The following is a 72,089-nucleotide window of genomic DNA, read 5'->3' as shown; positions in this document are numbered from 1 at the left end:
CTAGTGCAGCAAATATTACTGGTGGCTATGATTCAGCAGAGGTTTTGATGGTGTCCAGTAGGGACATTTAGAATGCTTGGATCATGGATTCAAGGTGTACGTTTCACATGACTCCTAATCGGGATTTCTTGATTGACTTTCAAGAAAATGACGGGGGATCAGTTTTTCTTGGTGATAATGGTGCTTGTGTTGTAAAAGGAATTAGGTCAGTTCGAATTACAACACATGATGGTATGATCAGAATTCTTACAAATGTAAGGTATGTTCCAGAACTCAAAAGAAATCTAATTTCTCTGGGCGAATTAGATAGAACAAGTTATTCTTATAAATATGAGAATAGAGTTCTGAAGGTTATCAAAGGGTTCTTTGGTTAAGCTAAAGGGGACCTTGAGGAAAAGCCTTTATGTGTTGGAGGATACTGCAGTTTCGGTAGTGCTGCTATTGCATCTGGGAAAGAAACAGATAAATCTATGTTATGACATAACAGATTGGCTCATGTGAGTGAAAGAGGTCTGCATGCTCTTTCACAACAAGGTTTGCTTGGAGGAGTTAAAGACCATAACTCCCATTTTGTGAACATTGCATAATGGGAAAGTCTACCAGAGTGAAGTTTGGGAAAGGGAAGCATTCTACTAAAGGAATTTTAGATGATATTCATTCAGATTTGTGGGGTCCTACAAAGGTACCTTCTATGGGAGGTTCGAGATACTTTATATCAATCATTGATGATTTTTCAACAAAGGTGTGGATGTATCCACTAAAACAAAAGGAAGAAGCTTTTGGGAAATTTCTTGAATGGAAAAAGCAGGTTAAGAACTAGACAGGCAAAAAGGTAAAATATCTGAGAACAGACAATGGTTTAGAATTTGTGAATCACAAATTTGATAAATTTTGCAAATTTGAGGGAATTACGAGGCATGTCACTGTTACGTACACTCCACAACAGAATGGTTTAGCTGAGAGGTTCAACAGAATACTTATGGAGCGTACAAAATGTCTCTTGACAAATGCTTCTTTACCCTTGAAATTTTGGGGGAAGCTGCCCAAACAGCCTGCTATCTTATTAATAGGAGTCCGTTTTCCACTTTAGGCCTAAAGACTCCTCAAGAGATATGGATAGGAAAAGCTCCAAGCTTGGATCATCTCAGAGTGTTTGGATGTTCAGCTTATGCTCATGTTAAGGAAGGGAAGCTAAATAAGAGGGCACTGAAATGTATGTTTATTGGCTATCCTCAGGGTGTTAAAGGATATAAACTCTGGTGCTTGGAAGAGGGAAGAAATAAATGCATTATCAGCAAAGATGTGACCTTTAATGAAACAGAGATGCCATTTCGTGTCAAAGAGCAGCAGAAATAGCAGACAGTTGATCAGGTTGAGGCAGAGGTTAGAATTGATTCTAAAGCACAACCATCAGTTAGTTCAGGTGATTCCAGTGATCAGTCATCCAGTTCTGATGGTAGACAGCCTCAACTGCAGAGGACTTTGATTGATGAGGGAGCTTTTGGTGAAGAAAGCTCAAGTGGCATTGACCTACAGAACTATCAACTTACACGTGACAGGCCTCAGCAGGTGAGGCAAACTCCTACGAGGTATGGTTATGCTGATTTAGTTGCTTATGCTCTTACTTCTGCAGCTGACAGTATTGAAGCAGAGCCTCTTACTTTTGAGGAAGCTATTGTATCTGATTTGAAGGAACAGTGGAAGGATGCTATAGAAGAAGAGTTGTTCTCGTTGCAGAAGAATCAGACATGGTCATTGGTTCTAAAGTCTCCTAATTAGAAACTTATTCAGTCAAAGTGGATTTATAAAATCAAGCCAGGTACAAGAGGTGATAGCAAGCCTAGGTATAAGGCTAGACTGGTAGCCAAGGGCTACACTCAAAAAGAGGGAGTTTACTTTCATGAGATTTTCTCTTCGGTGGTGAGGCATTCGTCCATTCGATTAATTTTATCTATTGTTGTTCACTTTGATATGTTTGTTGAACAGATGGACGTCACCATAGCTTTCTTTCATGGTGAATTGGAGGAAGTGATCTACATCGCTCAACCTAAGGGCTATGAGGTGAAAGGAAAGGAAGACATGGTTTGTCGTCTTCATAGGTTCATCTATGGACTGAAGCAATCGCCGAGACAATGGTATATCAGGTTTGACACCTTTATTCTGAAGCAGGGTTTTCATAGGAGCTCATATGATGCCTACGTGTACTGGAAACTATCTCAGAAAGGTACATATAGTTATCTACTTCTGTATGTAGATGATATGATTCTGGTGTCTAAGGATTATTCTGAAATCTGTGATCTCAAGAAACGATTGAGTAGTGAATTTGAGATGAAAGATTTAGGTGAACTGAAAAGGATCCTAGGCATGGATGTGAAAAGAGATAGGGAGAAAGGTTTGTTAACCATTTCGCAGAAGAGTTATGTGCATAAACTGCTTGAGAAGTATAATATGTCTGGTTGGAAGGCAGTTTCGACACCCTTAACATCTCATTTTAGGCTTTCTTCGTCTTAGTGTCCTGTTACTGAATAAGAAAGGTTAGAGATGGCTAATATTCCCTATTGCAATGCTGTTTGAAGTATTATGTATTTGATAATTTGTACTAGGCTTGACTTGGGATATGCTATGAGTATGATAAGTAGGTTTATGTCAAATCCTGGGAAGGAGCATTGGAATGCAGTTAAATGGGTGTTTCGATATTTGAAAGGTAGTGCCAGTGTATCATTGTATTTTAACAGGGATTGTGATAAATCAGCACTGTTGGAAGGCTTCACAGATGCAGATTATGCTGCAGACTTTGACAAAATAAGGTCTCTATCAGGTCACATTTTTCGTTTGTTTGGTAATGTGGTCAGTTGGAAAGTTGCTCTTCAGTCAGTTGTTGCCTTGTCTACTACTGAGTCAGAGTATATTTCAGTGGGTGAAGCTGTGAAAGAGGTAGTGTGGTTGAAAAAAATAGTTGACGAGTTGTTGTCGTAGGAGTTCATTTCTATTGTCTGTTTTGATAGCCAGAGTGCTATTCATCTTGCAAAGAATCCATCTCATCATAAACGGTCTAAGCATATCGATGTCAAATTTAATTTTATCAGAGAAGTTGTGGCCCAGAAAGATGTTGAATTGGTCAAGGTTCATACAGTTAGAATTTGTCAAACCAAGGTTCTTCCAGCCCATAAGTACAAATACCTATTAGATGGGCTGAATATTAAATCTGGATGATAGGAAGATTGGAGCATTAGCTTGGCACTTAAATATTCTTGTTATGAAGGAGATTTGTAGAAAATAACAAGGTTTTTAACTAGGTTTTATTGGGTTTTTGGAAAAATTAAAGGCCCAATGGTATTCTTGTAAATAATGAGCAGTGGCACTTTTGTAATATCTCTTTTCTTGTCCACTTAGGGCACATGTTTGCGTGACTTTTTGCTAAGGGAAAAAAATAAGCCGCCTGTGCTGAAGAAGTAGGCAGCCATAATTGAAAAGAAGAAGGGAATTCGCCTGGGTGTTGAAGCCGCTGAAGAAGAAAAACAGGACAGTCCGCGGCATGAGCATGGGCGCTGGTTTCCATCAGCGTCAGTTGGAGTTTGGTCAGACTTCGCCAATCTGAGCAGCGGCGTGGGCTTGCATCCGTAGAGGCGGCGGTTCGCCATGGTGGTTGCGTCCGACAACAGTTGGTTCAAGACCCTTGTCAATGAGAGATACGTGCGGGTCTGCGCGTGGTTTGCCAGTCAGAGGCGGGTAACACACTGTTTTGGGCTGTTTTGTAGTGGGTTGCTCTCAGTTTTCAGAGGCGACGTTGTGTGCGGATCCCTCTCGGTATCAATTGATACTAAAATTATAGATTGGTGTTTTCGTTGATTATCTGTAATTTGTAAAATTCCTTTATTGTTCATTAATAAATTAATTCAAGTTGGTTCTCAAAGTGGATGTAGACCAAACTGGTCGAACCACTATATATCTTGGTGTTCTTTACTGTTTTCGATTTATTTCTGCTGATTGTTTACATTCTGTTTGGTCATCTAAGTTAGGTTTAGAAACTCTCACATATGGCATATTGAGGATTGAAACTATTTACATTTGTATTTTGTAGATATCTCGGGATTTATGTTGAAGATGCATCTCTAGACAAGCTAAGTTGGTTGTAGATTTCTATTTTATAGGTAGTTTGTGGTTTGTGGATATTATGTAATGTTGTTTATGAGGGTTAAGAATTGTGGATATTATGTAATGTTTAAGATGATTATTACTAGTGGTTGTTTATTTGACATAATTTGTAAGACTGAAACATGTTTTGTGGATATTATTTAATGTTCTATAGAACTAATTAATTTGATCATTTTTTAGATTATTTTAGATTTGTAAGATTCTAACATGTTTATATTTTCAAAAAAAAAAAAAAATTAATAAATAAGGTAAAATATATATTCCAGCGCCAAAAAAATGTAGCAGTTGGCAAAACTATGAATTTCTTAATTTTTTTCCCGGTGCGAGAATAGGTAGCCGTCGACAGAAAAAACACTTTTCGCGACCCTAAAATAGGGCATTGTCAGGAAAAGTAATCTTTTCTGACGGTAAAACGTCTATTTGGTGTTCGAAGAAGTAAACTTCTGCCAACACTAAAAGGAACTATCGGCAGAAAGACTTCTCCTGACAGTTAAGAATCATTCTAAGCATGGGAGAAAATACTTTATGCCGATGGTTTCATTTGGCATCGACAGAAATCCTCCATCATTGTTTTATCTCGAATCTTTGTTTCTTGATGAAAATATTTTTTTTTTTGGTCGGAGAAAGCTTTCCCTTCGAGGCTATCTCGGCAATATGTCAATGGTTAAAAAACTGTTGAAAGAACATTTCCTGAAAATTTTTGGACTTCTCACGACAGTTTTTCGTCGAAAAAACCCAAAATTCTTGTAGCTGTAATGTTAGACAAAAACTACATGATCAGGAAAAAAGATGTAATAAAAGAAATGAAGAAACAAAGAACTAACATTAGCTAAAATCTGGAATACCTCTACTTTTTCTTTTTCTTTTTCTTTTTTTTTTAGGTTACTAGAGAGTGAAAAGAACCAAGAACACTAAATCTCTTGTTGAATGATTAGTACGGATCCTAGGGATAAAACCCTACCAAAGGACAAGCCTCAACTAAGTGTGGATTCTCATTGTGTTCTGCTTTGATCTTTGGAAGAAGACTTTTTTTTTTTTTTTTTAATGGAAGAACGCTCTTGCATAGCTCTGTCTCTTTATATATTTTTCTATGGGAATGTATTGTCTATTAGGCCACAAATTCAAGAGTTTTTAAAACGACGTAACCTATTAAACGTAAGATTGAATTTTGCGTCCAATAAGATAACAAACTTTCAAACTTTTGCATACAACATAGTTTGTGAATTTTCAAAAATCCCAAATGAGTATAGGATCTAGTATATAAAAAGTTGAAAGTTGAAGAATATATAGAAATTTATAAATGTATTAGGCATGAATTGAATGTTTGATGACCTATTGATTATCAAACGAACGAAGTTTTAGAGGCTAAACTTTCAATTTAACCTATCTCTTTTAAAACTTTCTCGAGACGTCGTTTTTATTTAGGTTGTTAGCTGATCCCATGGGATGCACAAGGGATGAAAAATCAGTCGTTGATTAAGTACAGGTTCAAGGCCCACAACCACAATCTTGGGAGATCGAAGACCATTGGATTTGAATATTGAATATGGTTTCAAACATCATATGATGATCCGAAATTCAACTTTAAAACGAAAAGGTAACTGTGGGGACATTCCAACCAGCTTATTAATTATCAGATAAATGTCGAGATCCTGTGATATTATTGTTTTTTTCTTTCAAAAAAAAAAAGTTGCAAAATATAAAATATAACATTTTATTTTTAATTGAAAAATGACATATATCCTTCAAAAAGCAAAGAACATATTACTCGAACCACCAAAGTATTACCATTTGTATTGTTTTCTTAAAAAGTGAATATATTAAGAAAAATGAAAGAAATGAGTTTAATATTAAAATTTCTGAGTTGTTCTGTTCTCTGTACATGACATTCGGATCTCATCCACAAGCTTTAGTTTCTGTTCTGTTGCCTTTACAAATCCCAATAATTCATCTCTATTGTGTATATGGATTTTAAACTGTGTTGCTTTTTTCTTTTTCTTTTCTTTATCATAATCTTTTCAAATTTTCAATTTTTCAATTTTTTTTTTTTAAATTAAAGTTTCTGCCTTTCCAAGTATCCAGTCCCACTCAGTCGTTTAAATACCAGCTTTTGTCTGCTCTCTATGTTTAAAATAATTGGCCTTTTGATTGGACAAAATAATGGTGCACCATTAAAAGGGGTGTTTTATAAGTTATGACTGGAACTATTTTTAAATATAAAAAAATAAATTAATTTATTAAATATAATAAAATGTTATTATAATAGACTGTGATAATACTGATAAACATCCATCCCGTCACAAATCTTGAATAGAGTCTACCATTAATAGACAACGACCTTTTACTATATTTAAAAATTTTCAACAATTTTAACATTTAAAATAATTTTTCTAATGATTTTATATATTATTAGTAATAGTGAATCTAAAAATTGTGCTATTAACTTCGAAGTCAAATATTGGATCCTCTATTTTTTTTTATATATATTTTCTAAAAAAAATGTTATATATGACTTATGAGATTGAGATTTTATATTTAAGAAAAATATCAAAATTTACTTTCAATTTCACTTGCGGTACAAGGTTTTCGGATCTAAACTTGGAGCTCATCAAATTACGCATCTTGAATTTTGATGAGATTTGAAATATTCACGTCTTTGAATTTTGAAATTTTTATATGTTGATAATATGTTTGAAATAATATTTACTAACTTTGGAAATTGTTTACAAATTTTACTTCTTAATAAAATTTTGTTCTAGTAATAATTAGAAAAACTAATTTATACACTTAAAAAGAATTGGAAGTTATAGGTTGTGTCAATTAAACTCTTAGCTTGTATCAATTTAAATCAAACCTTTCATGAATAAATTGATTTAGATCAATTATGAAAATATTTTTGTTTGATTCTGTTCATGCCAAAATCCGGACAAGAAGACTCACCTGACCATCACATGCCTTCGACATTAATTTCAAAGAAGGAAGATGACCCAAGACAAAAAAAAGAAAACACCAGTGTGGTGCCTGCCATAATGGGTCAAAGCAGGCTAGAAATGGAAGATAAGAACATACATTTGGATGTGCCTATGACCCCCTATTTATAGTGTGGTAAATTTGGATCCTAAACATGAAAAGGATTAGAAAAAGCAAAGGAGACTAGAAAAAGTAGAGGGATTTAGGAAAAGTCGATTCGGGTGGGCCAAGAGGCCTTGGACCATGACCTTTAAATAGAAAATCCTTTGGAATGGAAGAAGGTCCACCCCAACCTCAGCCTCTAAGGCCAAGGTTGATAAATTGGGCCAAATAGCCCAACTCGTCTCATCCTTGGTTGGGAGGCAGGTTGGGCCATCGACCTTGGCCTTCGAGGTCGAGGTGAGCAAGTTTGGTCAAATGGTCCAACGCTTCTCCTTTTCTTCCTCCCTTGACTTATTGGCCTATTTTTTACATCCCTCACGTCTTTCTGAACTCGAGATTCTTGGTTCGAAAATGACTCAAAATAGATTCCATTTAAAGTAAATTCAAAATCATAGAAGAGAAACTATTTCTCTCAAAATTCTACTAAAAATTGGGAAGTAAAATAATCATGTAACTCTTTTTAAATAAGTTAGATTTTTTATTGGTACAATGTTTAGTTTAGGATTTATTTTAACTGAAACAATTATCAAAGTTTAGAGTATAAATTGAGTTTTTTTCTTTTAAAAAAATATTTCTCACATTTATTTGATCAATTATTAAAACATGTGTGATAAAAAATGGATGACACTTAACAAGTTTTGGTTGAAATTAATGTCTTTGTGCATTGATCTAGAAAGAGAATACGTGATAAAAATTTACAACACTCATGTAAATAATTTTGGATTTAAATTGATGATGCTGAAAGTTAGGTGAAAGTCGATACACCCAACCAAGTTTAAGGGTAAGTTAGAAAATTTTCCTAATATGTTAATTATTTAATTTGAATAAAAGAAATTAAGTTGTGGCTTTAAATCAAAAGATTGTAATTTTTTACGATGAAACTAAATGTGTGTTTGAAATAAATTTTCAATTGTTTAATTTTAAAAATAAATCATTTTGAAAAAAAATTAGAGTATGTGATAGCCACTCAAAATAGTTTTTAAAATATATTTTCAACCATTTTTATCAAAAGTGTTTAAATAAAAATAAGTTATTTTTATAAACGACCCCAAACATTATTTAAAAATTGATTTCAAAGACCTATATGGAAAACACTCAAAATTAAGGTACACCGTGAAGCTTAAAATAATAGAAAGAAGTTCGTGTAGTCCAAAGACTGGAAAGCAAATAAATTTATCTAATTTGTATTTTAATTGTGTAGGCAAATGGGTTAACAAATTTTTGTTTATATATCTCATGTATTTAGTTCACCATCCTGTGATTTGCAAAAGTATTTAAGTACCGTATATATATATGGATAAGTTTTAGAATATTGTATCTTCAAGTAGTCTATATGAGTAATATATAAGATATTTGTTTGGAGTGCGAATAAAATCTAGGAATGATCATGGCTATATAAATAATGAAAATTATCTCCATTAATATGACGTTGTTTGGAGTGATTTCAAAAGCAAAACCATGTGAATTTATACCTAAAGTGGACAATATCATACCAGGGGTTGTGTGTGTCCTCAGATAATGAATAAAAGAAAGTGTGCTCTCCCGAGATGTTTTGGGATTTGAACAAGCTCTCATGGCTGGGAGTGGATGGATTTGTTCGAGGGAAACGAAATCCCACATTGGTTATCTATTGGAATGAGACATTTTGAGGTAATTCTAAAAGCAAAGTCACGAGGGTTTATATCTAAAGTGGACAATATCTTAAGATAAGCATACTTATATTAACAAAGTGTTATTGGTTTCGACTTAATTTACAAATTCAGAATACACATAATAAACCCTAACCATGAACCAAACCATGGGCTAAGGTCTAAAAAGGGACATGATTGATCATAGTTAAAGAAAAAGGCCAGTGATCTAGAATTTGATGGAATTGTATATCCACTACAAAAGTCTCACATGCCCATTTTAATACATCTCTTACCCATTTATATATGGGTTACACAAGTTGAGCAAAATGGCAAAAAATGCTTCTTTTTTTCATTATATGGGAAATACTTCCAAATATATCATAGCCACTCAAAATGGGTTCTTAACCCCAAAAATATTCCATATGTATCTTGATGAATTAGTGCTAGTTGGTTTCTCGTTTGTTCTTGCAATTTGTATCTTCCCCCCAAGTGGCTGAAAATGGGAGGCATAAAAGAGAAGCCCTTAAAAAAAAACCCCAATATATATCTCTCCCTGCCTCCCCACTTGCTAATTCTCTCTATGGCCATATTTTTTTGGTGTTGATTTCAACAAAATTTGCCAAATAATTCATAGACAAAGTAATCCTTGCCCATGTGCCTAGATTACAAGTTCCCTATTTTTGATCGAGTATATGCCCATTCCAATACGAGACACCTAAGTGGGATCAAAGTATATAATATTGGAATGGTTCAAGTTCTTATATATTATTCTCCCTCTTCTTTGATTAAAGTTTGGGAAGTATCCTACACTATTAATATTTCAAGAGTAGTAATAAGAATTCCAAGATGTAAGCGGGTTCGTTTTTAAAGAGACTTGACCCGATTCAGTTGTGTACAGACAAAAATTTACCTGAATCGGTTTAATTTGTTCATCGGTTTAGTTTGGGTTCTTAAACTCCTAATGATTATTGGTAATTATTTATCGCATTATATTATTGGATGAATTTCATGATGTGAGTTGAACACAATGTGAGCAAGATGTAAGTGACTCATGTTGGTTTAAGAAAAACATGTAGAAGGTATTATTTTGATTGAAAAGTAATTAAAGAGCTCGAGAGTTGTTGTTGTGTCGGATCTACAAATTTTTCTTCAAGGGGATTAGTTTAAGGCTTTATAAAAATATTAAAATGAGATAAAAATGATTTACATTATAAATTTAGATCATGAATTTTTAATTGTCTTATACATCATTGAACTTTAAAAATATTTAATAGACTTTTTTTAATAAATATATAAAGCAAGAGGGATCCATAGGTGTACCAAAACATCTCAATTAGGTCCTCGTCATTTCCCGAGAGACCAAAAGATATGTTTAATAGATCTTTAAACTTTTCAATTTTATGTATAATATGTGTTCTTGAGATATATATGATTTTTAAATAAATTAATTGATATAAAATTGAATTCATGTCTAATGAAATTTATATGTTTAATTTTTTTTCGTAGTTCCATGAATTTTAAAAAATATATATATCAAACAACTAATGACTTATTACTCTACTAAGGAATTGTATGCAGAAGGAATCAAACCTAAGCCTATTGAGGGGAAGCTAAAACATCCTATTACTGTGCCAAATAGCTATTTTGATAACTAAAATGACTTTCTTTGATTAATATAAAACCACATTGAAATTGAAGGGTCTTGAATTGTCCCTCGACCTATGGTAAATCCGTGTTGATTGGGAGTTGGTGTGTTACTCATATTTGTTAGATTCAGTCAAAAAATTGAAACAATCATAAGAGATTTAAAAAGCAGACTAAATTGAAACAAAATAAAATCGAGATGAAAAATATAATCTAGTAATTTTTTTTTTTTTTTTATATTATGGTTCTAACATATACTTAGTCTAGAAACGAGAGTCTTTTATAGTAAAAATATTAATTAATTGTTTAGCCAAATGTATCCTTGTGTGATTGCATTCAACCTCAAAGTCCCACCCTGTTTAGGAATAACTTTCCATTCAGTTTGCATTTTCCCTTTATAAATTGAGATATGTGGGAGTGTTGCAGTTTTATTGATTAACTTTATATTTTTTTCTAAGATACCAATTAGTTTCTGCAGTTGTCTTATATGTAGTATTAACATCAAGTTTTGACAACAGAATATTTTTCATGCGAAATACTTTTCTAATCTAGAGATATCTGGCATATTGATGTAGTTCGATATTTTCCTTTATTGCCGTGTGGCTTATTTTCTCCTATTTGGGAGATGTTTCCTTTTCTAGATTCGTCTATAAAATGAGTGTCTTGGCATGCTTTTCGTTGAGCAGTTTCATTACGCTAATTTGGTTTTTGAGAGCAAGACGTTTTTAGTACTACGACTGAATTGTTCTACATTGTGTTCTTGCTCATTGCTCACTTTATTCCGTTGTGCAAGTTCTTCATTCGTCAATTGCAACACTCTGAAGATTATCCTAGTTTAGAGGGAGCCTAAGCATGAACTGGCAGGGAAGGGATTCTCAGTCTTAGGGGGAGCCTAAGACTTAGCTTCAGAGAAGGGAGTTCTTTATCTTAGGTGGATCCTAATATTCATTAATGAAGGGAATTCACTATCTTGAAGGGGAGATATCACCGTGATAGGAGTCTCATCACTAATAGCAAGCTTAGAGGAGCGTAAGTACATTTGATAGGGAGTCTCACATTTAGGGGGAGTGTAGGTGACCTGGGAGTTGAGCTTTATGTGAGCCACTGTAGTAATTGGTGTATTACAGATAAGTACTATGTTGTAAATTTCTTAACTCATCATTATTAATAGATTATCTTTCTTGGGTACACAACCCCCTAGACGTAGGTGGTTTATCACCGAATTGGGTTACCAACTCCCATGTTCATTTATCTTTATTGTTGTTAGAATTCTATTATTACAGTACTTGTTAGTGCTATCTGTTTAACATTCGAATTCCAAGTGTTGAGTCATCTTAACGCTTTTACAATTGGTATCAGAGTAGGTCACCTTTATCTCAGGTGCTTTTATCATGGATGGGATCAAAGAATATGGTTCCACCACTCATCCCCGGTCTTAGACAGAACTAACTACTTTTATTGGAAAGCACGAATGACTGCCTTTCTCAAGTCAATCAGTAGCAAAACATGGAAGGCTGTGGTAGCTGGGTGGACTTATCCTACCATTAAGACTGATGATGGGAAAGAAATCCTGAAGCCAAAGTCACAATGGTTTGGAGAAGAAGATGAAGCTTCGTTGGAAACTCGCATGCCCTGAATACCATATTTAATTGTGTGGATCATAATATATTCAGACTTATCAACTCATGTGTTTCTGCCAAGGAGGTAAGGGGCATCTTATCCGTTGCTCATGAGGGAACCTCAAAAGTAAAGATGTCAAAACTGCAACTATTGGTGTTAAAATTTGAGAACCTGAGAATGCATGATGATTAGTCCATTGCTGATTTTAATGTCAGTTTTTTGGATATTGCTAATGAATCATTTGCTCTTGAAGAAAAAACGTCAAATGAAATACTTTTATGAAAAGTTCTTAGGCCTCTACCTAAGAGATTTGATATGAAAGCTACTGCTGTCGATGAAGCTCAAGACATAACTAAGTTGAGAGCCGATGAACTGTTTGGTTCCTTGCTTACTTTTGAGATGTCCCTGGATGGGAAGATCGAGAAGAAAAATAGAAGCATCGCACTTCAATCCTTTGTTAAATAAAAGCTTGTTGATCATGATAGCGAGGCAGAAGTTTCTATTGCTGAATCTATATCGCTACTTTCAAAACAGTTCCACCCTATACTCAAACGGTTTGGCAAGAGATCTACTGCATACAATACCTACATGTCTGGTGGTTCTTTCACCTTCAATGAGACCAGGCATCAGAATAGTGAGAAGAAAGTTGAAAATTCTAGTATAGTTTGGTCTCAAAGAGAAAAACACATTAAGTGTAGTGGCTACAGTCACATTCAGGTTGAATGCCCTGATTTTCTCAAGAAACAAAGTAAAGGGTATGTCCTAACTCTGTTTGATACTAAAATAGAAGTAGTAATGACTCAGAGGAAGATGTTAAAGCTCTTGTTAGTAACATTTCTTCAGATACTTCATCGTCCAAGGTCTCTGAATTTGATGTTTATGCAGAAAAGTCTTCTGATGCTACGAGTTCAGAAGCATCAGATCCTTTGTATCCTGCTCTATTTCTTAAATGGCAAGAAGATCATAAAGTTCTTGATATATAAAAGGAAAGAACTGAGACTCTGATTGTTGACAATCACAGGCTAGTGTCTATTATTGCAGAATTGAAGCAAGAACTCTCACAAGTTAAATCTGAAAAAGAAACTATAAGAAAGAATGTGAGAATGTTGAATATCTATACTGAGACTTATGAGAAAATTATAACAAGAGGGAAGACAACAAATGATAACTCTGGACTTAGTTTTCCAGTAGGTAGTAGCCAACCTAATAAACAGTCTAAAGGAAAGCAAAAGATTGAGTTTGTTAGAGCGCTAGATCCAGAGTTTTATGGTGTTGCATGACATCCTTTTCTCAATCCAATTGAGAAAGGTGACCGCATTTCTAGACGAAGATGGATTTTTCACTATTGTGGCAAACTAGGTCATAAACGTCCGTTCTACTACCAATTATTGAAAGACCTCCATAGGTCCTCTTTGCACAAAAAGATTGCTCACTTTCACTAGAATTATAGACCTAGACAAAGTACGATGAAACATATGTAGAGAGAAAAGAACACTTATAACAGATGCAATGTTGTTTTGACCTCTCTCAGATCGTCAATCAAAGGCGATTGATACTTTGATAGTGGTAGCTCGTGTCATATGGCTAGTGAAAAGAGCTATTTATCTAATCCCAACTCCATTAGCTCAGGAAAAGTCACTTTTGGTGATGGTGCGTGAGGTAAGATCGTTGGAAAGGAAACTCTAAATTATTCAGGTCTTCCAAAATTGAATGGCATAATGTTGGTTGAGGGACTTACTGCCAATCTCATTAGCATCAATCAGCTTTGTGACGAACGTCTGAATGTGAGTCTTACCAAAGATAAATGTCTTGTTACAGACAATATTAAGGCTCTTGTCATGACAGGTACATGCTCGTTTGGTAATTGTTATCTATGGAGTCCTGACAATTCTCTGCAGGTCTATCATCTCTCGAGGAAAGATGAAGCTAGCTTATGGCACAAACGCCTTAGGCATATAAGCATGAAGACCCTTCAAAAGGCTCTCAGCAAGAAGGTTGTAACTGGTCTCCCCCCCTGTCAGTATCAGTTGGAATTATATATAGCGATTGTCAAACTGGAAAACAAACTCATGCTGCTCATAAGAAGACAGGCTATTCTAGGTCATATCGAGCTCTGGAACTTTTGCATATAGATCTTATAGGTCCTATGCAATCAGAAATTATAGGAGGCAAACGATATATCTTAGTTGTTGTGAATGACTTCTCAAGATACACTTGGGTTCGTTTTCTTTGAAATAAAATTGGCACCTTCTCTGTGTTTCAAATTCTTTGTCTTCAATTACAGCATGAAAAAGAGTTGAATGTTGTCCAAATTGGGAGTGATCATGGTATGAAGTTTGAGAACTCTCAGTTTCCTGAGTTCTACCAGAGTGTTGGAATTCACCATGAATTTTCGGCTCCCATTACACCTCAGTAGAACGAAGTTATAGAAAGGAAACAAGGACCCTTTAAGAAATGGCTCCCAATGATGCATGCCAACCGAATACCAATTCAATTTTAGGCAGAGGCTCTAAATAGAACTTGCCACATCCATAATAGGACTGTTTTTTTTATCAAGAACTCAAGCACTATCTATAAGTTGTGGAGAGAAAGAAAACCAAATATAAAGTATTTTCACATCTTTGGCAATATGTGATATATTCTGGTCTACAGAAAAGCCAAGAGGAAATGGGATACAAAGTCAAACGAAGGAATTTTCTTGAGTACTTCTCAAGTAGCTGGGTCTACCGGGTTTTCAATAGACATACGCACTGTCATGGAATCCATTAATGTTTTGATCGATGATAATGTCACTTCCTTCAATTTCTCCTCTATAGTTGAAGAAGACATTTCCTCAATTCCACTTTTCAATACTGATGTTCCTAACACTCCTTTTGACAAGCCCTCTAATTTGACTGTGTGTACTCCAGTGGTAGATAGTTTTGAACAATTAGAAGGAAGCAACAAGAAACCTTCCCACAAGTTCTTAAAAATCATCCTTCCAGTAACATTATTGGTGATTTTAATGAAGGGGTAACAACAAGAAAGAAAGACAAAGTTAATTATCTTGAAATGATTAACATATTTATTTGTCATCCCAAGAGAAGCCAAAGAGTGTCAAAGAAGCCCTTGAAGATGAATGTTAGATCAATGCAATGCAAGAGAAGCTTGGGCAATTTGTTAGAAATGATGTCTAGATACTTGTTTCTAGACCTGATTCTGTGAATGTAATTAAGACAAAGTGGATATTCAAGAATAAGACTGATGAGAATGGAAATGTGACAAGAAAAAAGTCAGGTTAGTAGCTCAAGGCTACACTCAATTAAAAGGAATAGACTTCAATGAAACCTTTGCACCTGTTGTAAAGCTGGAAGCAATTAGACTGTTGCTTGGTATTTCATGTCTCTTGACATTTAAACTATACCAAATGGATGTGAAGAGTGCCTTCCTAAACAGGTATCTGAAGGAAGAAGATTATATTGCTCAGCCTCAGATTTTTATTGATTCTTCTTATCCTGATTATGTTTATAAACTCAAAAAAATGCTTTATGGTCTTAAACAGGCCCCCAAAGCTTGATATGAATGGTTAACCAGATTTCTGATGAACAATGGGTATAAGTGGGGTGATGTTGATAAAACACTCTTTGTAAAGAAAACCTCTGAGACCTTTGTTGTAGTCCAAGTCTATGTCGAGGACATTGTTTTGGAGGAATGTCACAGAAGATGGTTAAGCACTCTATGAAATAAATGCAACAAGAATTTGAAATGAGCATGGTAGAGGAACTGTTCTACTTTCTTGGCTTTCAAATAAAGCAGCTTGATGAGGGAATATTTATTTCTCAGAGTAAATATGCCAAGAGCTTAGTGAAGAAATTTAGCCTTGAGAATGCTAGTATGAAGAGAAATTTGGCTCCAACATATGTAAAGTTAACAAAAGACTCTAAAGGGAACACAGTTGATGGGAGTCTATACGGAAGCATTATTGGAAGCTTGCTCTACTTAACAACTAATATACCAGATATAGCCTTTGCTGTTGGGATGTGTGCAAGGTATCAATCTTGTCCAAAGAACAGTCATTTTCTTAGAGCAAAAAGAATAATCAAATATATAAAAGGGATAAGTGAGTATGGTTTATTATACTCTTTTGACACTCACAACCTTTTGGTTAGGTACTATGACACTGATTGGCCTGGAAGTTCAGAGGACAGAAAGAGTACCTTCTGAGGGTGTTTCTTTCTTGGAAATAAACTAATCTCCTTGTTCAACAAGAAACAAAATTGTGTTTCCTTGTCAACTGCTGAAGCTAAATATATTGTTGTAGGGAGTAACTGCATACAATTGATTTGGATGAAACACATGTTACAGAAATATGATGTCTCATAAGATGTCATGAATCTTTATTGTGACAATTTAAGTCCAATTAATATATAAAAAAATCCCGTTCAACACAGTCGGACTAAACACTTAGACATCAGACATCACTTCATTTGTGATCTTGTAGAGAGTAAACAGGTTTTGTTGAAGCATGTCAACATTAAATATCAATTAGCTGATATCTTTACTAAGACTCTTGATATTGATCGTTTTGAAGGCTTAAGACTTGCCTTAGATCTCTGTGTCTTAAAAGATTAGCAACTACTACTTTAGGTCATTTTCGAACTTTATGGGCCTAATAACCGTAGAAGGCTAAGAGGACAGATAAGAATAAAACCATATTAATTACGGTTGGTACTCGATTAAGAGAGACTGAATGGTGCCTAATTTCAAACCATCTTCTAGATTTGAATTTTTCATAGACTGAGTGTGTTTGTTGTCTTCTCAAAATCGTGAGAGATTTTTATCTTCAACTATTATGGTGTAGAGGCCTACTCGTGCTCGGAGTATTTCATTCCCTGATGGTGAGTATAAGAGCTGGTTCTCATACGTTTGGAAGCAAAATGGTGAGGTAGAAGGAAAAAGTCAATCGAAAATGAGTAATTGAAAAAGATGTGTCTCTGGTTGCTACAAACAAGTATGGTGTCCATGTACACGGCATGTCTTCTACAAAGAAAGAAGTTGGTGTCCTCCACCGTCGGTGAAACGGAGGTGGTCTGGTGCAGGTCAACTGGTGGAAATGAAAGAAAAAGAAAAACTAAGTCATCCATCTCTTACTTTGATTGATCTAGTAGGAAAATATGTTGAAATATACCCAGGAAAGAATAACTTGTCTTTTGAGGGTTCGCCTGGCAGCATGCATGAATTTGTGGGTTTACCTAAAAACCCTAAGATAGTTCCCAACGAATCTGGTCAAGAACAAACTGAAATCGGAGTTTCAGAAGAACGGATTGTGAATGACACTAACCTTGACCCTACTTTGGAGACTACTCTATATGATCCTATTTTTACATCTACTGCTAATGTTAGTTTTACTTCGGTGGAGATGGAAAATGTTTTATTGTCCGACTCTGATGTTCATGCATAAATGATGTAAATAAAATTGTGTCTGAAACATTGGTTTTTGTTGCTTCCTTGCTTGTTCATACTAATTCTAGAGTGTTTACTGATAAGTTTAGGAAGTTGAAAACCCTAGTGCTATTGAAGAAGGTTTTAGTGTTCCCCCTGAGAAAGATGTTGTGAATGATTAAGATATTCAGGATGAAGGTCATCTTGTAGGTCATTGCTATAGGGATGAAAGTCCCAACACGGTGGAAATCATAGAACCAAACTTGTTATTTACTTGGGATTTCTGAAATACCTATACACTGGAAAATTCAGAAAAAAAAAATTATAGTAACTAACAAAATTACAGCCTACTATAAAATAATTCTAATCTATGTTAAGCATGCATAAATTAATTCTACAGAGAAAAGGAAATGAAACCTTACCTTTGTAGAATCAAACAAAATCCATTTCTTCAATTGCTTTCATAAGCAACACCACAAGAGTTGCCTCCTTATCCTCTAAGATTTCTTAAGATAAAATTTGTTTTGTGGGAATAAAAATTGATTGAGAAGAGTAAGGGAATAATTTTGTTTCTTAAGATAAAAAGTTTCACAGAACCTTTCTGTGTTTTATAAAATCTATAGTAAAGTTTTGCAGGTCTCTTAACCAACAAGAGAGAGAGCATAAACGTGGAAGAACTCACGATTCAAATAACTCTCCTACATGGGAGTCATCCTTTTAATTAATTAATAATCAATTGAATCCTATTTAATTAATGATTTCATTTAATCATATTTAAATGAAACATCTATCACATAACCTATAGTTTTCATTTAATTAATTTAACTAAATTAAATTGAATTAAATTAAATCAAACAGTTATTTAATTCTCCAATTAAATAATTACCTAATTAAATATCAAATATTTAATTTAGCTTACATTCAAATCATATTCAATTGTATTTTTCTCATACCTTATGATTTTAATGTGCATCTAATACACATTAGTTTTAACCTATAGTTTTAATATGAATCAAATTTATATTAAAATTGATATTTGAACTCCTTCAAATATTTAATTCTCCCCTAAATTGATTTTGAATAATATTCAAAATTAAATTTATATTATAAAGTTTAATTAAAATATAAACTTTATATTTAATGTATCATTATACATTATATTATTTCCCTAAATGAATTTGAACATTTTAAATTTAAGACATAGTTACATCAATTTCCTTTAAGAGCTAGGAATAGGATCTCATGGACCTATAAATCAGAAGCTCCAACGATATGAGATTAATTGGCTAAACTCATTAACCAAATTAATCAATGTTCATTAACTGTAGGTACACTCCACTAAAGACCAACAACTGCACTCTTCTCACTGCAGATATATTTTTGTGTCTATGGATGTAAACTACGGATAGCAAGTTAGTCCTTCACGAGTGTTCGTAGCACCATTTGGGTCAAATTATGATTTTACCCCTAGGTTACCTATGTATCCTTAAGTAACAATGCTCCTCTAATGAACAACTTATTTATAGTCTAACCATTAAACAGAAACCCTTCTCGGCCCAGTGAGAGGGTAGGCCACTTTGTTAAAGTCCTAGAGACACCACTTGAAGGAACACTCATCTACTTACCATATAGTCGGGAAGGAGTGAAATCCATTTTTTATTATTATGTTCCCAATTCTTCACTCGATCTTGTCCCCAAAATGTAGGCTTATTGAGTCGACGAACTGGCCACTCTCACCCATATAAATCAAAGGACGATCCCTTGTGAATAATAGTTCATAATACATTCAAGATTAACACTAAGTTGCATAGGTCATCATATTGAAATAGAAACCTAACTAGTCAACGGTGTTACATCTAGTGGCTACTATTTCACTGTCCAATTTTATACAAACTCATTGCACAGGATACCCCGACTCGCATATCACCTACACAAACGCATTAGATTATTGCGTTTGTATATAATACATAGTTGGTCGTATCTATAGTGTCACCAATATAAGGTACCCAACCATATCCCTATATTATAGACCCTTTAGGTTATATCTTGTATATTGATTCCTGGATGTCTCCACATACAGTTCAAGACCCATAAGATAGCCTAGGATGTTAGTTTATTGGTATTAGGTTTGTAAGACAAAAGGAATACAACATAATCAATAACACTTATTAAAATAATGTTGATAACTCTTTATTTATGACAGTCAATTATTTACATTTCCTATCTACGAGTTTTAGGGCATAAAACACAAGAAACTCCCGTTTGAACTAAAACCTTAGTCTTTCTTGGTAAGAACGAAGGGACTCCATGATATGACGTGTAATGATCGTGGCCTCGTGTTTCTTGGAAAGAACGTCAGACAGACTTGCCAAGATATAGACTCAGTTGGCCTCCGTCCAACGATCATAAGCATCCTTTATTGCTTTGGATGCATTACGAGCGGGAATTGAAGAACATTCCTCTGTTAAGATGAACCGTAGATCATCTATAAGTAAAATTGTATTTAAGTTAGATTTCCACTTCGCAAAATTTTCACCAGTTAGTTTTTCGTTCTTAAGCAAGAAAATTATTGTGGAAGACATGCTGGAATGAATAATAAACAATTGACCATATTAATTATATTTATCTTAGCCCATTACACAAAAAAAACAAAAAAACAAGTATCCAATAAATTCAACAAAAACAAGAAATCATAGAACCCTAATTAAACTATTGATTTAGTTTTTGCAATGATACTTTAGAGGTTTAGAGCAACAGCCATGGAAGAGTGATCAGCTACCATTCCCCTTAATTCAGATAATCTCAGCTAATTACTAACACTAAAATAACTCTTATTCCTATAGTTATTATCTACCATTTTTCAATCAAGGATTCATTAACTAATTTAATTCGTCCTATAAGTGTGACTCTCCCATTTTCGGATCCTAGAGGTACGCTTCAACAGGCTGCCATAAGGAAAGACAACTGTTGAAGATTAGCCTAAGAAACCCTATCAATTACTGAAGTTTGCATTGTTCCGAATCCTATGATCAGGCCCTCCAAAGGGATGGTCACTCAAGAATGACACGCAGGTAGATCATAGAAATCTTACGGTGCAACCTAATGGAGGAGACCATAGGATATATTGACACGCATCTTGAAGAAACCGATAAAGGTCGTATAACGGAAAGGAGGATCAAACCCAAATCCCAATTTTACAGAATCAAGAATTTTACAGAAACGACCATGCAACAAAAATAATTGCAACATGCTAAATGTAAAATTAAAAATAGAGAAAATGAATTATGAAATCCCTTACCTTTGAAGAACCCTTCTTCAAAAAGAAACTTCTCCAAAACCACTCATACAAAACAATACCAAATGGCCACCACCATGAATTAGTCCTCTATATTTTCTGGGATGAAAATCCCAAGAGTTTTATGGGATCTGTGATTTTTGGGGAGGGAAAGAAGAATTGGGAATTGAGAGAGGAAAAAGGGAGACTGAAAAACTCTGGGAATTTTGCAGAACTGTTTTGTGTACTTCTTCTCTATCAAAACGAATGAAGAATAATAAAATCAATCCCAAATGTAACCACTCACACAGTACGTGAGTTGAGAGAGAATAGGGGAGAGAAGTTATTTCCCTCTCATTAATTTAATTTAAATTAAATTAAATTATAATAATTTTAATTTTAATTAATTAATATTATATATATATNAGAGAAGTTATTTCCCTCTCATTAATTTAATTTAAATTAAATTAAATTATAATAATTTTAATTTTAATTAATTAATATTATATATATATATATATATGTATGTATATGTATATATATAGTAACTACTTTATTGTACATATATACTTAACTATATGTTATATCATATATAACATATAATTTATAGTTTCTATATTATATTAAATACAATATAACATTTAGTTTCAATTCTCTCACCAATGACATTTAATATAAATCTCTTTTATATTAAATTTAATTATATGAATCCAATTCATATAATTGATATTCAAATCATATTCAAATATTTATTTCTTCTCAAATAAACTTTATATTGTAATGTATCAAATACATTATAGCAATTATATCATATATAATTAAATTAAATCAATTATATCACATATAATTAAATTAAATCAATTATATCACATATAATTAATTCCCTTAATTAATTTGAACAATTCAAATTAATCCCAAATTGATTCTCATTTAATCCATGTTGAGTTACAGAGGGGAACCACATGGACCTATAGCTTGAGCTTCAATATTATTCAATTAATTATTCAACATTCATTAACCGTCGGACACTCCACTAAAGATCGACAACTGAACTCTTTGCACTACAGATGTATTTATGTGTCCACTGGATATAACCTGTCAACAGTGCGATGAACCTTCACAAATTACTCGTAAGTACAGCTAGGTCAAAATTACTGTTTTACCCTTGTAGTTACATCTAATCCTTAAGTACCACTGATCCCTCTAATGAATAATAAATTATAGTCCAACTATGACTAAATCCTTCTCGTGTAGTTGTGTTTCCAGCTTCCAGAATCAGCCCCCGAATAATAGAAGAGGGTGTGACACCACATTGTTTAAGCCTCGGAATAAGCCTTTAAGGAAGCAATTTATTTAGTTTCCCCGATGTTGGGGAAGGAGTGAATTCCGTCTTATGTGGCTGTGTTCCCAGCACCCCAATCAAACGAATCTCCAAAATTGTAGGCTTGTTGAGTCGGTGATCGGGCTACACTCACCCATACAAATCAAAGGACCACTTTCATAGGCAGCCTCACTCAAGATTCAGGTCATGTCACCTATGGTTATCCTGGTGAAAGTAAGTCTCTATTATGAACGACGTTATATAATGAGACTAGTCATTTCATGGTTCGGCCTTATACAAACTCTTTTGTATAGAAAATTTCCGCCCACATGTCTCCATATGAATGATCAGGATTAGATCATTTGTAGCACTTTACAACAATTGTAACATCTACAAAGCAGGTCGTACTCCTAGTATCACTAGGATAAGGTATCCAGCCTTATCCCTGTACTACAAACCATTTAGGTTATCACTTAAACATGATTCACTTGTATGTCTCTACATATATGTTTAAGCTACAAAAGATAACCTTAGATGTTACTTTATTGGTTTGTGGGTTTAATACTACTAAATGTCAAATAAAACATCCCATATTTTATTAAATAAATAAAATATTTGTACAATACAATTACAAACTACAGGACCCTACAAGATTTAGGGCATCAACCCCCAACACGTCTTTCTCCAACTTACTATGAATACTTTCCTTATTCACCTTGGTATTGACCCATGCAAACACTTTCCAAATGGAGGCCACGTCTAGGGTGACAAGAAGTCGAGCATGGATATCACGGTGTGAACTCTTTGGGACGTAAGAGCTAAAAATTGGTATATCCCATTTACCATTTTTTCCGTACTAAAGTATTCTACTATTTTAGGGTTTTATTATACTTAGTTAAATTTCGGCTAATGAATTTATCTAAGTCTATGTCTATTTTAACTCTTATAATAAGGTCTTTACTCTAATATTCTAGATCAAATAAACTAGTTAATTAATCTAGTGACATTGCATGCTAAAAGGATTAAGGTTAATTCAACTCAAGTTCTGGGTCAGTTCCCTGGTAGGAAGTGTTCCGTAAACCGCCATCTTAAAAACCCCCAACCTAGACAGAACTTCATTGGTAGACTTCCCTTATAACCTAAAGTTTTGTCACTCCTATTAGTCATATTTTAAATCTATTAAAACAAATAGGACAAAATTCTAATCTTATTAGAATTAATGTATCTATGGTCTAGATTAATTTAAAACATTTTAAAATTAAATCCATTTCCCTTAGATCCAAAGTTTGCATGCAACTCTTTATTATAGGTTGGAGGTTATTGAATATTAATTTTATAACTATTACAAAATTAATTATTAACCCTATAATCATGTTGTCTATGGTTTACTTGAGAAATAATCAAATTCTAATTAACAAGAAAACCATATTACATGCATTTCTTGACTTTAATATAACAATTATATTAAACTATGGATGTGTCATGCTCAATACAAATTGATTTTCAACTTTATTAATATAGCACTTATATTAAACAACTCATGAAAATCTACTAAGCATACACAAGACATTACATCATGTTTTTCCAATTTTATATATTTAACATATCATAATACATGAAATAACTCATGAAATCATATCCACATCAGGCATTAAAACCATACATTATAACGCTTACAACATATTAAAAATGCATGATCATGCTTAACCTATGGTGGGATTTTTCTGAATTTCATTCCTAAAGTATTTAAATAGCAAATAAATTAGTAATTTTGGCCCTTAAGATAAAATAAAGCAATAAACTACATCAATTATGCTAATTTTATCCTAAAAATATGCTTCTGCCACTCCAAAATCGGACCAGACCAACTCGAACCGACCGGAACCGCTTCGAACCGGACCCCAAAACAACAAACTGAGACAACCCAGTGCTCAACCGAACCAAACCACTTTGAACCAGCAGAACCAGCCGAACCATCCTAGATCGCGTTGAACCATGTGCAACACAGGCCTAGCATTGCAATGCCGCGACACCAAATTGCGTTTTCGGGCAAATTCTTTAACTGCTCTCCGTTTTGGCCAATGATTGTCTCAATCTTCATGAAATTTTCCCTAATTCTAGACATGGACTTACAGAAGACATCAAATTTCATGATAAATGCCTAAAATGCAAGGGCCTTTACAAATTTGATCGAATCAAAATATGAAAATCTGTGGCCATAAACTACCATAAATATTCATTCGCAAAATTGACATTCACAATGTAATTCATCCCACAAAAAATCCAATGCAAATTTCAAAAACCTAAAGTAATACAATGAGATGGTTCTGATACCAATTATAAGGATGAAAGCTCTAACGCAACGGAAATCACAGAACCAAACTCGTTATTGATTTGGGATTTTTTAAATACCCATACACTGAAAAATTTAGAAAAAATTACAGAGACTAACAAAATTAAAATCTATTGAAAATAATTCTAATGTAGGTTAAGCATGCATAAATTAGTTCTACAGAGAAAAGGAAAGGAAACCTTACCTTTGTAGAATCAAACAAAATCCAATTCTCCAATTGATTTCACGAACAACACCACAAGAGTAGCCTCCCTATCTTCTGAGATTTCTTGAGATAAAATTTGGTTTATGGGAACCAAAATTGATTGGGAAGACTAGGGGAATAATTTTGTTTCTTGAAAGAAAAAGCTTCACATAACCTTTCTGTGTTTTCTAAAATCTATAACAATTCACCTGCAAAACGTAACTTAACCAACAGGAGAAAGAGAGCATGAATGTGGAAGAACCCATGATTCAGTTACTCCCCAATGTGGGAGTTATCTTTTTAGTTAATTCAATTAATTAAATTAATTAAAATTAATAATTGATTAAATCTTATTTAATTAATGATTTCATTTAAATCATATTTAAATGAAACATCAGTCACATAACCTATATTTTTAATTCAATTAATTTAACTAAATCAAATTTAATTAAATTAAATTAAACAATTATTCAATACTCCAATTAAATAATTATCAAATTAAATGTAAAATATTTAATTTAGCCTACATTCAAATCATATTCAATTGTATTTCTCTCATAACCTATAGTTTTAATGTGCATATGGTAAACATTAATTTTAATATATAGTTTTGATACGAATCAAATTCATATTAAAATTGATATTTGAACTCCTTCAAATATCTAATTCTCCCGTAAATTAATTTTGAATCATATCCAAAATTAAATTTATATTATAAAGTTTAATTAAAATATAAACTTTGCATTATAATGTATCATTATACATTATATTATTTCTCTAAGTGAATTTGAAATGGACATGGTTACATCAATTCCCTTTACGAGCTAAAAAAGGGACCTCATAACCCTACAGATCAGAAGCTCTAACGATATGAGGTTAATTGGCTAAACTCATTAACCAAATTAATCAATTTTCGTTAATTGTGGGTACATTTCACTAAATACCCACAGTTGAATTCTTCTCACTACAGATATATTTCTGTGCCCATGGATGTAGACCACTGACAGCAAGTTAGTCCTTCACAAGTGTTCGTAACACCAGTTGGGTCATAATACGGTTTTAACCCTAAGTTACCTATGTATTCTTAAGTACCAGTGCTCTTCTAATGAACAACCTGTTGATAGTCTAACCATTATAAAGAAACCCCTTTCGAGCCAATGAGAGGGTAGGACCCTTTGTTCAAGTCCTAGAGACACCACTTAAGGGAACACTCATATACTTACTCTATGATCGGGAATGAGTGAAATCCATCTTGTGTTCCCCAAAATGGTAGACTTATTGAGTCGACTGGAAACTCTCACCCATACAAATCAAAGGACAATCTCTCGTGAACTGTAGTTCATAATACACTTAGGATTGTTATATAGGCCATGCTTTTAAAATAGAAACGTAACTAGTCATCGGTGTTACATTTAGTAGTTACTATTTCGTGGTCTGTCTTATGCAAACTCATTGCATATGATACTCACACTCTCATGTCACCTAAACGAATGTTGTGGATCATTGTGTTTATATCAAATACATAATCAGTTGTATCCATAATGTCACCAAGATAAGCTACCCAACTTATCCCTATACTATAGACCCTTTAAGTTGTATCTTGAACATTGATCATTGTATGTCTCCACATATAGTTCAAGACTTATAAGGTAGTCTAGGATTTTAGTTTATTGAATTTAGGGTTATTAAGACAAAATGAATACAACATAAGCAATAACACTTATTGAAATAATATCGATAACTATTTATTAATGACAGTCAATTATTTACATTTAATATCTACGAGTTTAAAGCATAAAATCCGACACTCACGATAGTAAGGATGTTGATGTTATTGAAGAGACTCGAATGATCATGTACCTTTGTCAAAACTGTCTATAAAGAAAACTATAGATGTCAAAAGTGTTGGTAGTGAGTCTTTAGAGACATCTGATTCTGTGTTCGATAAAGATGAGTCTGAGGATGTGTCCGTTTCTTCTGAAGACAGTATGTTGAAAATTTCTTTTGATAAACCTTCTCCTAGTTGGGTTACTAGAGAATTTGTAGAACCCGTGGGAAGAAAGTAACTTCTTCTAGATCAGCTCCTTTGAACGTATCTTCTATTTCTCCAGATGAAGCGTCGTTTCATATTGAACAAGAAGCCAACATGTGGAAATATGTGGTGCAAAGAAAGATCGTTGATGAAAAAGAACTCTCTGATTGAACTCGAGAATGCTTTGATTTAGTAAATTTGATTATACAAGCCCAACTAGCCAAACAGTGCTGAATTTAAATCGTTTTTATCCTCAATTAGTCTGAAAGTTTATTGTTAATTTCTTTTTCGAGTTTGAAAATCTGAACAGCCCTGACTTTCAGAAAGTGCATGTGTGTAATCATCCTTTTGTCTTTAATGTTGATTTGATGAATAAGTATTTGAATCAAATGGTGACTGTGGAGGTTCTTGAGAAACGCCCCCTTAGAGGGAGTTGGCTTTTGAGTTGACTGGTGGGGCTTGATCGTCCTGACCTAAGAAAGTTTTGTGGGGTGTTGTATAAATTAGGTTATTGGATCTCAGGCCTTAAAGATTTTCATTTATTATCCTTGGTTGATTTGTGGGGTGTTAATGGCACAAAAATCGAATATTATTTTATTTTGATGAAGCTATTGGTCCAGCTCTAGCGCTTATTTCTATTCATCTAAAACTGTTACAGAAACTTTCATGTGTCTGGTCTTGCTGCTCCCACTATAGACGCCTATGTTGATGGTCTATGTAAAGGATTCATTGAATCTTCTTTCAGTAGTCGTGTCTTGCACCATTTTTCATCTGACCTCAAATAAATTTATGCTTAGATCCAAAAGCTTTAAGAGTGTAAAGACCGACAATGTGTGCAGCTTTACCCAAATCTACTAGAGTGTTTTCTTCTCATGCTTAACTTTTTTTTTACGACAAAAAAAAGGAGAAATGTGTGGCAATGGCAGTTGTTTTCTAGTTGTTGCTTGGCTGATTGAGGGTTGGTGTTTGGCGATGGTGGTTGCTGCTCGTGGTGGTTGGTTGCTCTTGATGTTTGATGTGGTGTTGTGAATTTTTTTTTTTTTTTAAAAAGAAAAAACTACCTTGACCTTGATGTTTTTTTCTTTTTGAAGACTTTGTTTCTTTTTGGTTGGTTTGCATCGGATTTGTTGATGTTACTACATTTGTTAAAACTTCCTTAATAACATTTAAGTCTTTTTTTATATTCTTAAAAAATATAAGTCAAAGGGGGAGTTTGTTGGAGGTTTATTGATTGGCTTTATATTTTTTATAAGATAACCAGTGGTTTCTGCAGTTGTCTCATATGTAGTCTTAACATCAGGTTTTGACAACAAAATATTTTTCCTGCGAAATATTTTCCTAATCTAGAAATATCTAGCAGATTGATGTAGTTCGATATTTTTCTTTATTACAGATAGGTTTATTTTCTCCTATTTAGGAGATGTTTCCTTTTCTGGATTCGTCTATAAAAGAAGTGTCTTGGTATGCTTTGGAGTGAGGAGTTTTTATTATGCTGATTTTTTTATTTTTGGGAGCAAGACGTTTTCAGTACTACGGTTGAATTGTTCTTCATTGTGTTCTTGCTCATTGCTCACTTTATTCCGTTGGCAAGATGTTCATCCGTCAATTGCAACACTTTGAAGATTATCCTAACTTAGGAGAAGCCTAAGTATTAGCTGCTAGAGAAGGGATTTTCAGTCTTAAAGGAAGCCTAAGACTCGGCTTCGGAGAAGGGAGTTCTCTATCTTAGGGGAATCTTAAGATTCATTAGTGAAGGGAGTTCACTATCTTGAAGGAAAGATGTCACCGTGAGAGGAGTCTCATCACTAATAGCAAGCTTAGGGGGAGCCTAAGTTTAATTGAAAAGAAGTCTCACATTTAGGGGAGCTTAGGTGTCCTGGGGATTGAGCTCTACGTGAGCCACTATAGTAATTGGTGTATTACATATAAGTACTACGTTGTAAAATGCTTAAATCATCATTATTAGTGAACTATCTTTCCTAGGTATACATCTCCCTAGACATAGGTAGTTTATCACCGAACTGGATTACCAACTTCTATTTTTATTTAGTTTTATTGTTAGAATTCTGTTTTTAGAATTCTATTGTTACAGTACTTGTTAGTGCTTTCTGTTTAACATCCGAATTCCGAGGCTTGAGTCATCCTAACGCTTTTTCAGAGAGCTAGCTCCGTTGATATAATAAGTAATGATAAATTATTGCACAACTATCATTAAATTTGTTTCCAATATATTTTCAAATGCTATGTAATCTACATTGTATTCTATCTACACAATTTATTTTACTTCTTCAACTATTTTATTATAATATGTTTTTGGTCCATAGATTTATATTAAAATGGTTTTTTTAGTTCTTAAATTATGATTCACTTTTAGTCCCAAATTGGTTAGAAAGAGGGACCAAAAGTATATATAAATGAGAACAATTATCTCCCTTTTTGTATGAGACATTTTCAGGTGGTTCCAAAAATAAATAAAATAAAGAATAAAAGAATATGTGCGTTGTTGCTTTCTATTTTGCCCGCAAGACTAATTATTCTATATCTTTCAATCATCCTGAGTTGTTCCCAAAACTTTGAGTGCACTGTAGATTGGTTGTCGTAGTATAAATTCACAACATGATTAACATCTTGATGCAAATCTTTCATTTGTTGCTTTATCTACATATTATCTTGTGTTGCCAAGACTGCTACTCTATACTCTACTTTGTTGTAGATAATATAATTGTGGGTGCTTCTTACTACACCAAAAACTTGAAGAGGTCGAATCCTGCAACAAAAGTGATTTATTGTTTTGATTTGGAAGATGGAAAAATACATAATTAAAATAAACACACATAACAGAACATCACATGTTGTATAAATTAGGTTAAGCATAAAATTTTAGGATTAAGAAGCATACCTCCGAAGACTATCTTTAAATCTTCAAACCTTCTCCTTCACAGTTATTGATCTCCCCTAATACTAGGAATGCCTCCACAGAGTCTTCCCTTTATGAACAAAAATGACTCGTGTGGAGACACGTGAGTGAAGGTATCCTATACAAAGAGTTCGTTAAAGATTGGACTGCAAAATAATTAATCTCTCTTGGTAAATTTGTTAATTGAAGAGATTAATATTTCATAGGATGATCATAAGTAACTCGATCTTAATCATAAGTGAGTTATGAACTCTTGCTTTGAGAGATTGTCATTTAATTTGCATGGGTGAAAGTGGCCTGAGCTGCCAACTCAATAAGCCTACCATTTTGGGACTTTACCGAATTAGAAGCTGGAAACATAATTTTATAAGATGGATTTACTCCTTTCTGTATAGGGTAAGTAAATAAGTAGTTGCTTTAAGTGTTGACTCCGAGACTTGAAAAATAGAGCCCCACCCTCTCATTAGCCCGAGAAGGACTTGGTTTATGGGTGAACCATAAACAAATTGTTCAATAGAGGCTCAGTGGTACTTAAGGATACAGAGGTAATTACAGGGGTAAAACGAACATTTGACCTAGCTGTAATTATGAACAAATTATGAAGGATCAACTTACATGAGTGATTATATCCATAGATACAACTTGTCCTACAGTGCATAAGAGTGCAAATATGAGACTATAGTGGTTTGTTCCTCAATAGTCAATGAATGGAGGTTAATCAATTAAAAAGTTTTATTAATTAATTTCGGGTCATTGGAGCTTATAATTTGAGGTCCATAAGGTCTTCTTGCTAGGTCACAACAAATCAATAAGGACCAAGACATTGAAAGAATAATTTGAAATGTTCAAATTAATTTAGGAAAAAATATATTTATCGTATAAGATACAATTAATAAAAAAAAATGTATGTAGATACATTATTATATAGTTAAATTATGAATATGATTCAAATTAAAATTGATACATTATTATATAATTAAATTATGAATATGATTCAAATTAAAACTATATAATATGGGAGAATAAATATATTTAAATATGATTCATATGGTAGAAAACGGTTTAGTTCAGTTCAGTTTGGTGACCAAACTAATCCAAAACAAAAACTTTAAAATGTTTATATGTGAAACCTAACCGAACCAAACCAAACCGCATGGTTTTAAATTTGGTTTTTGTATTTTTTTTAAAAAAAATTAAAAATGATTTGGTTCGGTTCAATTTTAAATTCGATCTTACTCTCTTTGTTAAATATATATATATATATATATATATATATATTAGTTAAAAACGGTTCAGTTTGATTTTAAAATTGAAACCGAACCAAACGAGTTAATTCGGTTTCAAAATTTCTTTAAACCGGACTAAACCCATTTTCCAGTTTTACTGAGTTTTCGGTTCGATTTGTTTTGATTTTGAAAAATGTTCATTTTTTGAAACTTGAATGGTCACCCCTGATTAAAATAATAAACTAACATGAATAAGATTCATTTTTTAAAAAAGATAATATTCATATTAAAACTATAGGTTAAAAGTTAATATGAATGAGATTCGTAAAACTATAGCTTAAGAGAGAAATTTATAATTGAATGTAATTCAAATATTTAAATAATTAAATATGAGATATTTAATTAAATTTATTTTTATTTTATTTATTAAATTAAATAAATTAAATAATTCCCCTTTAATTAAGGGGAGTAGTGAAGTGGTAACTACCACACATAGAAAGGAATTTAATCCTTCTACATTTTACCAAAGAAGGTCTGAATTTTGATCACTATCTCTTCACTCAAACTCTCTCTGAACAAGATTACAAAGAAAAGTTCTTTACAAAGGTGAATATTCCTATACTAACCCTTGTTGGTCCCGAGGGATGGAGGAGGCTAGGTTAGCCGAAAGATGGTTATCGTTCAAAGATGTAAGGTGCCCCTATTTTTTTCAAGTAAGAAAGGGTAGAGAAAATACCTTGAGCCAATGTTCGAGTAGCAGGCGCTATGGTGCTGAAGTAACCACTGCCATACTCCTAGGAAAAGCTCGAACGGCCTTCAACAAAAGGGTACCTGTACCCAAAACCGACACAAATGGGTAGGTAGAGAATACCTAGGGGCACGAGACAACTCTCTCTAAGGAACATGGCAAAATAGCCCCGTAACTTCGGAAAATCCGTCGGACAGGCAGATTCACATCTCTTACAACCAACACAGTCTTCTGTTCTTGGAGTCGAAGCTATTTACTTAGCTTTACATTCGCCTCAAGGTATCATTTCTAATACATCTGTGGGGCAAGCTCATACACATTGAGTACACCCTATACATGTATCATAAATCTTTACTGAATGTGACATTGGATCTATAAAAAAATTTTAAGACTATAAATTTTAATTTTGTAAATGAATTATATATTTAGATACTAGATGAGTCAATAATTTATCATAATTTTTATAATCAATCTACCTGCTTTCAGATTAACTCATGCGATAGGGCCAAGATACTTTTATTTTTTACATTTTCGCAAACATGATCATGGATTACGTATCATACAGATAATTTTACTTGATGAATATCATAATTTATCTGATAAATAAATACTACTTATTCAACATATTCGATTGATTGATACAAATTGATTTTCTGTTATGATAAATTGACAAAACAATAGCTGGGCCAATAGCTGCTTCAGTGGCTGCAATAACTATAACAAAAATTGAGAAAATATTCCCTTTTAATTGGAAACTATCAAAAAAATTAGAAAATGTTACAAAATTCATATCACTACATTTAGTATAAGCTCAAGACACACAAGGGCCCTAACCATATTTCGGCTCGTGATCAATCCATAGATACTGATAGAAAATAATATTCTTCTTATTCTCCCAATTTATTTTCCTTCTCTTTAAAGAAAAGACTCACACCAATCGATTCCTTGCCAAGAGTCATAGCGAGGAAGACCTCTTGGAGGAGATTCACAAAGTCAATCAATCAGTTGGAGGAAGAACTTTGCAATGAAGGAAAAGGTTCCTACAAAGGCAAATTTTTCTTCTCCTTTTTCAAGCTTAACCTTGGTGATTGTAACATGTTGATTTATCTGTAATTTAGGTTTTATCACATGCTTCCACTGGGGATTCGATCCCTTTAATTCCTTCATCTTCTTTCTTTTGATATTTTTTACGTTCTTTTCTTCAGCCACTAAAGATTTCTTCTTCATTATTTCTCTTTAATGTGACCTTCAACATTTGCTTTACCAGTGCTTCTTGACTAGCAAACATATTTTCTAGTCAAGAAAGGTTGGACTGCCCAACTTTGACTAACAGGAATAAAGCTTTTATATTCAAGTTTAAGTTCATCAATAATAATTCTCCTCATTCTCGATTATGAAATAATAATAGTTATATCTAGCTCAAAGATTTCATGACATAGAGTTTTTACCTTGATGAAGTATTGGTTGATAATCATCTTTGTTACGAAATCGAGAATTAAAGAACATAAAAAGAAACGTAGAAATAAAGAAGATCAACACACAGATATATATGGTTCACTAACAGTGTGTTAGCTACGTCTATGGGCAAAGGGAGAACAATATTATTTGAGAGAATGTTATCAGAAATTACATCAAAACGGCGCCTCTAAAATTAGAGAGTTTATATAGTACACTACTCTAAACCCTAGGGTCATAATCGTAAATAACTACAAATAAATAAATATGCTGAATATGAATTCTGAATAGGTTTCGGGGGCGTTATCCCCGTACTTGGTTGTTCGAAGCGCCAGCAAACAGATTCAAGGCATTTCAACAAATCTCCATCTTGACTTGAATTCTCTCCCAGATAATAGATGTACCAAAAGTAACATAAATCAATATCGCCTGAAGTATCCAGATTTCTCCATCATGCCTCAAAGTGTCCCATAAAGGGGACCACTAATAATTCAAAACATTCAGCAAGTCCAAACAATGTTGGAACTTGCCTTGTGGAACCGGTTTGGTGAACATATCAGCAGGGTTATCAGCAGTACCAATTTATTTCACTTTAACTCTCTGTTCACCTCTTAAGAAGTGATATCTTTCATCTATGTGCTTAGTTCTCTCATGATGAACTTGATTCTTGGCTAGGCATATTGCACTCAAACTATCACAATATACAATAGCTTGATCATGATGCAAACCAAGATCACCAACTAACCCCCTCAACCATATTCCCTCTTTAGCAGCTTCGGTCAAGGCCATGTACTCTACTTCAGTAGTAGACAAAGTAACTGTAGGCTGTAAGGTTGCCTTCCAACTAACAACAGAACCACCCAGAGTGAACACATAGCCAATCATATACCTCTTATTGTCAACATCTCCACTATAGTCAGAATCAGAATAACTAGTCATCAAACACTCTGTGCAATTCCCATAAACAAGACCAACATCAGATGTACCTCTAAGGTAACAAAAAATCCTTTTTACAGCTTGCCAATGCTTCTTTCTAGGTTGACCCATGAACTTGCTGATAACACTAACAGCATGGGCAAGATCAGGCCTAGTACAAACCATAGCATACATCAAACTTCCCACTACACTAGCATAAGGAACTCGAGACATGTACTCCTCAGCTTCAGACTATGGTGAAAACACAGATGACAAACGAGCATTTACAGTACTAGGAGTATTTATAGGCTTAGCTGATGACATACCAAACCTAGATAATATTTTCTGAATATATCCTTTCTGCGACAAGAAGAGCTTATTCTTATCTTTGTCCCTATAAATCTCCATACCCAGAATTTTCTGAGCAGCACCCAAATCTTTCATATCAAACTCAGCACTGAGAAGATTCTTCAATTTCAGAATGTCAGACTTGGACTTTACAGCTATGAGCATATCATCTACATATAAAAGTAGATAAACCATCGAACCATCATCAGCTTTGTTGTGATATACACAACAATCATACGACTCCTGTTATAGCCAAGTCCAATCAAATAGCTGTCAAATCGTTTGTACCACTGCCTTGGAGACTGCTTTAACCCATACAAAGATTTCTTCAACTTGCAAACATAATCTTCTTTACCTGGACACTGGAACTCATTTGGTTAGGTCATATAAATCTCTTCCTCCAACTCTCCATGTAAGAAAGCTGTCTTCACATCTAGTTGTTCAAGTTCCAAATTCTGATGTACTACTATAGCTAGTAACACCCTGATAGAAGTATGTCTGACTACTAGTGAGAAGATCTCATTATAATCAACTCCTTCCCATTGTGTGAACCCTCTAGCAACAACTCAAGCTTTATATTTAATGCCCTCTAAAGGTGATATTCCCTCCTTTTTCTTGAAGACCCTTTTACAAGTGACAATTTTTCTCTCCTTAGTTCATTTAACTAATTCCCAAGTCCTATTTTTGTCAAGAGATTCCATCTCATCCCCCATAGCAGCAAACCATTTAGCAGACTCACCACATGACACAGCTTCTCTATAGGTGGATGGCTCATGAGGTTCCACCTCTTCAGCAACCTGCAACGCAAAAGTAACCATATCATCAAAACCATACCTCATAGAAGGTCCAACGTCAACTCTTCTAGCTCTATCACGAGCTATGCTCGGTTGATCTACTCGTGATCTAAAATTCTTAAGCAAAGCAACTTCTGACGTTCTAGGCACATTAATTTTTGGTTGCACATCAGTTCTGTAGTAACGTGTTGATCTTCTCCACCTTGATGTTATAATTCATTCACATCTGAAGTGAATTGCATCTCCATCTTTTTATCAACACTACTACTTTCTCCCACATCAGAAGACGTCACAAAAGGCTTTACAACTGAGTTAAGCATGGAATTTTCATCAAATATCACAGTCCTACTAAGTATGACTCTATTCTCAGAAGGTGACCAGACTCTATATCCCTTAACTCCGTCCCCAAAACCAACAAATATACCTTTTTTAGCTTTTGATTCTAATTTACCCTCATTAACATGATAGTAGACAGTACAACCAAAAACTTTTAATAAAGAATAATATGCAAGCTTACCAGACCACACCTCGTAAGGTGTTTTACAATCAATAGTTGTGTGAGGTCCACGATTGATCAGATCACATGATGTATTTACCGCTTCTGCCCAAAACCTTCTAGCCAACCTTACATTAGAGAGCATACATCTTGCTCTCTCCAACAGCGTTTGATTCATACGTTCTGCAACCCCATTTTGTTGTGAAGTATTCTTAACAGTGTGATGGCGAACAATCCCCTCAGCTTTACAGAACTCATTAAATTCAGATCCACAGAATTCTAGACCATTATCAGTTCGCAGCCTTTTGATCTTCTTCCCAGTTTGATTTTCAATCAATATCTTCCACTGCTTGAAATTCTTGAAGACTTCACTTTTATGTTTCATCATAAAAATCGAAGTCACTCTTGAGTGATTATCAATTATCGACAAAAAATACCTACTGCCTCCAATAGATTCAACTTTGGAAGGTCCCTAACAGTCTGAATGAATATAATCAAGTATCCCTTTTGTATGATGAACACCTTTTAAAAACTTGCTACGATGAAGCTTCCCAAATACACAATGCTCACAAAATTCAAAATCATACACTTTGTGCCCACAAAGAAGATCTCTTTTTGACAGAATTTGCATCCTTTTTTCACTCATATGACCAAGTCTCATATGCCATAACTTAGTCATATCATCCTTGTAAACGGCCGACGATGCAACAACAGCATAACCTGTTATCGTGGAACCTAATAGAAAATACAGTGTTCCATGCTTTATGCCTTTCAGAACTACCTCAGAACCCTTATAGACATACATTGCTCCACCTTTACCTTGAAAATTGTAACCCTTGCTATCGAGTACACTAAAGGATATCAAACTCTTCTTCATTAGTGGAACATGCCTAACCTCTTTTAAAGTGTAGAAGGCACCATTTTGTGTTCGTATCTTGACTGAGCCGATTTCAACTATCTTGCACAAGCACTATTAGCCATGCTAACATTCCCTCCATATATTTGCTGATAGGTTGAGAACCACTCTCTATTTGGGCACATATGATAAGATGCCCCAGAATCAAGAACCCACACATCATCAGAATGTGAATGTTCATTCAAAACTAAAGCTAGATCTCCTTCAGAATCAATCTCGACTTCTTCAGAATCAATCTCAACTTGTGCAACAAAGGTGGATGCTTCCCTTTTGTCACTCTTTTTCTTCTTTTCCTGATTCCTTTTTATCTTAGGACATTCGGTTTTCCAATGCCCTTTTTCTTTACAGTAGTTACATTCTGGTTCGACTTCTGCTTACCATAATTCCTATGTCCTTTACTCCCTGTAGCAGCTAACCCAGATGCCTGACTTTCTGTAACTGAACTTCCTGCATTCTAAAGGTCCTCTCTCATAAGCAACGTGGACTTTGTATCTTCTAAGGTTAGATTTTTTTTCCCTCCAATATACGAGTCAATGCAAGTCTCATACAACGGGGGCAAAGATGTCAACAAAATTAGGGCAGCATCCTCATCATCAACCTTTCTACGTTACGCAGATCTAATAAAATTTTATTTAATTAATCAAGATGGTCTCGTAGAGACATACCTTCATGCATACATAGATGATACAAATGTTTTTTCAAAAATAACTTCTTGGTTAAAGATTTCGTCATGTAAAGACTTTCCAACTTCAACCAAAGACCAACGACAGTTTCTTCATCTGCGACCTCGATGATGACGTCATCAGCCAAACATAGCATGATCGTCAAATGAGCCTTCTCCTCAAGAGTCTGCCACTCTTCGTTATCCACGGCAGTCTTCTTTGACTTACCCGTCAGCGCCGCCCACAACCCCTACTGCTTTAGCAGGGATCGCATTTTGATCTGCCATAAACCAAACTATTCCTCCCAGTAAATTTGTCGATCTTTACATTCACGCCAGACATCTTCAATTGTCGAACAAATTCGGAATTTCGGAAAAGCCCCTAACAAGACTCTGATACTAGTTTGCTATGAAATCGACAATTAAAGAACACAAAAAGAAACGTAAAGATAAAGAAGATCAACACACAGATATACGTGGTTCACTAACAGTGTGTTAGCTACGTCCACGGGCAGAGGGAGAACAAAATATTTTGAGATAATGTTTTCAGAAATTACATCAAAACGACACCTCTAGGGTTAGAGAGTTTAAATAGCGCACTACTCTAAACCCTAGGGTCATAATCATAAATAACTACAAATAAATAAATTTGCTGAATATGAATTCTGAATAAGTTTGGTGAATATGAATTCTGAACAGGGAGACCCTCATACTTGGTTGTTCGAAGCGTCAGCAAACAGATTCAAGGCATTTCAACAATCTCCCTTTGAGCAATTGACAAGAGCTTGTTCTCTAGAAAATATAATCTCGCAGAAGTTTTCTTTGAGAAAAGTGAGGCAAACATGTCTCATGCTACATCAGTATCTCCACTATACTGATATGCTCCAACATTTTTTTTTTCATAAACTATAGCTTTAATTGCAAACATGATCTTACCTGCCTTGAAATTCTATTTCTTCAAAGCAGTAGTATCCTCAGGTGGATTGAGTTCAGTGCCTCCCACAATATCCCATAAGTCTTGGCCTTGGAGATGCAACTTCATGCATGTGGATGATATTATGTAGTTCTGAGTGTTAATTTTTTTATTCCTCCAACAACTTGAAGGTCTTCCATCATCTTGTAGTGATGAATGCAGTCCACAAGTAGTTATCTCCAAGACAACAAGCTTCACAATCACAGTCTATATTCAATCTTCAGAAGCTCCACCACAACAAGCTAAGCTAGCTTAGCTCTAATACCATTTGTTGAAGAAATTGGCACAAAAGGAATAAGACAGAAGAAATAAAATTTTATTAAGAATGTACAAAGATGAATGCTTTTTAGATAATACTTTTTCACTCTCTTAATATATACTCACACATATTTCTTCACTCTAAGGTTGTCTTCATAATCAACACCATGTTCTTGAGAATATCTGGCCTTTTGCAACAAGGCCAACTTTATAATGTTTCACAGATCCATTAGAATGTGTTTCGATTTAATAAATTCACTTACAACTAATAGGTCTTTTTCTCGAGGTTGATTAATGTAATATCAAGAATGAGCTTTTCTAACGTCTGGAGTTCCTCATCTATTGCTTGTTGCCAAATAGGGTTAGTGCTAGCCTTATGATAAGATGATGGTTTGCTTAACGACATGATAGTGGAAAAACAATGAAAACCTTGAAGATGATGGGTTAGTTGGAAAGTCTTGAAGATGATGGGTTGGTTGGCTTACTCGAGTGGAGTGACGAACTGGGATGATCAATACAAGTTCAGATTCAACAGTGGAGACATATTTTGATTTCACATCAGCAGAAATAGAAGTCGATTGAGTAAGTTGAGAGATGGGTAGTGGGTAAACAGAAAAAGTATTATTGGAATCTGATTTGGGGTATGGAGGAGTAGAGACGAGGGTTGGTGGGTCAAGCTAAAAAGAAAAAGATATTTGGGGGATTGTTAGAAAAAATTGAGAGCTAGATAAAGAGGTTATGGAAGGAGGAGATACTTGAAAACATACAATGCTCCCAAAAAGTAACATGATAAGAAATACGTAACCATTTAGAGATAGGATCCCAGCAAAAAAAACCTTTACGTTTTGTTCCATAGCCAAGGAAACAACATAAATGGGTTTGACGTTTAAGTTTTGTATGCTCAGAAGGATGTAGAATAATAAGACAAGGCATAACAAAAAAAAATATTTAAAGTGAGAGTACGAAGGAGGAGTATCGTAGAGACGTTTAAAAGGAAATATGTTTTGAATGATAGAGGAATGAAGACGATTGATGGCGTAAATAGAAGTGAGAGCAACCTCACCCCAGAACTTCTTAGCGCAAGAAGTAGAAAGAAGTTGGGCATGTACAAAATCTAAATTAATAGGGTGATGTTTATGCTCTTCTCGGCCATTCTGTTGAAAGGTGTGAGGGCATGAGCATTGAACAAGAGTTCCATGTTGGCTGAGAAAAGAGAGGATAATTGAGTCCTTATACTGCATTGTATTATTTATACGAATGATTTTGAGGGTTTGAGGGAATTATATTCGAATCATATTAGCAAAATCAATATATACTTGAGATAAGGCAAACGATCTTTTAGAAAATATTTGCAAGTAATTGAAGAATAATCATCAATTAATAAGACGAAGTATCGATAGCCATTATCGACGGGAGTGGGAGCAGGACCTCAAATATTATAATGAAGTTTAAACAGTCAAAAGAATCAAATTTTGAAACATTATTTAAATTGCCAATAAAACTAGCTTGTGAAGTTTTTCAAAGGAAGCATGGCCTAGATGAAGATGTCATTGATATATAGTAGAATCAATGATAGATGCATAAATAGATAGAGAAATAGGAAGCTAAAGAGATGTGAGCTCAAATAATCTACCCACCTTATAACCCTACCAACTATTTGCCCCATTTGCGGATCTTGAACCTGACAATCATTGAGAGATAAACAAATAGTTAAGCCGAGGCCACATAATTGATTGATATATGCAAGATTAAAATTCAGATTAGGGACATGATAGGGCATTTAATATACTTGTCTTTATATGACATAACTTGGTTTATGTAGTGCATATCCTGGCTCAATTTATGCACGCACCAAGATAAGAACATGGAATGTTGTAGTTCATACAATTCACTATTTCAAAAGTTGTCCAAGACAAGGAATTCTTCTTTACTCTAGTTGTGATCTCTCTCTGATTTGGATTGGGCAAGTTATCCATTGATTGGCTACTCTCTCACCAGTTGGCTTGTTTTTCTTGGCGATTCTCCTAACTCTTGGAAAACTAAAAAATAGCAAACGTTGTCTCGTTTGTCAGCAGAGGGTCAGTATCACTCCATAGCCTCTATTGGGCCTAAACTCAAGTGGCTTAAAGTGTTGTTTGGGAGCCTTGAGGTGAATCATCCTCGTGTCATAAATTCATTTTGTGACAGTCAGTCAACGCTACATATTACTCAAATTCCAGTCTTTCATGAACGAACAAAATACTTTGAGGTGCACTACCTTATGTTTGTGATGTTGTTCAGGATGACACCATTGTTACGGGTCACGTTTCTATCAATGAGAAACTTGCAAATACCTTGACGAAGGCATGGTAAAGACAAAAATTTCTTTATTTTATTCACAAGTTGGGCATTTGCAATCCTCATGCTCCAAGTTCAAGTGAGTATTTGGGAATATTTATATATCTATTTTGAATATATTTTTCCTTTATTTATTTTGTATATTTTTTCCTTAATTACTTTGAATTGTAATTTAGGTTTACCCGATTATAGATTGTATATATTGGATTTTTATATTAAATGAGAAATTAAGGGAAACAACTTTCCTTGCACACTCAACTCAATATAAGATCAAAAAGAAAGAAAAAGAGTAGAGGAGAACTCTTAAAATTAGAATGAAATTCTCCAAATGAAAAAATAAGTCACTATTCATATATTAGCAACTTGGTAACTCTCCGAACAATAAAATAAAGTAGAATAAAAATAACCATATAGACATATGTCAAACATAACTCAATTGAGTACTTAACCAATTTTAAACCGAACTCATCACATTAAAGTAATTACAAATTTAACTTAAATAATAAAGAAACATCCATTTTCCAATGTTTTGAACTTAAAAAACAAATTAGATGAATTTAGATTTGGTATATTGAATTAATCTATTTTTCACTTTCTTTCCAATAACACCCAACAATATTTATTTTGATAAAAATGGTAAATAAAAGTTTGTCTCCGATAAATATTACCATAACTCAAGTTGTTATACATTATTGTAACCTTTTTATAGATATGATGTGTCAAATATATATATATATATATATACACACATACATACATACCTACATATATCTGATTCATATTTGATATGCATGAGTTTGACTAGAGTAAGGGAGGAAAAATATAATTGATTATTGATTTCATGTTCCAAAAATTATCTCTAGTGTTTGAACCACACTCTTTCCATATATGATGGGTTGGGCTATAGCCTATAGTGGACTTTTTCTGGCCCTCCTTTTCCTTTTTTTGTTTTTTTCCCTCCTTTCAGGAATTAAGATAAAATATTAATTGTTCTTTTTTTTTTTTCATCCATTTCTTATATAGGTAATTTAGATAAAATAAGGATAATTGCAATGGGTAGCACTCTTAGAACTAATAATTAACTATATAGTAACATTTTTAAAGAATAGTAATTATAGCAAAATCTATCAATGATAGACTCGACTCTATCGTCAATATAATTTTATTAGTGATATAGTCTACCGGTGATAGATTTCAAAAGCTGATTTTGCTATATCTACAATTTTCTTTTGCATTGTACTATATCTGCTAATATTTTAAATATGATTGCTATATTTGCAACCGTCCCTTTTCTAGTTATCTTTTTCATTGCGGAGAATGCTTTCGTTCATAGTGTATGGGGAAGGCAAGTGTCGAAACCACATGATACTCGACGCAGGCGTTGAGGCTTGAATCGTGCTCCCCTATGGCGAAGGATTAGAATTTTGTCGTCTTGTTGAGTGTTGTTCGTTGGTTGCTGAAATCATTCAAAACATGTCCTATCTTTATGCAGTTTTTATTTCTGATACCCTTGAGCAGGACAATATCAAACCAGAACTTGCAAAGGTTCGAGACATGCCTTGTTTGTGCAGTTCTTATTTCTAATACTGTTGAGCAGAACAATATCAAACCAGAATTTGCAACGACTATAAAGAACGATCACATCGATTTTATTATGTGTTAAGTACTCATGTAGCCGCTTCTTGTATGGTTGTTCTTAGCTAATCATTTCCATTTTGTAGTCCCTGTTCTCCATGTTAACTCAATACACGTTTGCCATTCCTTTCTTTTTCTTGCTCTCTCGAGCGCTGTTTACGTTCATGGATTTTATAGATCAACATTCAATCATGACCAAAGCAACACAAATAATCGGTATCGAATTCACGAAATATAGTAAAATAAACTAAACTCATCATATACTGAGTGAACATGGTTATTGCAATACCAGATAATAAAGGATAGATTACGATGGAGGTATTGAAAGAGTTCCACTTGCAGAAAGAAAGCCACATCAACACTCTTCAGCTTTGAAATATAAAACTAGTCAGCTTCATTCTTTGATCAAAACCTTTTAGGCCTCTTCCTACTCTACTTCTTTATTACTATCATCATACTATGGTAGCTTAGCTTGTAAATGATAATATAATGTAGATTATACTGTCACCAAATCCTGGAACATAATAAAATAACTGAAAGTTAGTAAACTGGGGTGATGGGCTAGGGACAGATCAAAAGTACATCATATTCAACAAATCCATGGTGAAAAATGAATCAGTTATTGCCTCAAATCAATATGATGAACTGAAATATATCAAAATGGAAGAGAACGTTCATGAAAAAACACAAAATAAACAAGGTACGCTAACCGAGAGGATATTTCAATATACCTATGCAGGTGAGAAATCCCATTATATAGGTAGAGCGTTAGTAATAAAGAGAACCTGAAAACAGATTGGTGAGTTAAAAATTTGTCTTAACCATCAGCACCTCTTCTTTGTCAAACAGTAAATCCATGGAAGTTGTCATACCCTTCCACCAGTTTCCTCTTGAAACAGAGTTTGAATTGCTTTCATTTGCATCGTTGTCTTTCCCTTCTTTCTTAAACTGATAAAGGATTTCATAACATCAATATGTATCATCAAGTAATGATTCTAATGAACACAACAGTAGCACTTTCCAAAGCAATAACTCAATACACTTTGAAATTAATTTCATTTTTAGTTCCTATACTTTTAAATGATCAATTTTAGTCCTTGCATTTCCAATAAATCTTAAATTTAGTCCCATGGTTGGTTTAAAGTTAATTTTGATCTAACCTTGGAAAATAAAAATCAATTTTTCATTCAAGAAAAGACGAAACGAATATGTTTTCAAAATTTACAAAAGGTTGACAGAGACTAATTATTTTTTTGGAAAAATCAATGGCTTTAAGATTTATTGAAAGCATGAGGACTAAATTTGAAAATTTGAAAGTATAGAAACTAAAATAGAACAGGTTCAAAAAATATAATGACCAAAGATGGAATTTTAACCAAAAGGCTCTAGTTTTATCCAAACACTAAAGAAAACTACCCGAAAGGTGGCACATGATCATTTTGCAATGCTTACATTATGATGGGATTGCGAGGCATTGGTTCTTGGGGAGTAATTTTCTTGGCCACCATAAAAGATGGAGGAACTAAAGTAACTTGGTTCCATAGTTTCATTCTGATATATGGAGCTCTCATCTTTCCCATTTGCACCAGCAGTTCCTTTTTTGCCATTTATAGAAGCATTATCTGAGAGGAACAAAAGCTAATTTTAAATAAATGGAGAACATATCATTTAAGAAAAACTATTCAACAGTGATAATCATATGAGAGTTGGGTAGGTTAGACATAGGCTTCTTATTCTTTGTGAGGTAGGTGGGTTCAAGTTCATGTTTTAGAAGGTTAGAAAAACCTGGATTCCCAAGTTCGCCTGAGCTAACTTGATTTCCAACATCCTTTTTTCTCGCTCTCTCCACCACCTAAAATCAGAGAAAAAGTTCAAATTCGCTTTAATATCGCATGACAATTTTTATATAGAACAGCACAGAACAGAACCACTTTTGGGTTCCCTTTAACAAGTAATTTGTATCTCCATTAGAAACAAACTAAGCTTCCATTACTTTGATTCCCTAACTAAGAAGCTTTCTTATTCCAATTCTGCCAAATTTTAAGCTGTCATATCATCAACTTGAAACATGCAAAATCAACAAGAAGCTGCTGAAAAATGAAAATGACCCAGTTCAGGAAACCCGCCTCTAAAGAGAAAGGAAGAGAGAAAGAGAATGAAAGAGAGATATTAAAAAAACAAATCCAAGTAGTTGAAATTGAAGTACCAACCGGTGGTGGGAAAATAGAGCCGAAATAACCAGTTGTAGATGTTGAAGAAGCTGAATTTGAGTCCACGGGACCAAAAATATGATCCAAACTTGAAGATGAAGAGGTAGCCACTTGCAACTTCTTGTTCTCCATAGTACTAACACTGGGAGCTTTCTCTGTCAGCCAACGAACAAAACTACTCCCTAAACCTGATAGTTATCTCTTAACGGCCCACGCTCATATACAGAAAAAGAAAAACAAAACAAAACAAAAGAAGAGAAAACTCGATAAGATTTTCCAGTCAGACTAGCAAACAAACAGATAAATATGCAGACAGAGACAGAATGAGATGGAGCAGACCCACGTGAAGATTTCAGACACACAAGACCTGAAAACAGTTCAATCCCATTTATAAGCCCCAAAAAGACGCACATTCAATTCTTCTAATATGGTTCCAAGTGATCCTTCTGCAATCCCCTGAATTTAATCCGCCACATGTCCCATAACAATCTCTTTGACCTGTGTCTTATCTCTGTCTGATGTGCATGTTTCATTGTCCCATCCAAATCCATATGTGGTTTCACAAAATCCCCCCGTTTTCCCCTGTCCTCACGAACTGTGCCTTACTGATCCATGAGAGAAAAGGAGTTGTAGTGGCATCATTGGATAAGGGGTTTCAGCCCCAACTTGAAAGATTCCCATTTCTTCTGATATGCTAAATTCTTCAATAAATCAAATATACGCTCTATTGCATCTCCTTCTAATATCTATGGGAGCAAATATTCTGAGAATCAGGACGTGGAAGATATGATTTTGGATAGCAATGAGAAAGAGATGACTCTTTGGAGGAATTTTCAATTCCCTGTGAATTATTGTTTTGACTTCTGAGTATCTGTAAGTTTTGTGATTGGGGAAAGTTGTGCTAAATTCGGGAGAGCATTTTTGGTGCCTGTGGTGATCGGATTGAACATGAAGGCATTCAGATTCAGATTCAGGGATAAGATTCAAAGGCAAGAATGATAACTGAACAAAGATACTCAGGAACAAATCCAGGAGAATTATTTAGGACAGGATATTTTATCTATCCAAGAGACTTCCCTAGCAAATAGTTGCGAACATTTTTTCTTTTAATTCATTAATTGGGAAATATAAGGAAGAGTTTTGGTATTCAATAGATGAGAGATCATTTGATACAGAGATGGGAATGTCAAATTTTTAGAATTTAGTGCTTGAAATTAGGATGATTGTGTCTTATGTCAGAATAGTTTTGTAGAGTGTAATTTAGATTTTTATTAGATTATTATTAATTTCAACATATAACCGAAACAACAACGATAATCCGAACTGAGCAGTGACTTATCCACTAAACTATGTTCAGATTGGTTTTTTAAAATTAAATAGATATAGTACTAAGATTTCATATCATAAACAAATTTAAACTCGTACCATTACTCAAGCAAAAGTGATACACGTTCTTAGTAAGTGTAGGTGTTTTGTTCCCTTTCCACATTAAGGGAATTTTCAATGCAAATCTTGTTAATATATCAACTATCATTTAGATTTCGAAATAAGTCATAAAGAAGAATTTATTGATAGAATCATAAAATGATAAAATCACTTGAAACAAAGGGAAAATAGGGGGACTTCCCGACAATACTAAATAAGCACATGAAGCTCTCATGATGAGGGAATAACAAATGAAACAATGGGGCTCCTCACCAGATGCACTCCATCATCCCAGGTTAAGCTACCAGAAAGCATCTTTCCACCAACTTCTGCTTTAGACTTAATCGTCACAGTGAAGGATATCTTTTGTCCAAGAGAACGGAAAGAAAGAGTAGCAGGACGTACTGTAACTTTGAGCCCAGGCGGAGCTTTAATAACTGCTTTATAAGTTGACACTGGCAGCCCGACATTTGTGACAGTCCTGTGGTAGACACGACTAATCAATCTTCGACTAGGAGAATTGATCACTAGAGAAAAAGATGGATAGTTTAGATCTGATGCAGCTGTTTTTGTAACACCCGAACAGTTGCTTTGGTCACCAGTAACAAGGCGAAGATTTTCAGTACTATATCCTTGCCCACACAAGAATTTTATGTAATCAAGCTCTTCAGCATCATAGACTAAACCGGGGTTAATGGCATTTACTGGATTTAAGTGACCTGCTCCATATGCAAACTCAGCATCTGCGTTTAACTTCGGAGTCATGGGAAAAGCTGTAAAAGATTAAATGATTAGGGTTAGGCAAGTGCATACAGAACGATATTTAGAGCACTACTATTCTCAGTGAGTAGTGACATTGATAAGTTTGATAAATGAGTTCCTAGAGACATCTGCATTTAATGTTATTTTGACATTAAAAGTCCAAGATATTTGACTTAAATAAGATTTAAGTCTCTAAACTTTCAAACTTGTTTTATTTGAATGTATGATGTTCCAAACATTTCGTTTGTCTCTAAACTTTGCATAAAAACTATTATAATCTTTTAATAAATTACTTGACAGAAACTTAATATTTGCCCATCTTAATGTTAAGTTAATCAGTAGATATCTTGATAAGCAAGTGGTTGAAATCACACACGTAATAGGTTAAGTTTCCTAATGGATTTGAATGTTTGTTAACGATTAATTGTGAGGTCTAAAATAGTATTTCAGTAAAATTTTAAGGACTACTTTCTTTTTTTTTCCTTTAACATTATAACAACTTTCAATGTGAATGAAAGAATATAAGGGCATACAAAAAGACAAGCCCTCAAAAGGAGCCCTTTAAAAGAAAGCCCCGATTGTGTAAAATATAACCTATAGAATAATTTAAGGATTACTGCATAAGATATTATTGGTAAAGACAAATAATTTTTTAGACCAAGTTTAGAGACTACAGCATAAGATTTCAAAGGCAATCAGTTAAAACCGGGCATTTTAAAATATAGACTAAAATGAAATAAACAAGAAAAACCAGATAAAAAAAGAAGATTTAAGTTAAATTACTTGTACTAGAAAATTAAGCTCAAACTATTACCACTTGTCATAAGTGCTGACTTAATAGCAGCTGGAGACCAAGTTGGGTGGAAGGATTTGACATAGGCAGCTGCTCCTGTTGCATGTGGGCAAGCCATGGATGTGCCAGAAATTATGTTAAATGGAGCTATTCGGTTATCCCCTTCTAAACCTGTGATTGTTGTACCTTCAGACCAAGATGCTAGTATATCCACTCCTGGTGCTGCCAAATCAGGCTACAAAAGATTTCTAAAAGTCAAAATTCAATGAGGACTTAGATTTAACAAGTCATGAGTAAACCAAAGTGACATGAGTTACCTTGAGAATGTCCAGTGTAACTATATTAGGACCCCTTGATGAGAAGGAAACTACAGATGGAGCTGACAGATCCTCAATGGTAGTACTCTTTTCTATGGTAGCTTCTGGATTTCTGTCAAACAAAAAACGGGCAATGAAAAGGGGCGATTTCAAAATATTTTAAGCAAAGAAGGTCAAAATTGGCCATCAAATTAGTAACGTTTAAATACTATTTTAGTCTATCAATGTTTCAGACTCTAAACTCTCAAATATTGGGTTTTGGTTTATCAATACTGAAATATCCTGTGTTAGGCACTGTGCTTTACATAAAACATGATTGTAGCCTTTAGTATTAATTTTTGTTAATCATTAAAAAGGGTTCATATACATTTAGAAACTAAAGCATGATATACTAATATAGCTGTCTCCATACGCAGACACAGACACCTTTTTTCATATAGACATTTTTAAAAAGTTCAACAAGAGGTGAGGGCCGAGAATGTACATTCGACCTCAAAGAAGTTAATAGGAATCTTAAACATTGAAGAACGAGCAAATTGGCTTAATGTAGACATCTATTGATAAGATAAATGAATAAAGTATGTGCCTACTGCCTAGAGAGAGATTTTGTTAGATCATTTCTACGAATTAATGGAAAAGATTAAAAATATCTTTTTTATAGAAAGTTAATGAAGTTAAGAACTAAAATAGAACATTAAAAATTTTAAAGAATAATCAAACACTAGAGTTAAAGAAACTAAAATATAATTTAAATACTGTGTAACCTTTCAGCGACGTGCCATTATACCTGTTTGATCTCAGGTACTGGAAAACATTCTTTCCAGCCTTCAAGTCTATCAAGGAAACAGGTAGGGGGAAAAGAAAGGCAACATCTTGGTGGCCAGCATCTTGCATTATTGTACCAACCGCACCACTACTGAGAGCTGGTCCCCCATCACCAATCTCATCGCATAAAACAATCTTCCCCCGAACTTTGTCCACGTCCAGAGAACCAGGGATGCAGAACCTGCATTTTAACACCAAAATTCAATTGCTTTAAACCCAAAACTTGTTTACAACTTGGAAAAACACAGCACATTTAGATTTATAATAAAATCGCCACAGAGTAACATCAGTCAGCAACCCACCATTTCTAACAAGTCCATAATAAGAAATCTTTTAGCTTCAATTACCTTGACAATGATCCATTGAAACCTGCAGTTGTATTAGGAGCTTCACCAGCATGTATAAGTGGAAACAACTTATCTCCAAGTTGGAAGGTGTTCACAGAGGTACCCTAACAAACAGGTGGTGTGCAAATTAATCAATGACTCGGACATAGCAGAACATAACACATTCATGAAAGAATAAAGCAGTCTAGGGCTCACCTGAAAGGATTCTCCATTACCCAACTTCACATTAGTCACGAACTTCCTATCGATAGTGCTAGCAGCTACCGATAACGACCATGGAGAAACATTCGTGATAGTACCAAGGCTAGGGCCAGAATTGCCACCGGAATTTGAAGTCAGAATCCCATTCTTCATTGCGTGAAAAGCCCCAATAGCGATTGAATCGTTGAAGTAATTCTTGGCGACAAAACCTCCGACGGAAATGGAGATGATGTCAACGCCATCAGCAATTGCATTGTCGAAAGCTGCAAGTATGTCGGCGTCGAAGCAACCATCGGACCAGCAGATCTTGTAGACGGCAATGCGGGCGGAGGGAGCGCCCCCACGAGAGGTGCCAGCGGCGAGGCCGAAGAGGCTGGCGTCGGAGACAAAATTACCGCCGGCGGTGGATGAGGTGTGGGTTCCATGGCCTTCTGTATCTCTCGGAGAAAGAATATCGGCTCCGAAGAGAGGCTCGCTCCGGAAGACTCGAGCTCCGATTATTTTACTTCATAAATTTCAACACACAATTTTAGGGGAAAAAAACGAATAAATTATGAAAAACACATCCAAACTTTTACCTTTGTTTTAAAAATATCTTTGAATTTTAACTCTCATTAACCCTTTTTTATTTTTAGTTTTTGAAAAATTAAACTTAGACATTACCTCAATCTTCAAATTTATTCCTTCACACAACAAGATCATTGAATTTCATGTAAAAATTTATTTTTGTTTTTAGAATTTGACTAAGAATTTAATCATTGTACTTAAGAAAAATACAAATCATCATAAGAAATGATGAGGAAATAAGCTTAATTTTCAAAAATAAAAAACAAAAAGCGAAATGATTATCGAACAGAATCTAAAAGTTTCAATAATATTCTTAAACTCTAAAAAATGAATACAAAAACATATGTAACATTAGTTTTAGATGGAAAAGCTTAGTACTTTATACAAAAGTACATCTAAACTTTCAAAAGTTTCGATAGTACATTTAAACTGAAAAAAGATAATTTCAAAGTATCCTTACCATTAGTATATAGACAGAAACCAATATACCTCATTTCAAAAACACTTTTAGAACTTGCATTAGTGTCAACCTCTTAAAAAATCTCTTTAAATTATCGGTTAGTAAATAGACGAAAATTGCTTATCTATACTCCATAACTTTCATCTTCTATTTCCACTCTCTTCTATACTTTAATCCTATGACCTAACATTTCTTTATGTTTTCTGTTTTTTCCTCCCTTCTTCAGTATTCTCTTACTTCCATTCTTTTATTCTTCATTTCTATAACGATTTCCTTCAAAATTAAGGTATATAAACTATAGCACGAAGAAATAGAATCATAGGACTTAAATGTTTTAACAAGCTTGAGTTTAGTAATTATGAGGGCAATTAGTAGGACCAAAAAAAAAACACATAAAGCATGCATATTATCAAATTTGTAGTGATGAAGACTTTATCGTTTTTTTTTTTTTTCAATTCAAGTTAGTTTAATTATTATATGATTAGTTTTGAATGTTCCTCATGATTGAAGATAATATTCCTTCGTCGGCCCCTTTTGTATTTAACGTTTCGTTATTTTGCTAAGTTTTGAGAGGTGATCATTTGATTTTGGGACTTGTTTTATCCTTCAAAATTGAAGCTTTATGTTTTGTTTGGTTGTTAGAGAAAATTAATTGGTTTAAGAAATGGACAAATGGAGAAAAGAATGAGAGTATATATAATTATTAAAAAAATGATGGTATCCATATATTATATTTTTTTAGAACTTTTTTTTTTAAATTTAAGAGTATTATTAAATTCTTTAAGAGTATCTGAGAGTATTTTTGAAACAAAGTTTTGACGATTATCATCTAGAACTAACAAGTAAAGATATATTTTACCATTTTTGTTAAGTTATTGAAACTTTTGAAAATTTAGAGGTATTTTTTGAAACAAAACTATAACGTTCATGGACATTTTCTATAATTTAAGCCTTCGTACCCTACACTTGTTGTACTAAATAAAAAAAAAAACTATGATGAAATTACTTGTTTAATTAGTGTACTATATTAAAGGTGTAAAAAGAGATACTTGTTGCAGGTGAAATTAGAAACGGGTTCGCATTTGCCGTTCCATTTAGGGGGCGGCGGGCCAAAACCTTCATCTGAAAAGCTTTGAGATTCCGGCCAAATCCCAGTATCTAACATTCCGATGATCAAATCGGTCTCCAAGCTGGTTCTTCGAGCTTGTTGGAAGAAACCCATGAAATCCCATGATCTTGTCGTATGAAGTTGTTTCTTTTCACTCGGAAACACAGACACAACTTCATCCATCTCTGGAAACCCAAAACAAAAACTCCTTAATAAGCTAATCAAATTCAACCTTTTTTAATTTTTTTTTTTAGAAGAAGAAGCCACCGGCGAGTTTTCGAGCCTCTTCCTCGTTTAGCCTCGCTGCAAAGCCGTTGAAGCTCCGATGGTAGCTATACACCAGAGATTTTGATGCATCACTGAAATCAACAAAGTTAGTTTGAGAAGTTATTAGATAAATATGACAAATTGTTTTAGTAAGAATATGCTTAAGCCAATCGGTCGGCCACCAATGAGTAAAAGTCGATTGGTCGGTTTGATCGGTTTTATTCTTTATATTTTTTAAAAAAATTTATCCATTTGGAATTTTTGCAAACCAAGACCGATCAACCCCTCTCCTTCTCCAACTGACCTACTTCGATTTGATCAGTCGCTCGATTTTTCGGTCTATTATACTCGTTCATAATATATGGCTTTTAATTACATTCCTACACACAATAATGTTATTTAATGTTATTCCATATTGTAACGTTATTGTATCTTCTTTAATCTATTAAAAAAAGCAACTAGCTCTCTACCTTGAATTAAGAACCCATGGTCACTTAGAAAAAGTGTTATCAAATATCGAAATGCATTTTATACTTCATCCCATTAAAAGAAAGAAGAAAAAAAGAAGGAAAAAACTTACCTATAATATGTATATATCAAGAAATTTCCAATATAACACAACTTTTTCAAATTTCTTTCTTCGATATTTTAAATAAAATATTTATGACCCTGTTTCGTTGGCAATTCAGTTTATGTTTTTATGCTTGCAAATTCATTGAATTCATTAATTATGACCGATCATCCGAATCATATTTCGGAAAATTATTTTTGAATTTTGTGATTTGAAACAAAGTAAATTCTTAAAACAATATTTTGATATTTTCATTATATCCATAATTTGAATTTTTAGATTTAAATTTTGAAATATAAAATTTTATTAAATAAAGATAAAAAAAACTAAAAATGCAATATGTCATGTTATAAACTCAATTTATTTTTTTAAATTAAAATATGTAATATGTAATGTATTATAAATTATATATATAATATTTCAAAATAATAATTATATAATTTTTTAAAAACATAAAACATGTTCATAAATAGATTTATAATAGTTTATTGTCAACAAATATTTAAGGAGTAATTACAACAAATTTTATGATTTATAGATATAGTATCAAATACATTATAAAAAAAAATTGTTTAAATTAGAATCCAATTATTAAATTAACTATCAAACACATATTTGAATACATAAAATATGATTATGTTTTCTTTGAATCAAAGATTGTTTTTAAGATTTTGTTTTCAGATTCATTACCAAACAGACCTAACATCGATCTCGGTGATAATATGTATTAATGTATTACAAACATTTATAATTTAATGGTCGTCAACTTGAGCATAATTCATCGAGTTAGATATGAATTACCATTTTCAAACTAAAAAAGAAAAAAAAAAAAAAAAAAAAAGGAAAAAAAACCTTGTGGTAAGAACTTGTTGAAGCATGTTGGTATGCTGTTCGGACACAGCTAAGAAACCTCCTTCAGATGGTTTTCCCATGTAAACAACATAAACCTGCATGCTCTTTCAAACGCACAAACTTCATTAATCTCTCCAAATTATAATTTTACAAATCATATATATCACTCTTTAATATTTTTAAAACTGGTGATTTTAGTTCATTCTTTTTAATTATGCTCAAAACCCTCATATCATGTACTGTTATTTAGGGTTACAAAATTGATTAACGCATCATTATGTGTATAGAATAAGTTATGTCTATTATGATCAGTTCGTTTAAAAAAGAGGGATCGACATTATACAATCTACGTACATTTTTTAAAGAAAAATTTTCACAGACAGAAAAAAAATATTAAATTATTTATAGAGATAGGAAAAAAATAGTGATAGATATCGATAGACTTCTATCAGCATATATCCGTGATAAACTTCTATCAATTTCTATCACTGATAGAAATTAATAGACTTTTATCAATCTCTATCAAAATAGATTACAATTTTGTTATTTTGTATAAATGGTTTCTCTTATTTTTCTATTTTTTAAATCTTTTTTTTAAAAACTATTTTTAACATTAAAGTATATATATGACAAAAATACTGTATAATGTACTATGTAGTGTTACATCTATATATAGAAAAAAAAGGGTGAAAAAAAGACAAAAGGTTGGATAATTTTTTTTTTTTTTTTTTTTGTATTTTTTACAAAATCATAAACGTGAGACAATTGAGATCTAATTCAGGAATGGTGAGCTCAAACAAATACTATCTTGAGAAATATATTTAAGGTTCTACTTTAGAAAGAAGAGAAAATCTAATGATATTTATAAGATAGATGAGTTATATAACATATTGTCAATTGGTTTTGAGATGAAATCTCGTGTTTATTAACTATGGTATTAGAGAACACAAAAATCCCAAATACACGTTGGATCCAAAGAAATATATTGGGATTTGACCCAAGAGAAAAGCCAAATTAAAAGACCTCACAATAATAATTTTTTTTCTGCTGGTTTCATAAATTTTGGTATTAAATAAATATGAGTTTCATCTCGAAGCAACTAATTTTCGAAATAAAACTTTCATGTTTAATCTAATATACATATCCGTTTTTTCATTTAAATTCAAGATGAAGAGAAAATGGAAAAAAGTTTGCAAGTTCAACATGATTTTTAAAAACAGAAAACCAATAACATATATAATCAAGTAAATTTAAGGAAATGAAATATAAATAGTGAATTGAAAATGTGAAAATGATATGCCTTTCTATCATCATCATCATCTGCTTGGGAGGTGATGAAAAGCAAAGTGCAAGCAAAAGCCATTAGCAAAAGCCTGCAAGAACTGAAAGAGAATAATCCATTGCAACATTCCATTGAAATTTCAAAGCAGCTAGCTAATAATTAAGCTTATTAAAGCCCTAATCTGATAATATTGCATGTTTAGGGTTTTGATTTTATATATATATAGAACAAAAAATGAATCTTAGGCCATTTAATCAATTAATTACTTTGGGGTTTTCTCAAACTCATCCAATGAAATCCAATTTATAGCCGGCAAAACAACAATGTTTTATCCAATGACACTTCATTAATTTAGTGAACTCAATTGACAGTACATATATACATGGAAGTTACCAAAATAAAACCTTGAAATTTCAGAACAGTAGTGTATTTGTTGTATGTTTTATGTTAGCCATAATATATATGTGAAAGAAATTAAGTATTGTCCCATAAGCTATAACATTGTTTTTTCCCATCATTACTTAAATAATATTGATATTAGTTGGAAAAGAGAAAAATATAATTAAAAAAAAATAATGGTATTAGTTGGAAAATATCGAATTCTCAAATTTATTAAAATGTCCATTTTACGAGTATTTTGAAAAATATATACATTAATTCAAGGAAAATCATTTTAAATGACAAAACTTCAGAAAATATTTATAAATAATAGCAAAATATCATAGTCTGTTTGTGATAGACCACGTTAGACTGCACTAGACTACTATTTGTGTCTATTATGACACAGATAGACACAAATAATAATCTATCACGGTATATCGCAGATAGACTGTAAAATTTTACTATATTTATAATATTTTATTTTATTTTTCTATATTTAAAAACAACTCTAAATTCAAACTTTTTTCTCAAGCTTTCAAAAATATATGAGCTATATATATATTAAAAAGATAAAAACAAAAAAAATATAAATTTTAAATAATTATGAGAGTTTTACTACCATTATTACACTCTTAAATTTTTAATAATTTGAATAATTATTCCTGAAAAAATTATATATATATATATATTTTGTAACTAAGCCATATTGGTTTTTTTTTTTTTTAATTATAGAAAGCTCTAGTGTTTTAATTTGATGAGTGTTGGGTTTAATTGCAATTATTCCTTTTTAATATTTAAATACAAATTGAAAGTGAGAGATTTGAACCACGAATCTTTTGGTCCTTAATATGTACCAATATCAGTTGAGCTAAGCTCTCGTTGACAACTAAAATTAATTACTTACCAAATATTTTGAAAAATGACAATATATATGTTCAATAAATAAAATTTAGGACTTCCCACCAAAATTATAAAATATAGCTTTATGAGTATATATGGTGTGACAATTTATTATCCTCAGCACTACAACAGTTCAAATAATTTTCTATATATATTCGGACATTTATGTCTAGGACATTTAAAATGGATAAAGTGAGATAAATAATGTTTTCTAAAAAATAAATTGGAAGAAATAGGTTGATTAGAAAAAAAAAAATTAGTGCATCTCTCTAGGAGATAGGGATGTTCAAAAAACCCAATGATCCGAAACCGATCAACCCAACCCAACTCGTGTCGTTTGGGTTGAGTTGGGTTCATATAAATGAAAATTTTATGGGTTGGGTTGGTTCATGGGTTTACCAACCCGAATTTATTATTAACTTTAAAATATATTATTTTATTACCTATAATACAATTATTTATACATATATTGATTTTAATTTTATTTAATTCTAATATTTTTTTGAATAATTTATTTTTCAACGACTCTTAAAAGTAGTTTCTTACACTTTAAAAAGAAAATTTTCACTATATAAATTGAAATTGAGTTGTTAATATTAATTCAACATATGAAAATAATTAAATTAGATTTTTACATATTTATGTTTTGCTTATTTTTAGAACAAAAATTTAACTAAATGACTCGATTAACCCGAACGAACCCAACCTAAATATTTCATGGTTGGATTGGGTTGGGTTCATTTTTTAATAAGGGTTAGTTGAGTTAAAAAAATTTATAACCCGAACAATTGGGTTGGATAAGTCTTTCAACCCAACCCAACCAATGATCACTCTTATTATGAGACACATTCGCCTTTTTTCTTTTCTTTTAATTTTTATTATTTATTTATTTTTATTTTTTTTTGTTAAACAACTTAGACTTCCGTTTTCTTCTATTGTTACCTTTAACATTTATTGGTTAAACGACTGAGATTGTCCAAGATTGTTTTTTATGGAAAAAAATATATTTTTAATCTCTACATTTGAGTTCAATTTCTATTTGATCCTAGATTTGAAAATATTATATTTTTAATTTTAATTTAGTCTCTAGGTTTGATTTGGTATCTAGGTTTCAAGACTTATACATTTAAATTTAATTTGATCTCTAAGTTTGAAGATTTATATGTTTAATTTTAATTTTTTACTAAATACCTACTTTAAATTTTTAATATTAATGTCAAATAATTAATTTAAAATAATTTCAGTAATTGGCATTAACATTAGTTTCTACATCGGATGAATTATAAATTAAAAGAATAAAATAACTACTTTAAAAATTAAAGCCTCGTTTGGTAATCACTTTATTTTTTTAAATAAGTATTTGGATACTATTTTCACCACCAAATTTCTTCATTTTTTTATCTCTATTTTTTACCGGTGGTTTAAAAAATTAAATCAAATTTTAAGAACTAAAACAAGTAGTTTTCAAAAAAAAAAATTTGTTTTTGATATTTGATTAAGAAATCAACAATTGTACTTAAGAAATGTGTAAATCATCATAAGAAATGTGGAGATGTAGGTTTAATTTAAAAAATAAAAATAAAAAACCAAATGATTACTAAACGGTGGCTAAATTATCCAATTTTAATCCATATACTTTTAAAAAAATCTTAAAGTTTTCATTGCTAATTATTGTTAATCTTCTAAAAAAAACTGTTATTATATATTAACATTTTACTATAAATATTTAATCTCTTAGTTTTAAATTTCTTGGAATTATGGAGACTTTCAAGAAACTTTAAAGAATTGAGACCAAAATGATATTTTAACCTGAACAAATATTAATAATGTCGATATAATATTAGTGATAGACATTTTAACTTGTTTGAAAAAGCATAAAATATTTATTTATTATTATTTTTTGAATTTGATGTTTTAAAGATTTTTCTTCAGAAATGTCTACCAACATGATCATTATATCCTATGAAGCACAGACATAGATATGGCTACACGATCGGATACGACGATTCGTCAATTTCTAAAAAATTAAGATACGGAAACATCTAAGGATGCGTCATTTTTTTATATATTTTTTTAATATATATATTTCTAAAAAACAAGGATACTAATACGTTGAAAATACATTTTTTTCTTTAAAAAAATCTAGGATATAGATAAATTTAGCATACAAGTTAATAACAATAACACAAAATAGAATACAAATATTGAAGTACAATACAAAAAAAGCAACATCTAAGATGTTGAAGTATAATAATTAATAAAATGCAATAAAAAAGTGACTCATATTGCAAAGAAGAAGAAGAAGATTAGAAAGAGAAGTATGAAGATAAACGAAGAACTTATTGTTGAAGATATCCAAATGGTTTATATTTTGGTGGACTTTGTGGGGACTCAAATGTGAAGATGGAGATTAGATGATTCTAGTCTAGGGTTTGGTCTGTTACTTTTTTTTTTTCCTTTTAGTTTTGGACTCGAGTAGTGAGCTTTTTAAATAAGTTGCCAAATTTTAGATTGGTAAAGATTAGATGAGTTATTTAAAAGACACATAAAAATAGATATGTCAAATCGTGTGTCAGATACGTATCTGGAAAGTATCTGAAAGTATAGATACATCAAATCGCGTGTCAGATACGTATCTGGGAAGTATCTGAAAGTATCGATATCCGATGTCTGATACTGATTGTTTGTCTCACATGAAGTATCTTTGCTTCATAGATTATATCAATATTTCCACCATTTTTTTTTATAAAATTAAGACTTCATTTTAACATATGAACTTAGATAAATGTATCAATTTGCTCTTTCTCCTCCATATTCATCCGACAATTATTGTATGAAACTTACCATTTGTATCAATTAAACTCTAAAATTTTCATGGAACGAATCACTTTAAACCTTTCACTATAAGTACATTTGAAAGGCATCGATGCATAAGTTTCTATACATGTGTAAATCAACTTCTTCAAATATTGATTGATTTTACAAATTAAAATGTACAATTAGAATTAATGCATAGATGATTCTCAAACAAAATAGATGATTAGAGAGTTGAAATCTAAACATATTAGAGATCTTCAAATGTTTGGTTTTACAAAGGGATAGTTAGATTTGATGTAGGGACAATTCTCACAGAAAACTCTAACAGAGAGTCTTGTTAAATTGATTTACTTACGTAAATTGATGAGTTCAATTAATATAACTATAAACTCATGTGTTTTTTTCCCAATGGAAGATAATGGAGGATGTAAATTGAACACTTACAAAATTCAGAGTTTAGATTAATATATTTTTAGTTTATGATTTTAATTAATAATCTTTGAAGTGTATGGGTATATATATATTTTTTAAAAAATTGTCTCGTAATCGATAAAATTTAGAGAAATTGTGATGGGTAGAAAAGAAAATGTGAGTATTTGCAAATCTAGCAACAATTTTCTAAAATTGAAAGTATAATTAAAAAGATAAATTTTATTTTCGTTCTTCTTATTGTTCCAATTTTACCCTCATTTGTGTTAGAAAAAATCTGGAGGACAAATATAAAAAATGAGAGATATATATTTTCCATTCAACTAAGCATGCCTTTATATAGGCTTACAAACATAACCATAGGAATGCCAATGGTTTAGAGCTATAAATATCATCAAATGCTCATAACTCACATAACTCCTATAACTCAAAAATCACTATTGGTTACAAAAAAACTAAAAGTCACAAAACCTAAAAGTCACAAATAAAGTTTAATAATGACAAACTTTTCAAACACATCACACTCCCCCCCCCCCCCCAACTTGATTTGTTACACCAAGTAAACTCCTCATTTTGTGAAAGTCTCCAACTTGAGGGCTTTGAAATGTGCGCCGCTTGGTCTTGTGACTTGATATATGGAGTTCCACTTCTTTCTTTTGTATGAATGAAATCGCGAATTAGTGAAATCGGGTATCAATGTGCTTGCTCTCTCCCATGAAATACCGAATTTTTGGCTAAGGCAATGGCCGATTTGTTGTCAATACAAATCTCCATGGACCGTCCATTTGAAACTTCAACTCATTCACTAAGTTTTTCAAAAGACATAATTGCATGACATACACATGAAGTTGCTGCAACGTACTCTGCCTCGCATGTTGATAATGTGACTATGGGTTGCTTTTTTGACATCCATGTGAATGCCGTTCACCAATAAAAAACACAAACCTCGTAGTGCTCTTTTGATCATCCAAATCACTACTCCAATCACTATCACAATAACCAACAATATCAAAATTACTAGAAGAGACATAGGAAAGACCATACCCAATCGTCCATTTGATGTAGCGAAGTATCCTTTTTGCCATTTTACAATGTGTCATTGTCGGTTCATAAATCGACTAATAATTCCAATCGAATAAAGAATATCCGGTCTTGTACATGTCAAGTATCTCAAACTTCCAACCAAGCTTTTGAAATATGTAGAATTTACCTTCTCTCCTCCATCTTGCTTGGTGATTTTGACTCCACATTCCATCGGTGTTCTAACTGGATTAGCATCATTCATATTGAACTTCCTGAGCACTTCTTTAGCATAGCCCTCTTGGGATATAAAAATTCCATCTTCACCTTGTTTGACCTCAATCCCAAGATAGTAACTCATGAGACCAATGTCCGTCATTTCAAACTCCTTTGCCATCTCTCTTTTGAACTCATCAAACATGCTATGATTGTTTCCGGTAAATACTAAATCATCAACATATAAACAAATGATTAGTATGCTTTCACATAGCATTTTGATGTAGAGGGCATGCTCATAAGGACACTTCATATACTTCTTCTCTTGAACGTACTTGTCAATCTTCGAATTCCATGCTCTTGGTGCTTGCTTTAAACCATAAAGTGCCTTATTCAATCGAAGCACTTTATCTTCTTCACCCTTGACTTCATAACCCAATGGTTGTTCCACATAGACCTCTTCCTCAAGAATTCTATTCAAGAATACCGATTTGACATCCATTTGATGAATCTTTCAATGATTATGGGCTGCCAAAGCAATAATCATGAAGATGAGTTTCTCGCTTCGATCATCGAGCTTGGTCCCTTTTTCTTCGGACACATGAGCATATGCAATACTCCCAAACACCTTGAAGTGACCAATCCCAGGCTTTCTTCCGTTCCATGCTTTTTGAGGTGTCTTGTCAAGCACACTTTTGGTTGGTGCTCGATTTGTCTAATAAACCGCACAAGCTACGCCCTCTGCCCAAAATTCTCTCGGCATCTTCTTTATCTTTAGCATGCTTCTTGCCATGTTCAAGATTGTCTGATTCTTCCTCTCCACCACGCCATTTTGTTGCAGTGTTCTTAGGACTGTTAATGGACGTCAGATGCCTTTTTCATCACAAAATTGTTTGAACTCATTTGATGTGAATTCACCACCTCGATCGGTTCTCATAGCCTTGATTGTAAGGTTGCTTTCATTCTCCACACATGCCTTAAATCTCTTGAAGATTTCAAATACTTCTGATTTTTCCTTCAAAAAGTACACCCATGTTTTTCTAGAAAAATCATCAATAAAAAGAAGGAAATATTTACTTTTACCATGAGACTCTGGTTTGATCATTCCACACATCGACATAGATGAGTTCTAAAGGCTTCTTTTCTCTTGTCATAGACTCCTTCGGAAAATTAATTTGATGATGTTTGCCAAGCAAACACCCTTCACACACTTGGTTTGGCTTGTGAATGTGTGGTAAACCTCGCACCATCTTTTTCTTCGACAAGTCTTCTAGACTTCCAAAATTGAGATGCCCGAACCGTAGATGCCATAGCCAAAAGAGATCTTCATAACACGTCTTCAAGCATTTTGGAACATCATTACATATATTCAAAAGAAACATTCAGATTTTGGTCATGGAGACTTTAGCAATAAGTCTCTCATGATTATCCCTCAAATACAAAAAATTTCTTTTCATTTGAACTTCAAAAACTTTCTCTAACAATTGTCTTACACTTAATATATTATTTTTTACATTGGGAATGTAATAAAAATGTGTGATATATTGATTTTCTCCATTTTTTAACCGAATGAGAATTTTACCTATTCCTTTGATGGCGGCCAAACAATTGTCTCCAAAGGCAATATTACCTTTCTCCATCTCGTTCAACTCCACAAACATCTCGCATTTTCCACACATGTGATTCGAGGCTCCTGTGTCAAGATACGACATACTATTTTGACTCTCTTCTTCTCCCTTTGAAACCATAAATAAGGTTCCATTCTCCTCTGCATAATTGAATTGCCCTTGATGGGCTTTTGAGTGTCAAGATACGACATACCATTCCGTCTCAATTGGTTGACGACAACCATTACTTTTGTGTGATATTCCGCTATCACCTCTGTCTCCTTCATTTGTAAAGATTCAAACTCACCACGTAAGGTTTGCAACTGTACCTTTTCTACACGATCGGCTCCTCTATGAGTCGATTGGAGCTTATCCCATGCCGCCTTTGACGTCTCCGTATTGGCGATGGTCTCAAACGTATCTTCGTCCACCCATTGATACAAGATATAAAGGGCTTTCTTGTCCTTATTTCTTGTCTCCTTTAACGCATCTCTTTGTGCTTGATTGACTCTAGCTTCTGCCTCTTGGAAACCGTTCTCCACGATCTCCCACACGTTTTGTGCTCCTAGTAACGCTTTTATCTTGATGCTCCAATTGTCATAGTTGAGCTTGGTAAGTATTGGTAGTTGAAGTGAACCTATCCCACCATTGAACATTTTTCTCTCAATATTTACTACTAGCTCTGATACCACTATGTTAAAAAAAAAGTGGAGGACAAATATGAAAAATGAGAGATATATATTTTCCATTCAATTAAGCATGCCTTTATATAGGCTTACAAACATAACCATAGGAATGCCAATGGTTTTAAGGCTATAAATGTCATCAAATGTTCATAACTCACATAACTCCTATAACTCAAAAATCACTATTGGTTATAAAAAACTAAAAGTCACAAAATCCAAAAGTCACACTAAATGTCAGCAATAAAGTTTAATAATGACAAATTTTTCAATAATTTGTAAATCAGCAGGTGGAAGCTGCACAATAACTCAAGTCTGATTTATATAAAGTCCATCAGTTGCACAATTAAAATATGATTTATATAAAGTCAGATTACTTATGGACTTTATATATTCAAGTAATATATTAAAATCTTATTTATATAGCATAATTAAAATTATGATAGACAAATTATAACACAAGTCTCAATGCATTCAAGAATAATGCTTGCAAATAAGAAAGTCACACAAGTATATTCAATCTATAAGACAATTTTAAAACTTTCTAAATCTATTCATAAATGAGAAAAATACAAAGTTCTTCTTTTTAGACCATAATAAACCTGAAAAAGCTTTATCGACTCTGTGAGAGTTTCTGAACTTAGATGGCCAAATAAAACGCAAACAATCAGCAGAAATAAATCGAAAACAGTAAAAAACACCAAGATATATAGTGGTTCGACCAGTTTGGTCTACATCCACTTTGAGAAGCTGAATTAATTTATTAATGTGCAATAAAGGAATTTTACAAATTACAGATAATCAACGAAATCAACAATCTGTAATTTTTGTATCCATTGATACCGAGAGATTCGCACACAATGTCGCCTCTGAAAGCTGAGAACAACCCGCTGCAAAAACAGTAAAAAAATAGCGTGTTATCGCCTCTAACTGGCGAATCACATGCAGATCCACGCGTATTTCTCGCTAACAATCGCTGCTCATATCGAACCTCCCCAGACCGGACGCAACTGTCGACCTCGCCGGATCGAAAAAAACCCACGCTCGAACCGGTGCTGACGGAAAGCCCATGCCCACGCTCACGCCGTTTCAGCTTTGCCGGAATCGAGACCATTGTCTCTTTGATGATCTCGCCGGACGGAACCAATCGGCCAACTCAGATGGCTTCAATTCCTCCAATCTTCTTCAGCGGCTCGTGGACTTTAGACCACCGGCTTCCTTCTGTTTTTTCTTTTTCTCTTGCGACTGCTCACCTTCAGCAAAAGAAAAAAAGAGACCCAAGATTTTGCTGCCCAAAGTGGAGAAGAAAAGATAATTGCAAAATTGCCACTGCTTAATAATTATGATAATGCCATTAGGCCTTTAAATTTCCAAAAACCCAATAAAAAACTACTTAAAAAACTTGTTATTTTCTACAAATCTCCCTCATAACAAGAATATTTAAGTGCCAAGCTGATTCTCCAATATTCCTATCATCCAAATTTAATATTCAGCCTATTATTTAAACCTATGGGCTAGAAGAACCTTGGTTAACATATCTGACAAATTCTCAACTGTATGAACCTTGACCAGTTCAACATCTTTTTGGGCCACAACTTCTATGATAAAATGAAATTTGACATCGATATGCTTAGACCGTTCGTGATGAGATGGATTCTTCGCAAGATGAATAACACTGTGGTTATCACAACGGACGATAGGAATGAACTCCTGTGACAACAACTCACCAACTATTCTTTTCAACCACACTGCCTCTTTCACAGCTTCATCTGCTGAAATATACTCAAACTCAGTAGTAAACAAGGCAACAACTGACTGTAGAGTAACCTTCCAACTGACCACATTACCAAACAAACGAAAAATGTGACCTGATCTACCTTTTGTCAAGGTCTGCAGCATAGTCTGTATTTGTGAAGCCTTCCAACAGTGCTGATTTATCACAATCCCTACTAAAATACAATGATACACTGACACTACCTTTCAAATATCGAAGCACCCATTTAACTGCATTCCAATGCTGCTTCCCAGGATTTGACATAAACCTGCTTATCATACTTATAGCATATCCCAAGTCAGGCCTAATACAAATTATCAAATACATAATACTTCCAACAGCATTACAATAGGGAATATTAGCCATCTCTAACCTTTCTTGTTCAGTAACGGGACACTGAGACGAAGAAAGCCTAAAATGAGATGGTAAGGGTGTTGAAACTGCCTTACAACCAGACATATTATACTTCTCAAGCAGTTTATGCACATAACTCTCCTGCGAAATGGTTAACAAACCTTTCTCCCTAACTCTTTTCACATCCATGCCTAGGATCCTTTTTAGTTCACCTAAATCTTTCATCTCAAATTCACTACTCAATCGTTTCTTGAGATCACAGATTTCAGAATAATCTTTAGACACCAGAATTATATCATCTACATACAGAAGTAGATAAGTATATGTACCTTTCTGAGATAGTTTCCAGTACACGCAGTACAGAAGTAGATAAGTATATGTACCTTTATGAGCTCCTGTGAAACCCCTGCTTCAGAATAAAGGTGTCAAACCTGATATACCATTGTCTCGGCGATTGCTTCAGTTCATAGATGAACCTGTGAAGACAACCATGTCTTCCTTTCTTTTCACCTCATAACCCTTAAGTTGAGCCACGTAGATCACTTCCTCCAATTCACCATGAAGGAAAGCTGTGGTGACATCCATCTGTTCAATAAACATATCAAAGTGAGCAGCAATAGATAAAATTAATCGAATGGACGAATGCCTCACCACCGAAGAGAAAATCTCATGAAAGTCAACTTCCTCCTTTTGAGTATAGCACTTGGCTACCAGTCTAGCCTTATACCTAGGCTTGCTGTCACCTCTTGTACCTAGCTTTATTTTATAAATCCACTTTGACTGAATGAGTTTCTGATTAGGAGGCTTTGGAACCAATGACCATGTCTGATTTTTTTGCAACGAGAACAACTCTGCTTCCATAGCATCCTTCCACTGTTCCTTCGAATCAGATACAATAGCCTCCTCAAAAGTAAGAGGCTCTGGTTCAATATTGTCAGCTGTACAAGTAAGAGCATAAGCAACTAAATCATCATAACCATACCTCGTAGGAGCTTGCCTCACCCGCTGAGGCCTATCACGTGTAAGCTGATAGTTCTGTAGGTCACTACTACTTGAGCTTTCTTCACTAAAAGCTCCTTCATCAATCAAAGTCCTCTGTAGTTGAGGCTGTCTACCATCAGAACTGGATGACTGATCACTGAAATCACCTAAACTAATTGATGGTTGTGCTTTAGAATCAATTATAACCTCTGCCTAAACTTGGTCAACTATCTGCAGTTTCTGCTGCTTTTTGACACGAAATGGCATCTCTGTTTCATTAAAGGTCACATCTTTGCTGATAATGCATTTATTTCTGCCCTCTTCCAAGCACCAAAGTTTATATCGTTTAACACCCTGAGGATAGCCAATAAACATACATTTCAGTGCCCTCTTATTCAACTTCCTTAACATGAGCATAAGCTGAACATCCAAACACTCTGAGATGATCCAAGCTTGGAGCTTTTCCTGTCCATATCTCCTAAGGAGTCTTTAGGCCTAAAGCGGAAGACGGACTCCTATTAATAAGATAACAAGCTGTTTGGGCAGCTTCCCCCCAAAATTTCAAGGGTGATGAAGCATTTGTCAAGAGACATCTTGTACGCTCTATAACTGTTCTGTTGAACCTCTCAGCTAAACCATTCTGCTATGGAATGTACGTAACAGTGAAATGCCTCGTAATTCCCTCAGATTTGCAAAATTGATCAAATTTGTGATTCACAAATTCTAAACCATTTTCTGTCCTCAGATACTTTACCTTTCTGTCTGTCTGGTTCTCAACCTGCTTTTTCCATTCAAGAAATTTCTCAAAAGCTTCATCCTTCTGTTTCAGTGGATACATCCACACCTTTCTTGAAAAGTCATCAATGATTGACATAAAGTATCTTGAACCTCCCATAGAAGGTACCTTTGTAGGACCCCACAAATCTGAATGAATATAATCCAAAATTCCTTTGGTAGAATGCTTCCCTTTCCCAAGCTTCACTCTAGTAGACTTTCCCATTATGCAATGTTCACAAAATGGGAGTTTAATGTCTTTGACTCCTCCAAGAAAACCTTGTTGTGAAAGAGCTTGTAGACCTCTTTCACTCACATGAGCCAATCTGTTATGCCATAACATAGATTTATTTGTTTCTTTCTCAGATGCAACAGCAGCACTACCTAAAACTGCAGTACCCTCCAACACATAAAGGTCATTCCTCAAGTTCCCCTTCAGCTTAATAAAAGAGCCCTTGATAACCTTTAGAACTCCATTCTCAGATTTATAAGAATAACCTGATCTATCTAATTCTCCCAGAGAAATTAGATTTCGGTTGAGTTTTGGAACATACCTTATATTTGTAAGAATTCTGATCATACCATCATGTGTTGCAATTCAAACTGACCCAATTTTTTTTACATCACAAGCACCATTATCAACAAGTAGAACTGATCCCCATCATTTTCCTGAAAGTCAATTAAGAAATCTCGATTAGGAGTCATGTGAAACGTGCACCCTGAATCCATGATCCAAGCATTCTGAATGTCCCTGCTGGACACCATCAAAACCTCTGTTGAATCATACCCAACAGTAATATTTGTTGCACTAGAATCCCCTGCATGCTTGCTACTTGATGCTTCCTTGCTCTTATTCAAAGGGCAATTTTTTCTAAAGTATCATTTATGACATAGAAAATACTTTTATCTTTTCCCCTTTGATTTCGACCTGGATCTCGACTCTTTTCCTTTTCCGTTCTTTTTCTCATTTCTGCCTCTGGCCATGAGTAACTCTCCATCCTTGCATTCCTTTTTAATCTTGAGATTTCTAGTTCTCAAGGCATCCAACACTATATCCATGGACAATGAATCCCGTCCATATTTAATAGCTGTCTTAACTTCTCGATACGATTTTGGTAAAGAATTCAGAAGAATAACTGCTTGATTTTTATCCGACATCTTCTCACCGATGTTATTGAGATCAACTATAATCTTCTAAAATTCATCTAGGTTATCTTCTAAGCCTTTACTTGAGTCCATCTTATATCCAAAGAATTTCTCCTTTGGATATAATTTATTTTGCAAGGACTTAGTCAAATAAAGACTTTCCAGTTTCTTCCATAATTCCGTTGTGATATAGAATTATTGTCGAATAGGCCATCTCATCCATATCCTTTTTTCAGCTTCTGTAATTGTTGGTGGAAGATTATCTTCGTCTAAGATTTTGGCTACCTTTTGTTGACAAAAAAATATCCCTCAAAATATGCCAGCACACACTACCACACAACCTTTTTGGATCAACTGGAGCTCTGATACCACTTGTGAGAGTTTCTGAACCTAACTTAGATAGCCAAACATAACACAAACAATCAGCAGAAATAAATCGAAAACAGTAAAGAACACCAAGATATATAGTGGCAGTTTGGTCTACATCCACTTTGAGAACTAGCTTGAATGAATTTATTAATGAGCAATAAAGGAATTTTACAAATTACAGATAATCAACGAAATCACCAATCTGTAATTTTTATATCCACTGATACCGAGAGATCCGCACACAATGTCACCTCTGAAAACTGAGAATAGACTCTCAATTCGTTTTCTCCTATTCTGATTTAAACACCGACGTCTTCAAACATCCCAACAATCAAGAAAGTAATATATCAACTAAGGGCCCTGAAATTAGCTATTAGGAACTTAAACTTGCATTTCTTTTACCTAAGAGCACTAATTTTCACACATTCATTACAAGGACTTGCACTAAAATTTTTTATGGTCGTCCTAAATGATCACAACAAAGGCAGATTTTTTTATGCCTAACCATGCATACACATTATAAGTTCATATTTTCTTTTTCTTATTCTTTTAATATTCTTTTGTGCTCAACAAACTCACTTTTGGCCTTGTTCCTCACATTTCCTCCCTTCTCCAGTAAGCATCTGTCGACGACACCAGCACGAACGATGGCAATGAGACCTCCCTCTTCTGTCGATGAGCAATAGTCGTCGGATGAAGTTCATCCTTCTCGTTACCAGCACTTCACACCCAAAATTGATCCTCTGCAATGATTTTTGCGATTATAGGCATGAAAGTGGTAACCATCAACGATTTTAGGGAAGGAATGACGTTTGACAATGACCCATAACTCGGAAGACCTCAAATCTCAATACCCATTGCCTAACAAGAAGTTCAAATCTACAGTTTCAAACCTTTTCGGACATCAACCAGCAAAGATCAAAGTCTTTTTGGCAAGATTTAGTGAACTTTGGAGTTTTAATTTTCTTTTGAGTTGGATATAAGTGTTCGAATTAGATTATAAGTTTTGATAATTCTTATGTTGTCATGTTTGGAGTTATTTTGGACACTTGGTACAGTTAGTTCTAGAAGTGGAGCAAAGAAGATATAGACAAGATCTCGAACTGGGTAAGCTGTGTTTTCTCTAAAAGTTGAAAGATCACAAGAAAATTATTGAAGCTTTGGATACTTTTTGAAATGTTGGTATTCTTAACCCTTTTGGTTCTAACATTTTCAAGAGTTGTTGGTGTTTTTTCATAAAGTATTGGAAGGAATGGAAGGACCAAGGGGTTTATGCCTTCGATTTTTCTCTTAAAAAATGTTGGTTCTATGTCTTTGAATTAAGAGATGAAATGAAAACTTTTCTATAAAGATTGGAATAGTTGAAATGGAAGAAGAGAAAGTAAAAAAGTAGGAAAAGGTTATTTTCTTTGATTTTTTCTTATCTCTTTGTTCTAAGCATGATAAGATATCATCAACATGGTTGGGGGCAATATAATCATGGAGCAGTACAACCAAGTAACAAGTTAGTGACCTAAAATGTCAACATTCTGAGTTAATTTCTTTGGTTAGTCAAATGGTCGTAGATAGATCACAGCAAGTGAAAGCATGCTGGATTTGTTTGTTTGTGGGTCATCCTGTGCTACCATATCCTAGGTTGCAATGGAATTTGATACCACGAGACTACTCCATGATAGGATATTCTAGGCAATTGGAATACTGTAACATCTCGAGTTTAGGAGAGGAACATGAATGAACCGAGATTACATTTGAATGGAAGAGATCCTAACAATATAAAAATATGGTTAAGAAAGGCTTAAAAGAATTGAAAGTCACTACCTATAACAACAAGGTGCACCTTCCTTTTTGGTGACTCAGTCATAGGAACTTCATAGTTAAGTGTGCTTAGCTTGGAGCAATTTTATGATGGTTGACTCCCTAGAAATTTTTCTAAGAAGCATGTGAGTGAAGATAAAGTATGGTGAAAGGATCCGAGTTGCTTTGTATGGATAACCTTCATTCTTCGAAACAACTTAAGACAAGTAAGGATGACATTGCTAGGTTACAGGGATGCAGGAGAATGCCAAGGCCATTAGGTACTGAATCTAGATTCCGAATCTGGTCTAAATCTTGGGCATAGGGCATTACAATTATGATTTTTATCGATCTAGATAGGAAGAATCCTTTAGCTACTGAAACCAAGGATGGGATCAAAATCACTATGGTTCATACTCAACTGTATCTGATATGTCATTGAAAGCTCACATTGTTGAGTCATGTCATTGCAAGTTCTTTTTGTTTTCTTTTTCCTTTATAAAAATAAAATTCCAACAGGTCCTATCTGTAGCCTTTCAAATGCAAGAACGCTTGCTAAGAATTGAAAGCTATACAAATTCAAATAAGAAGGGATCGAACGAATACGAGAATTTTTACATGTCCTGACGAACCGAATCTCATCGAGCGTAACAAACATTAAAAATTTTCACTATTTGGAAGAAGCCATGAGTTGAAATTTTATTGCTTCCTAGTTTAGGTTGTGTTTGCATTTTTTTAAAATTAATTTTCTTTTCTTTTCTTTTCTTTGGTGACAGACAAAATACTAGAGGGAAACAAAACTCTACCATCACCCCGTGTACTCCAATTTAAACGGAGTTTTTGTTCCATTTCACTTTTTTCCTTGTTTTTACTTTCTTATATACTGAGGACAATATATGTTTCAAAAGTTGGAGTGCTTACTTTGGATGGTGTTATGATGATATAATGCATGAATGTTTATTTGTTATTCTTTCTTGATTTATGATTATGAGAGCTGATATTATGCTTTTCCTGTGACTATGGTTGCTTTTGAAAATATTTGACGTTGTCACACCCCTTAAGCCATCCTACCAAACCTAGGACGTAACATGAAGACAATAGGTTCTAATTAAACTGATCAAATGAGATTAGTGTCTCTCATTGATTTCTTCTGCGTAATACTAATCGATAGGACCTCATTGGTAAGTGCTACCATCCTACCAAACCTAGGACGTAACATGAAGACAATAGATTCTAATTAAACTATGAAATCTATTGTCAAACATTGAAAATATTTTTCACCAAGAAAACTATATACATACTCACAAAATATTTATTTCAGTCAACCTACAAGTCTACATCACCACACAATCTTGATATAATCTAGATCACAAAAATTGAAACACTTCATGAAAACTTAGTAAGAGAAAACATGCAAGTTGTGGTTTATTCAAAACTAACTAGAAGAAAAGTAACCGGCTCCCTAGCAATGATTCCAATTTGGTGAACTGAATTTGTTGATAATTCTAGCCAACTAAATAACTTTATAGTACCGATTTATAACCTCTACTACTAGATAGTATTAATTGCAAGATCGAGTCATCCACAAAGAACTATGTGTTTTCTTCTAAGTTCTAATCAATGTTCAAGTTCCTTAAGGTAACAGGGGGTTGGCTTGTTTGTTTTGGAAGATAAAAGTAAATAACAAAAAATCCATGAATTGGAATGAGATAAATCAAATGAGATCAAGCTTAGATTTTTGAGGTATCCTAAATGTTACTTGATTATTGAACATGTAAATATACTTCTCATATTAACTTTACTTAGTCAACAAATTTAGTAATGCTAAACTGAAGTCGTCAACAACAAGTCAATCAACACATTTAGCTATAATGTATACTAAAACATGTCAACTAACCGTATTAAGTTCTTTGGATAAGCTAAGATGCATGTCCAATAGGTAATGCCTCACAAGCCAAATAATACAATACTCAATTAAGGCTACGTTTGACCTTGTGTTAGGTGTGTCAAAAAACCATTTGGAAAAAAAATCTTAACTACTTTTTGCGTTTGGTAAAATAAATTTAAATTAAATATGTTAAAATCACTTTTAAAAACACACTAATTTCACGTCTACTTTAAAAGCCGTATCCTACTAGCTTTTAGATTCTCCTAAAATCAGCTGGATTTTTAATTAATATTTAATTTTCAATTTTATACTTTAAAAAGAAGATTTATTTTTTTTATATTTACCTATTTCTCACATAATCAAATCTATTTTCTATTTTTTATGAGTTAAATGCATCAATTTTTTTTAAAAAGTATGCCATATTGATTTTTAAAAATAAAGCTACTTCCCTTAATATTTAAAATTAATCTATAACAAACAAAATTCAACATACCAAAAAATCATTTAAAATTTTAATTTACAA

At 33.4% G+C, this 72,089-nt stretch overlaps 2 protein-coding genes across 5 annotated transcripts; both read right to left on the bottom strand.

The window, feature by feature from the left end:
• Nucleotides 1-42,426: 42,426 nt before the first annotated feature.
• Nucleotides 42,427-46,274, bottom strand: LOC120081420. Of its 4 annotated transcripts, none has more exons than XR_005482814.1 (6): nucleotides 44,657-46,023; nucleotides 44,232-44,298; nucleotides 43,899-44,068; nucleotides 43,178-43,394; nucleotides 42,736-42,960; nucleotides 42,427-42,598 (listed from the first exon to the last, which is right to left on the bottom strand). XR_005482814.1 is itself a non-coding variant. In XM_039036268.1 (6 exons), the coding sequence occupies exons 1-5, from the start codon at nucleotides 44,786-44,788 to the stop codon at nucleotides 43,215-43,217; spliced, it is 462 nt and encodes a 153-aa protein (XP_038892196.1). In that variant the 5' UTR covers nucleotides 44,789-46,274; the 3' UTR covers nucleotides 42,657-42,960; nucleotides 43,178-43,214. The 4 variants fall into 4 exon arrangements, 2 of the variants coding, with proteins under 2 accessions (XP_038892196.1, XP_038892195.1); XM_039036268.1 differs by lacking the exon at nucleotides 42,427-42,598 and having other exon boundaries at nucleotides 42,657-42,960; nucleotides 43,178-43,231; nucleotides 43,319-43,394; nucleotides 44,657-46,274; XR_005482813.1 differs by lacking the exon at nucleotides 42,427-42,598 and having other exon boundaries at nucleotides 42,657-42,960.
• On the bottom strand, nucleotides 46,204-60,698 carry LOC120081032 (cucumisin-like). The gene is made up of 10 exons (XM_039035712.1): nucleotides 60,171-60,698; nucleotides 59,906-60,078; nucleotides 51,729-51,820; nucleotides 51,403-51,646; nucleotides 49,321-49,831; nucleotides 49,126-49,229; nucleotides 48,741-48,959; nucleotides 47,954-48,065; nucleotides 47,658-47,871; nucleotides 46,204-46,854 (listed from the first exon to the last, which is right to left on the bottom strand). Exons 1-10 carry the CDS (start codon nucleotides 60,696-60,698, stop codon nucleotides 46,313-46,315), a joined length of 2,739 nt encoding a protein of 912 aa, XP_038891640.1. The 3' UTR covers nucleotides 46,204-46,312.
• Nucleotides 60,699-72,089: the final 11,391 nt, after the last annotated feature.

The sequence above is a fragment of the Benincasa hispida genome, chromosome 7 (genome assembly GCF_009727055.1).
Source record: "Benincasa hispida cultivar B227 chromosome 7, ASM972705v1, whole genome shotgun sequence".
Classification (NCBI taxonomy): domain Eukaryota; kingdom Viridiplantae; phylum Streptophyta; class Magnoliopsida; order Cucurbitales; family Cucurbitaceae; genus Benincasa; species Benincasa hispida.
The sequence above is the reverse complement of the archived record's forward strand: the minus strand, read 5'-3'. Positions and strand labels throughout refer to the sequence as shown.

Coding starts and splice junctions, on each gene's coding strand:
- LOC120081420 (XM_039036267.1), bottom strand. CDS start 44,788: ATGGAGAACAAGAAGTTGCAAGTGGCTACCTCTTCATCTTCAAGTTTG. Junction 44,299..44,656: donor GCTCTATTTTCCCACCACCG/GTTGGTACTTCA, acceptor CTCTGATTTTAG/GTGGTGGAGAGAGCGAGAAA. Junction 44,069..44,231: donor AGGCGAACTTGGGAATCCAG/GTTTTTCTAACC, acceptor TGTTCCTCTCAG/ATAATGCTTCTATAAATGGC.
- LOC120081032 (XM_039035712.1), bottom strand. CDS start 60,698: ATGGATGTCAAATCGGTATTCTTGAATAGAATTCTTGAGGAAGAGGTC. Junction 48,066..48,740: donor CAGTACCTGAGATCAAACAG/GTATAATGGCAC, acceptor TTTGTTTGACAG/AAATCCAGAAGCTACCATAG. Junction 47,872..47,953: donor TTACACTGGACATTCTCAAG/GTAACTCATGTC, acceptor AATCTTTTGTAG/CCTGATTTGGCAGCACCAGG.